General features: G+C 39.6%; 3 protein-coding genes and 1 long non-coding RNA gene across 6 annotated transcripts; 1 reads left to right on the forward strand and 3 right to left on the reverse strand.

Annotated features, from left to right (window-relative positions):
• Positions 1-24129: 24129 nt before the first annotated feature.
• On the reverse strand, positions 24130-33854 carry LOC107787430 (uncharacterized). Of its 3 annotated transcripts, none has more exons than XM_016609000.2 (3): positions 33373-33854; positions 25064-25243; positions 24130-24890 (listed from the first exon to the last, which is right to left on the reverse strand). In XM_016609000.2, exons 2-3 carry the CDS (start codon positions 25214-25216, stop codon positions 24594-24596), a joined length of 450 nt encoding a protein of 149 aa, XP_016464486.1. In that variant the 5' UTR covers positions 25217-25243; positions 33373-33854; the 3' UTR covers positions 24130-24593. The 3 variants fall into 3 exon arrangements, with proteins under 3 accessions (XP_016464486.1, XP_075112545.1, XP_016464485.1); XM_075256444.1 differs by having other exon boundaries at positions 33354-33854; XM_016608999.2 differs by lacking the exon at positions 33373-33854 and adding an exon at positions 25442-32666.
• On the reverse strand, positions 31500-32456 carry LOC142182280 (uncharacterized). The gene is made up of 3 exons (XM_075256476.1): positions 32305-32456; positions 31658-32168; positions 31500-31517 (listed from the first exon to the last, which is right to left on the reverse strand). Exons 1-3 carry the CDS (start codon positions 32454-32456, stop codon positions 31500-31502), a joined length of 681 nt encoding a protein of 226 aa, XP_075112577.1.
• Positions 33855-34026: 172 nt separating the features above from the next.
• LOC107787432 (uncharacterized) lies at positions 34027-36770 on the forward strand. The gene is made up of 2 exons (XR_001648393.2): positions 34027-34163; positions 36491-36770. It is a non-coding gene; the product is annotated as an uncharacterized LOC107787432 (long non-coding RNA).
• A 6060-nt stretch (positions 36771-42830) lies between these two features.
• Positions 42831-50849, reverse strand: LOC107787429 (phenylalanine--tRNA ligase alpha subunit, cytoplasmic). Its single transcript, XM_016608998.2, has 18 exons — positions 50536-50849; positions 49798-49920; positions 49589-49681; positions 48863-48919; positions 48606-48661; positions 48398-48490; positions 46979-47069; positions 46819-46856; positions 46635-46673; positions 45907-45983; positions 45750-45834; positions 45556-45652; positions 45370-45466; positions 44605-44676; positions 44364-44430; positions 44163-44288; positions 43203-43257; positions 42831-43120 (listed from the first exon to the last, which is right to left on the reverse strand). Exons 1-18 carry the CDS (start codon positions 50680-50682, stop codon positions 43070-43072), a joined length of 1464 nt encoding a protein of 487 aa, XP_016464484.1. The 5' UTR covers positions 50683-50849; the 3' UTR covers positions 42831-43069.
• Positions 50850-72089: the final 21240 nt, after the last annotated feature.

Here is a 72089-nt window from a genome sequence, read left to right on the forward strand (position 1 = left end):
TCAAAGTGTTTGGATAGAAGAAAGAATTGCCTCCGTCATTTCATTCTCTGATAAATTCTAAGTACAAACAAACAACAATTACAATTACCAGAAATCATAATATCTCTTAACTGCGTCAGAATTGATAGCCATGTCGACGCATTTCCCTTCGATATCTGTGGATCATAAAGCGTCATCGGGCTTGCTCTGTTTAGATTGCGATGATCAACACATACCTCGGATTTTCCGTTTTTTTTTTCTTCACCACATTAGCCCACCAATCAGGATATCGAGCGGCCCGAATAACCTTAGTATTCAGCTGTTTGGTCACTTCTTCCTTAATCTTCCCACTCACGTTGGTTTTGATCTTCCTGAATTTTGCTGGACGGGGGTAATGCCGGGTCAGTGGGCAATTTTTGAACCACTAGATTGGTGCTTAAGCCCGGCATGTCGTCGTATGACCATGCAAAATGTTTTGAATTCAGTAAGTGCTTTGATTAGTTCTTCCCTGATGTTTGGTTCCATGTGGATGCTTATCTTAGCTTCCCTAATGTCATCCGCATCCCCTAGATTGACGGCTTCCGTGTCATTTGAGTTGGGCTCTTTTCTTTTTTTCAACTTGGCTCAACTCTCTGTTAATTTTTTTGAAGGCTTCATCCTTATCGTATTCCGACTTATCATCACAATCTTGTACTATAAGTTCGAAATCAGATTGATTGATTTCTTTTTTTTAGACTAGGTTGAAGATCCGTCGTGCATGCCATGTCATTAGAACCAGTAGAAAGAGAACTGTTCAGAAGAGAAAAATAAGAAGAAAAATTAAAATAAAATAAGGAATGAGGGAAAAAAAACTCACTTTATTAAAATACGGGATAGCAAGGTTTCACACTTTGGCGAGCATAAGAAAGATTTGGATTACAACCCTGGAATAATCCAGACAACAAAAAAGAAAATCAGAGCCCACTACCAAGACTCCCTTCGTATAGGAAGAGGAGTAACCATTCAATTGTTGATTTTTGCTTTCAACCCCACAAACTGTACATCTGCCTCATTGGACCCTTTTCCCAACAACATAACTGGCTTGTTATCCACCTTTTCCAACTATACCACCGTTTTCCCACTGGTTAACATTTATTTTGAACTGACACGGATCATCATCACTGTTTGTGAGGGTTTCTTTAGCTTCCCTCCTTCGTGCATTAGCTCAATTATGTGGGTTTCAAGGTGTGCCGGCAACGGGTTCTGATTGATGTTGGGTGCCTCTGGTGTCTGAACCTCAATCTTGTTGGTGTCAATAAGATTTTGTACTGCATGTTTCAACTTCCAACATTTCTCGGTATCATGACCGAGAGCCCCCGAACAATACTCACAGCTTACCGAGTGGTCCATATTTTTGGGAAAGGGATTTGGCAATCTGGGCTCAACAGGACTCAACAAGCCTAACTGCCTTAATTTGTGGAACACGGCAGTATAGGTTTCCCCCAACTCAGTGAATGTTCTTTGTATGTTTTCATTTCTGAAAGCCTGATTTCCCCGGAAACCTGCCCCTGAAGGGTTCTTGTAGGCTCTTGGTGGTGAATAGGTGTTTTGTAGTGGTGTATGTGTGTTCTGGGGAGCCGGTGCGCGCCATTGCGAGCGAACCGGAGGCTGAGTATATGTTTGGGCTTGGTTAATGGAAGAATGGGGCTATGAAGGGTGATAGTAGTGTTGGGATGAATTGTGGTGGTAAGTTGATTGGCGAGGTCGTTGTTGATTATAGTAAGGTGGTGAACCTCTGGGTCCCGACCAAATTCCTGAATCAACTACCGCTGCTTCCTCTCTCTTCTTTCTTCCGATTTCTCCTACCCTGCCTTGAATAGCTTGAGTAGCTGCCTTAATTGCTGAATAGCTCATAATTTTATTTGTCTTGATGCCTTCTTCCACCATACCTCCCATCTTCACTACCTCGTTGAATGATTTCCCTACCGCTGAAACCAAATGGGCATAGTAAGTTGGTTCCAAGGCTTGGAGGAAGTAGTCTACCATTTCACTCTCCTTCATAGGAGGATCCACTCTTGCTGCCTGTTCTCTCCACCGGAAGCCATACTCTCTGAAACTTTCATTGTGTTTCTTCTCAAATTTTGTCAAAGATAGTCGATCTGGGATAATTTCCAGATTGTATTGGAAATGGTGTGCGAATGCCTGTGCTAGGTCATCCCAGGTGTACCATCTCCCATGGTCCTGGCGTGTATACCACTCCAAAGCTGATCCGCTTAAACTTTGACTGAAGTAAGCCATCAATAATTCGTCCTTTCCCCCAGCTCCTCGCATCTTGCTGCAGAAACCCCTTAAGTGGGTTACTGGGTCGCCGTGCCCATTGTATAGGTCAAATTTAGGCATCTTGAAACCAACTGGTAATTGTACATTTGGGAACAAGCACAAATCCTTGTAAGCTACACTGACTTGCCCACCTAATCCCCGCATGTCTCGGAATGATTGTTCTAGACTTTTGACCTTCCTGAACATTTCTTCTTGTTCAGCATTTTTGGCTGGCTTGTCAATTTCGGTTGGGATATCAAAACGAGGAGCAGTTGAATGGATTTCGGAGGCTTTGAGGGTGGGCTCCGGGGGTAATATTGGTTGTCCTGGGCCTGGAATGTAGGCTCACTAGGAGATTTGTGGAATGTAGCCGGGGGAGGTGCTACGAAAACAGGAGTCACAGGTGGAGGAAAGTATGAAACTGGTTTTGGAGGTGGAGACTGCGGTGTTTGAGAGGTGGTTCCTCGGTAGTGTTGGTAAATGGGGAAATTTGGGGATAATTCAGTGGTAATATTATCCTGAGTTTGGGTCATCGATGGAGCAGGGTTAGTTGGGTAAGATAGGGGTAACTGCCCTGTAGACCAAGCCTGATACATTTCAGCCATTTGTTGTTTGAGTTTAAACATCTCTTCTTTCATTTTCCCGACATCCATCTCCTCTAGCTCAATACCTGTGTCAACATCTGGGATAGACATACTTTCGGGTATTGGTCCTTTTGATCTCGTGTGATAATGATAATATGCCAGTATACTCTTTAGAGAAACTAACTGCTTGAATTCTGGAAATGAATAAACTTGTTAGTTTTGAGAATTTAACACATATATAATTACACGTTGAGATACAATGCTCCTAGACAAATATCCCATTTCTATTATGCATTTGCTCGACTGCTTGTGTCGTCCCAACTTTCTTGAAAATTTTATTCACTTTTATTTTATTTTATTTTCTTATATATATTTCATTGTGGTGGTCGAATCTTATGAAGATTGCCTACGTATCATGACCCCGCATGAATCAGACCTTGCGTAGTTCGGACCAATAAAAGATAAGCAATACTAATCATCATTTTTTTTTTCAATTTTCATATTGGGTTTCAAATGTTTAAAAATGACCTACCAACTTGAAAATCAAATGACCCACATATTATAATCAAAAGTTTTACAAAAAACAAACAGCCAGCTTCCTTTCTCCGTTTGACAAATGCAACCAAACGGTTATTTTTGCAAATGCGGCCCCTTCCAAATTTTGAGGCCGGAGAGGATTATTTTATGACACTTTACACACTTGTCCATTCTTTTACAAAAATATCCTTTCGACAACTGAAAGATACTCTGAGGCTATTTTGGCAAGAACGGTTTAAGACGCGGCCGAAGCTGGCTCGGCTTATTATGACAAAATTCAAACGGTATTCACCTGACCGCTGACTCTTTTTTTTTAATTACAATAAAAACCAGGTGTTGCAACACGGCCCTTCAGCGCCTTGGGGACGAAGATTTTTTAAGGATGTGTGGGTCAACTGGACCAAAAAATTTTTTTAAAAAAAATGACCCAAAGGTGGCTGTTTATGCAAAGTCAGCCTTCCGGCGTCCCTTTCGGGAACATTCGGCTATGCCTTGATAAAACAGCATCACCCGACTTCTTTATGACGAAATTAAAATTTGACATATATTTTTTTTGGCTATTTTTAGCAAATGGGGAGGTTGGACACCGCCCGACTTATTTATGACAAAAATTAAAATTTTTGACACGTTTTTTATTTATTTATTGGTTTTTGGCTATTTTAGCAATAAAGGGGGGTTGGACCCGATGAGGGTTGCCTACGTATCTCACATCCGGTGAGAATCAAACCTGCGTAGTTCGGGCAGGTCGTGAATAAAGTAAGTAAACTAATTTTAAATTATTATTATTTTGAATTTGTAAAAGAACTGCTTTGAAAGAAGAAATGAAGTATGTATATTTTGTTTTTTTGAATTTTTGATTGATTTTTTTTTTGAAAGAAAGACTTCTAAGAATTCCTTTTCTTTTGATTTGAACTTTGAGAATTTCAAAAGTAAAAGGAAGATTTTTTTTTGTTCTTTCTTATTCTAAGAAGAAAGAAAATATTTTTTTTTTTGGAATTTTACCTTTAATAAATGAAATGCTTTCTAAAAAAAATATTTTTTTTTGAATTTTGAATTTTCTTTTCAATTTTTAAAGAAGAAGGAAAATATTTTCGAATTTGTTTTATTTTATTTTATTTGTTTTATTTTATTATATATATATATATATATTTTTAATAATTAAAAAGACTTTCTTAAAGAAGTCAATAATGGAAAATATTTTTGGATTTTTTGTTTTGAAAATTGGGAGTCTAAAAAAAACTTTTCTAGACTTTTTGGTAGGACAAATATTTTTGCAACAAATAAAGATATATATACATTTTTGGAAATAAAGAAAAACTTTTTGGATTTATATATATATATATATATATATATTTGCAACAAATAATAAAACCACTTTCAACGCGACTCTTTTTATTTTATTATTTTGAATTTTTCAGAAACGAATAAAAAAAAACTATTTTAAAAGTAAGACTCTTTTTCATTGAATTTTTCAGAAACGAATAAAAAAACTATTTTAAAAGTAAGACTCTTTTTCATTGTCATTTTCAGGGGAAGACAAACTATTTTCCTTTATATATATATATATTTTTTTTGAAAAATAAGACAGAACAACGATTTTTTTTCTTTCTATTTTTTCTTTGCTTTTAATAAAACAAACTAATAAAACATTTTTTTTCATTTTCTCAAAATTTCGGCAGAGTTTTGACAGTATTTTTTTGTTTTTTTTCAAAAATAAACAATCAATTCCCTAACCGCTATTTTTTCAATTTTAAAATATTATTCATGATATTCATAAGTCAGTCAACACACAAATCCGGATCAAATAAATGCGCAAGTAGCAGCAAGTAGGATGCATCAGGATGGTCATTTTTGGTACACCTGTCCTAGACAGACCCAACCCCTGTGTTGAGTCTCCAAAGTCAAATGCACGTAATGCAAACTATCGCTCCTACTAGGGATCCGACATGAAGCTGAGTTATTCTAAGTGAAAAAAACCTGAGGCATATTGATCTAGCCCTGGCTTACCCAAACGGACAGTTTGAGCCGAAGCGGGGGCAACGTACCGGGAGCACGAAAGTCTACCTGGCCTAGTTACTTGTCCCAACTCCGTCTTATTTGGTATGACTTTAACAGAAATGTGGGTCACGCGCACGTGTACACCATAAATTCAGAAGACTCAGAAAGAAGGGGGTTTCGTAGCAGTTGTATATATTCATAATTCAAATAATATTAAAGCGGTAAAAGTGTCATTTAGCACATTGGGAATATATCATGTAAAAAAAATCAGATAATAAATAAAGCCAACTATAACAATTATTTTAAGCTCGAATTCTTGAACCCTGAACCAGTGGTTCTGGATTATTTTCCCCAGCAGAGTCGCCAGAGCTGTCACACCTCCTTTTCACCACGCCCGCGAGGGTGCAAGAGAGTTTTTTCCAATTAAAGGACAGTCGAAACGAGATTTATTTCTTTATTTCAGAGTCGCCACTTGGGAGATTTAGGGTGTCCCAAGTCACCTATTTTAATCCCGAATCGAGGAAAAGAATATGACTCTGTCTATTTAACAGTCTGTGCACCAGAAATCCGGATAAGGAATTCTGTTAACCCGGGAGAAGGTGTTAGGCATTCCCGAGTTCCGTGGTTCTAGCACGGTCGCTCAACTGTTATATTCGGCTTGATTATTTTGATTTGTTAAATACATTTTTATTGCATGATTTTATTGTTACCGCTTATATTTAGATTTAAAGACCCTTCTTTGAATCGAATCACGCGTACGTATATTCGTGTTATAAATTATATTTTTTAAAACATGCGGAATTGTGTCACGCGCACGTGTACACAATGATATTGATAATATAATTATTATTATTTTCGAATTTTTTTTATTATTATAAAAATAGACTTAAGTTCGAAATTGTGCTTAAATAAAATTAAGAACGTCTGTCGCTCTTGTATGATTAAATAGTGAACTGCACATCTCGGGTTATATGAAATTAATATTGATGATCTCCGAAGAACCCCTTTTTATTAAAAATTTGCTCGAAGTTGCGCGAACGCATAATCCGAATCGCCTTTAGAAGTATAATCAAGTCACGCGAACGCATCCTTAATTATGCAAATATTCTTGACAGTAATATAAATTCTCTACAAATGTTTATTGCATCCATCTATTTTAAATGTAAGAGTCATGAGAAATCACTATTTGAGATGCCTCTAAATTCCTTGAAAAGAATTCACAATTCATTAAGTGACCGCAAATTATATTTTTTACGTGTGAATTATATTCCTCAAAAACCATGAGTTTAAAGAGTAAAATAAAAATAAAATAAAAATAAACGACGTGTGATTAATACTACCGTTTTTATGGTAAATGCAATATTTATCTACCCAAAAAGCGAATTGCGTATAAAACTTAGGAAAACAATTGATTTAATAAATGAAGTAATATTTTTTTGAAGAATTTTCATTGTTATATTTGGAGCAAACGCTATTTACACATTTTTTGACTTAAAAAGTTACAATCTATAAATCTCATCATTCTGTTACACCACTTGTTTTTAGTCCGAGGTTATAATTGTTTGGTTAATTTTGCTTACGAAGATTGGGTTTGAGATAAATAAACCAATTCTTATATTCTGCCTATGCGAATATTTGCAAACACTAACTCTATATTTTGTAAAAAATCATTGACATTATTTCATATATTAACAGAAATGAGTTGATCGCGTTCCTAAAATAACTAAGCCATTTGTTATTAAGAAAGAGAACTAATCTACCAATTGATTTAATACTATATTAACCAACTAAAACAAAACTGAAACTTAAACTAATAAAATTTAAATGAGTAGAAACCATCCTTATAATCAAACTTCATTTACTTGCCATGTTGAAACTTTTCATGACATGAATTTTCAGATATGTACCTGATATTGGAAGCAAAAGAAAATGATGATGAGAATCAGCAGCAATAATAACAGTACAATAGCAACAACTGCCCAGCAACAGTAACAACCCAGTAACAGACCGGTGGAGTAGTAATCCCAAAAAACAAAAGCTTTAAGCTTTAAATGAAACAACAACCATTAATACTAATTTCAAACAAAGAAAGAAAGCAGTAGATTTTTTTTTAGTTTTATTTTTGTTTTGAAAGCTTAAATATTTTTCGGAATTTTTCTCTCTATCTGTGTGTGTATTTTTTTTCGTATCTCTCTCCCTATTTCTCTCTCTATCTTGTTTTTCCTCTTTTTTTTCCACCCCTTCTTCCTAAATTTTCTCTTCTATTTATAGCAAAATTTTCGAAATTTTCAGATTTATTTTTTTATTATTTTATTATTTTTTTAATTAAAAGAAATCTCACTTACAAATTGCTTTTATTTTTTTAGAAAAAGAAATCCCACCTTTATTTACTTTTATTTTTAAAATTCCAACTTTAATTACTTTATCTTATTTAAAATCCCACTTTTTATTTTTTTTAAAAGAGAATCTCACTTTATTTAACTTTTCTTTAAAAAACAAACCACTATCTTTTCTTTTTCTTTTAAAAATGCTACTTTCAATTACTTTAAATTTTTTTAAATTTTCAGATACCTTTATATTTATTTTTTAATTCCAACCTTCTTTTACTTTTAAATTTTTTTTTAAAACTTTTTTTTTTTTTAAATTTTCTACATTCTTTTACTTTTTTTTTTAAAATCATTCCCGAAATTATTATATATGTTTTTTTTTTAAAAAAAAAAATATTTTCGGATTTTTTTTATATATATAAAAAATAAAAAATAAAACTATTAATAGTGATAATTCACCTTTTATTTTTTATTTTTTTTGGTTTTGTTTTGTGTTGGAAAAAAATGAAGATGGGGTGTTGGGTTAATGGAGCGGACCGGGTCGACACGGTTTGAAACGGACCGGGTCATGGGGAAAGTTGGACAATTATTTGGGCCTGTGGTTTGAAATTGAAGAAGTGGCCCAATCCGATTTTTCTTTGTATTTTTGTTCTCTTTTCTTCTTTTATTTTTCTAAAACTAAATTATAAAAGTACTTAAATTATTATTAAGAACTAAATTAAGTTATAAAAGCGCAAATTAACTTCCAATAACAATTAACGCACAATTAAGCATAAAATTGTTCATTTGGACATTAAATGCTAAAAATGCAAAAGATGTCTATTTTTGTATTTTTTTATTAATTTAACAAATAAACATGCATAGACAAACATACAAATAGTTACACAAAATATCACAAAAATTGCACACCAAGAAAAATTATTTTATTTTTTGAATTTTTTGGGAATAATTCTCATATAGGGCAAAAATCACGTGCTTACAGCTGGTATAGTAAAAACTAGCACGTAAAGCCCTGCATCAATAGACGACCAATGACATTCTTAGTCTAACTCCTAACTGGCTAGTCTCACTCTATTGTGCAGTAGAAATATTCACAACTTCCCTCTAACCTACAACCTTAATGCTCGACCTCCATAATTCCCTGTCAATGGCTATGTCCTCAGTAATACTAAGTCGCGCCATGTCCTGTCTGATCACCTCTCCCCAATACTTCTTAGGTCGTCCTCTACCTCACCGCGTGCCCACTACAGCCAGTCCCTCACACCTCCTCACCGGTGCATCAGTGCTCCTCCTCTGAATGTGCCCGAACCATCTGAGTCTTACTTCCTGCATCTTGTCCTCCATGGGGGCCACACCCACCTTCTCTCGAATATCTTCATTCCTAATCTTATCCATCCTTGTATGCCCGCACATCCACCTCAACATCCTCATCTCTGCTACTTTCATCTTCTGGATGTGTGAGTTCTTTACCGGCCAACATTCAGTTCCATATAACATGGCAGACCTAACCACTGCTCTATAAAACTTACCTTTTAGTAACGGTGGCACTTTCTTGTCACACAAGACTCCCGACGCTAACCTCCACTTCATCCACCCCACCCCTATACGGTGTGTGACATCCTCGTCAATCTCCCCGATCCCCTGAATAACCGATCCAAGGTACTTGAAACTACCCCTCTTGGGAATGACTTGAGAGTCAAGCCTCACTTCAACTCCCGCTTCCGTCGGCTCAACCCCAAATTTGCACTCGAGGTATTCCATCTTCGTCCTGCTCAACTTGAAACTTTTAGACTCAAGGGCATGTCTCCAAACCTCTAACCTCTCATTGACGCCGCCTCGTGTCTCGTCAATTAGAATAATGTCATTAGCAAATAGCATGCACCATGGCACCTCCTCTTGAATATGATGAGTCAGTGCATCCATCACCAGGGCAAATAGGAATGGGCTGAGCGCAGACCCTTGGTGCAACCCCATAACAACTGGAAAGTGTTTAGAGTCGCCTCATACTGTCCTAACCCGAGTCTTAGCTCCAGCATACATGTCTTTAATCACCCTAATATAGTCAACCGGGACCCCTTTATCCTCTAAGCAGCTCCATAAGACCTCCCTAGGAACCCTATCGTACGCTTTCTCCAGATCAATAAACACCATGTGGAGATCCTTCTTCCTATCCCTGTACTGTTCCACCATCCTCCTAATAGGGTGGATAGCTTCTGTGGTAGATCGCCCCGGCATGAACCCGAACTGGTTTTCTGAAATAGACACCGTCCTTCGCACTCTCATTTCTACCACTCTCTCCCAAACTTTCATGGTATGATTTAGTAATTTGATGCCCCTATAGTTGTTACAGCTCTGGACATCACCTTTGTTCTTTTACAACGGAACCATTGTACTCCACCTCCACTCTTCATGCATCCTATTAGTCTTGAATATAACACTAAACAATCCAGTAAGCAATTCCAAGCCTGCTCTACCCACACACCTCCAAAGTTCAACTGGAATTTCGTCTGGCCCGGTAGCTCTGCCCCTTCTCATCTTACGCATTGCCTCCATGACTTCATCGATCTCAATGTCCCTACAATTACATAATTCATGGGGACTGTCGGCATTCCTCAATTCCCCAAGTATAATATCCTGATCCCCTTCTTCACTTAGAAGTTTATGAAAGTAAGTCTGCCACCTCCTCTTAATCTGGTCATCTCCCATCAAAACTTTGCCGTCATCATCTTTTATGCACCTCACTTGGTCCAGATCCAGAGTTGTCCTCTCTCTCGCCTTAGCGAGTCGGAATAACTTCTTCTCCCCACCTTTGTTCCTTAGTTCCTCATACAGACGAGCAAAAGCTGTCGTCTTAGCCTCTGTCACTGCCATTTTTGCCTCCTTCCTAGCTACTTTATACCTTTCATTGTTCGCTCTCTTCTCCTCCTCGTCAGTGCTCCCTACTAACCGCAGGTAATCCGCCTTCTTTTCTTCTACTTTACCTTGGACAACTGCATTCCACCACCAATCTCCTTTGTGGCCACCACTGTGGCCCGTAGATATCCCTAACACCTCTCTCGCCGCCTTTCTTATACAGTCCGCCATCATCGACCACATTGTGTTTGCGTCCCTACTACTTCTCTAAGCTCCCATTGCCGATAACCTTCCTTCCAACTCCTTAGCTTTATCCTTAGTTAAGGTGCCCCACCTAATCCTGGGGCATCCTTGTACTGACCTCTTCTTCCTCCTTATCCTAATATAAATGTCCATCACCAAAAGCCTATGCTGCGTTGAGAGGGTCTCACCTGGGATAACCTTGCAGTCCTCGCACAACCTTCTGTCGCATCTCCTGAGGAGGAGATAGTCAATCTGAGTCTTCGCCACTGAACTTTGGTAAGTAACCAAATGCTCATCCCGCTTCGTAAAACTTGAGTTCTCAATGACTAGATCGAAAGCCTTGGCAAAGTCCAACAACGAAATGCCCCCTCCGTTCCGCTCCCCGAAACCAAAGCCGTCATGCACCTCAGTGTACCCACCTGCAGATGACCCAATATGACCATTGAAATCTCCTCCTATGAATAACCTCTCAGAAGGCGGGATACTACGAACAATCTCATCCAACCCCTCCCAAAAGCGCCTCTTAATATCCTCATCCAAGCCTGTTTGCGGTGCGTACGCGCAAACGACATTTAAAGTACCCTCACCCACCACCAACTTAATAGTCATTAGTCTATCATTCACCCGCCTGACCTCTACCACGGACTCTCTAAGAAGGGTATCTACCAGGATACCCACTCCATTCTTACCCCTCAGGACACCAGAGTACCACAACTTATACCCATCCACGTTTTTCGCCCTCGATCCGACCCACCTAGTCTCCTGGACACACGTTATATTAATCTTCCTCTTCTAAAGGATTTTCGCCAACTCTATGGATTTACTCGTTAGTGAACCTATGTTTCATGACCCGATTCTCAACATATAGGCTCCCTTGCCCCCTCTACCTCCCCTGCTACCCGTCCCACCCCCTGATCCCAGCCCCACACTCTGCCCCACCCGAGGACATGCCCTTATTCTATCATCCCAGACTGCAGCCACTACACCTACAACAATCTAAAGAAGACTCGCTAGTGCACAACGGACAACGAATCAAACAAGTGGTAACTAGTATCCTAGTTGAAAGGTTTAACTATTGCGAAGTAAAGTAACAGTAATTTAGCTAACACCAAAAGGGAAACAGTAAAACAGGAGGTACCAACTCCCGATAACAAAACATGTGGCTGATTTTCTGTACTCAATGTAGTTGTACGCTCACGCACCACTTCCTACCGCCCTTTGCTGACACTCGCCCAGGTTGCTCTCCTTTGCCAGTGTTCGTGCGCCCAACTTATCTCCAATACTTCGAGAATTCCTGAAAACACAGAAAATACCACGACCCAAAAACCAGAAGGAGCTATCAGCGCTATCATTGGTATAGCCCCAACAATATAAAATGTACAAAGAAAGGAGAAGAAGAAAACGAGAATATAAGGGGGTGGGGGCAGATTTGTGACGCAAAAGGGGTGGGGCAAGCTGAAAATCAAATAAGGGCCAGAAACTTCTGAGATAAAGCTCAGCTGCGACAGACCCGAATTCAGCAACAGCTATAAAATCCCTAAAAGTTGTATGCGTTGGTTTGGTCTTTTGGAAGGGATATCTCAAAGAATTTCTACTGTTAGAAATAAAAGATGCAGAAAACCTATCCAATTTTGTGAAAAGCTCAGAATCTTGAGTAGCAAATAGTCAAACTAAGGACTCAAATAGAAAACAGTAGCTGAGGCAGTTTATACTCTATAGCAAATCAGAAAGAGAGATAAACAACGACAGAAGAAAGAGAAAAGTTTAAGTCTACTTACTAATCGAAAAACGGAAGAGACGACGATCGCTGGAGAACTCCACCGGAGATGACGAGTTCTTAATTTAGTTACTAACCCGGAAAGTAGCAGTAGTCTCAACGTCTATATTTTGAAGAATGAGAGAAAAGATCTTAAACATAAATACAAAGCTAGGTCCAAGATACGTGAACAAGGGGTATGCATAAGAATTGAGGTCGAAGAGAATTTAAACCACCTTCACAACAATCTTAGGAAGATCATCATCATACTCATAAACAGCATATTCGAACTCAAGGCAGCCAAATTCAAATAGCAATAATAGATAAAGTGAAGTAGTCATGATTTTTCATTAAACTAGATCTGAACAAAATACAGACGTAAGAGAAGATACCTACTGGAGCAGAAAAGGTATTTAACAAAGCCAAATAAAAGCTAGAATCAATTCGAGTAGAGCTCAGCGAGGTATCTAGCAATAAACAGCAGATTTCGAACTTAGTTTTCAGCTTGAGAGAGGAATGAAGGCACCTAGAGTTCAAAATGGGAGGAGCGTTCTGTGCCAAAAATAAAAGAGCGACAAAAAAAAGAGAAAATCAAAAGTGATTAAACAAAGGCAACATTGAAAGAAAAGAGGTATAGAGTGAAAAAGGATTAGTTTAAAGCCGGGATGAAACATCCAATCGTTCAAACACATGGTAGAAACGTTTAACTATTTAGGTGCATTGCATCTCAATGTGCAATTTCCTATCTGTTAAGCGTCTCAAAACTAACAAGGTTGTTGCGTGTGCAAATTAGCCAGGTTCTGTTTAGATGGTTGATTTTTTGGTAATCTGGCTTCCCATCCTTACTTCACAAGATCCAAAGGAAAGGTTCCTATGGCCTCAAAAGTCATCCACCTATTATCAATCCTGAGGATAGCCCGACATAGGCTATTCCATACTCAGAATCAGCAGCTGCTAAAGAGAATAGGATATTGCGTCTCCGCATATTAGAAATGTGGGATGCCTGGTTTAATAGTAGGGAACCGCCAAGTGAATTCCCTGAGTTCCTTGAGTTGATACCCAGGTCAGGCGAGGCTACCAACGCCCCTATTCCCAATTCGCTCATCCCATGCAGGCACCCTCCAATGCCGTCTAATGGTCCTGCATGCCTTCTGTGGTTCGCCCCCAGGCGCCAGTTTCCAGGGCACCTCCAATATTGTTCTCTGCAGCACCAGCCTACACTATAGCACAACCAACTTTACCACGACCGTATGTTGAGCCTCTAATGTTCACTTTTCAGGGTCCACAACTTCAATCAGAAATAATATATATGACCCCGTACTTCTTCACTCAACCTCTACAATATGATCTCTCGGTGGAGCAAGAAAAGGTTATTAAAAATCGTGAGCAAGAGGAAATGGCTCGGAAGATGAAGAGCCTGGAACAAAGCCTGAAAAACATGCAAGATCTGAGTGGCCAAAAGAGTGTCCCATACTCTGACCTCTATATGTTTCCCCATGTCCACCTGTCAGCTGGCTTCAAGATGCCAAAATTTGAAAATTACGATGGTCACGGAGACCCGATCGCTCATCTGAAACAATATTGTAACCAGCTGAGGGGTCCTGATAGAAAAGAAGAGTTGCTAATGGCCTATTTTGGAGAAAGTGTCACCGGAATTGCTTCTGAGTGGTACATCGATCAAGATATTACCCATTGGCATGTGTGGGACGATATGGCCCGAGATTTTGTCCGTCAGTTCCAATATAATATGGACATCGCTCTAGAAATTCTTTGTCCAATTTGAAAAAGAAAACCGTGGAAAGTTTCCGTGAATATGCTGTCAAATGGCATGAACAAGCTGCCAGGGTGAAGCCTCCAATGGACGAAGCAGAAATGGTTGCGTTCTTCCTACAGGCCCAAGATGCGGACTACTTCCAGAACATGATGTCTGCTATGAGTAGATTGTTTGTTGAGGCTATCAAAATTGGGGAAGTGGTCGAAAATGGTTTGAAAATGGACTGAATCTTGACTCAAGATGCTTTTAAGGCTGCATCACAGTCTGCTCAGAATAGTTTGGAGGGTTTGATGAACAGAAATGGGAGAGAAGAAGGAGCCATGATGGCTTCTAGTTTGGGGGAGGGGGGAGGCGTAGGTCATTCAGCCAATCATATATGCTTCATGAGGTTCCTCAACACTATTATCCCCATCAAAATGCCGCTTATGCCATGGCACCGCCTCCCTATGCGGTGATGAACGCGCAACCTTACATGCTCTACCTCCCAGAAATGCCCATCCTTACCAAACCCCAGATAATCTCCAACCAAAGAAAGCCTTTCAGAAAGAATCAGTTCACCCCTATTGGTGAATTGTATTCAAGCTTGTTCCAAAAGCTAATCAGGCTAGATCTATTGCAACCAGTGGCCTCGAATTGGCCGAACCCCGAGTCCCTCTCTCATCGAGCTGATGCTAGATGTGAATACCACTCTGGAGCAGTGGGACACAGTACGGAGGACTGTTGGACCCTCAAAAGGGCAGTTGAAGACTTGATTAAAGCTGATAGAATCATTTTTCGGGACGAGAAGGCTCCTAATGAGACGAACAATTTGTTTCCTACTCACATGAATTGGCCAGTAGTTGGAATGATTTGTGAAGATTAGGAATTTGATCCGGCATTGAAGGCCATTGTCGAGAAAGAAAAAAAGCCAAAAAACGGTCGTCAAGCCTTAAAGTTCCCCATCAGACGAGAGTTTCGATAGCCAGTCTTGCTATCCTTTTTGTGTTCGTATTATTTCAGAGTGTGACCCGAATATTTTACTTTATTGTCTTACTTTCCAATGCAAACCCTTCTATCTTTAAAATTCAAAATAAAAAAAATCAGTCAAAATCAAAAAATCAAATGAAATTATTATTTCATTGTCTAGGAATGTCTCTTTTCTTAATCTTGTCATGTTTCTTATTCTCTTTTCAGTTTTGTTAAATGCAGATTTCAATAACATGACATGCTTGCGGACTTCATGCTACATCCTAAAACGCTGTCAGACTTCGAAATAATGAATCAAGAATCTGAATGCAATGAAGATAGGTTTAAAGCAATAAAACAAAGAATCAGAGCAACTAAAGGAAAATTGGCTCCATATTGGAAAGGTCCATAAATTGCAACAAGAGTACTGCCAAAAGAGAGTGTTGTACTTAGGATACATCGAAGAAAATGTCCCTGAAACAACTGTCAATGCAAGTGCAATAAAAAGATATGTTGGATCCTCTATATAATATTAATGTTCTCCAGTTGGGATGAAGAAGGCTTTTACTCTCGCTGCCCAAACATTATCCACCCTTTGCAAACTCTTTGAGACGGTTACTTTTCTTTGATTACCCTCTTTGGAACCTGAAAGTATCATTGAAAACAAAAAAAATAGACAAGGAAAGGAAAAAGAAAGAGAAAAGAAAAAAAACGGAAGAAAAAGCAAAAGAAAAGAAAAAAACAAAGTCCCTTGAACTACGTTTGACTTGATTCCGAAAGGATACGTAGGCAGCCTCTCTCTGGGGTTCAGTCTCTCTCATGTTCATTGAAGTCCGCATGCTCTCCAGATAAGTCACTCTTTCTTTTCCCCGAAAGAGATAACCTCTCGTCTAAATTCATTTGTCCATTACATTGCTTGTTTTTCTTTGAATCCTTTTTGGTCTAACTCTGTTCTGAAACTAAGACAAAGAAGGGATGACAAGATTAATTTACAGGGCTCTCTTTTTATAGAAGCTAATATACAATAAGGCACTCAACCTCGGCAAGGACATCAAGTCGACTTCGACTGGCCATGGTGGCTGATATTTTGAAATTGAAAAACTCTAGAAAGAAGGAAATCAAATTGAAGTGCCTACAAGGGCGAAAATGAAGTTGAAAAGGTGGAGTCCCATGCGACTAACAGTCTGGTTGAAAATCCAAGGATTTCCCAATGCTTTGGAGTTGAAAATGGGAAGAAAGAAAGTGAAAGGCCCACGAAGGCAAAATAAAGTTGAAAAGGTTAAGTCCCATGTGACCAGCTGTCATGGTAAAGTTTTGAAAAAGCCAAAGGTTCTGCGGGGCCAGAAATAAAATCAATCTTTAGGGAATAACCAAATGCAGTTGAAAGTATCATCAAAGAAGTGGGGTCGAGGTCAAGTGACTGAAATAATCAAGGACACAAAACCAACCTCCGTTTCAAACTGATAATTGTTCTTTGTTTGAAAAAGTAGGAAACAGATGCAATCCAAAGCCAACCTTGCAAGAAGCAGGTGTAACTAAAAAGAAACTGCGCAAGGGCTAGAAACGGTTTTGCAGCAACAACTCCAAAAGAGAAGTTTCCTCCAAAATTCTTTCCCGCAGTTACTCATTCTCTGAAATAAATTTTTAAAAAAAAAGAAGAAAAAAATGGTGATGAAAATGATGGGGGGAAAAACAAAAAAGAAAGAAAAAGAAGAAAATTCAAAATCATGGTAGTATAGAGTCTCCAATCCCTAGTTGTATTTTCCAACATAGGATCTCCACTCCCTAGTTGACGTTATTTTTAGACATAGAGTCTCCACTCCCTTGTCTTTTTTCCAACATAGGGTCTCCACTCCCTAGTTGATGATTTTCCTACATAGGGTCTCCACTCCCTAATTGATGTTTTTAGATATAGGGTCTCCACTCCCTAGTCTCTTTTCCACATAGGGTCTCCACTCCCTAGTTGATGATTTTCCAACATAGGGTCTCCACTCCCTAGTTGATGATATTTTAGACATTGAGTCTCCACTCCCTAGTCTCTTTTCCAACATAGGATCTTCACTCCCTAGTTGACGATTTTCTAACATAGGGTCTCCACTCCCTAGTCTTTTTTTCAACATAAGGTCTCCACTTCCTAGTTGATAATTTTCCAATATAGGGTCTTCACTCCTTAGTTAATGATTTTCCAACATAGGGTCTCCACTCCATAGTTGATGATTTTTCAACATAGGGTCTCAACTCCCTAGTTGATGATTTTTAGACATAGGGTCTCCACTCCCTAGTCGCTTTTCCAACATAGGGTCTCCACTCCCTAGTTAATTTTTGCTTTAGACATAGGGTCTCCATTCCCTAGTCGTTTTTCCAACATAGGGTCTCCACTCCCTAGTCTCTTTTCAAATATAGAGTCTCCACTCCCTAGTTGATGATTTTCCAACATAGGGTCTCCACTCCCTAGTCGCTTTTCCAACATAGGGTCTTCACTCCCTAGTTGAAGTTTTTTTTAGACATAGGGTCTCCACTCCCTAGTCTCCTTTTCCAACATAGGGTCCCCACTCCCTAGTTGATGATTTTTAGACATAGGGTCTCCACTCCCTAGTCGTTTTAATAACATAGGGTCTCCACTCCCTAGTCGCTTTAACAACATAGGGTCTCCACTCCCTAATTGATGCTTTTATTTTAGACATAAGGTTTTTACTCCCTAGTCGCCTTTCCAACATAGGGCCTCCACTCCCTAGTTGATGATTTTTCGACATAAGGTCTCCACTCCCTAGTCGCTTTTCCAACATAGGGTCTCAACTCCGTAGTTGATGCTTTTGTTTTAGACACAGGGTCTCCACTTCCTAGTCGCTTTTCCAACATAGGGCCTCCACTCCCTAGTTGATGCTTTTATTTTAGACATAGAATCTCCACTCCCTAGTCGCTTTTCCAATATAGGGTTTCCAATCCCTAGTTGATTTTGTTCTAAATATAGGGTCTCCATTCCCTAGTCGTTTTTCCAACATAGGGTCTTCACTCCCTAGTTGCTTTCATTTAGACATAGGGTCTCAATTCCCTAGTCTCAATTTTTTTCGAGGTACACAAATCCTGACTTTTATTGCTTTCAATAATGAAATAGTATAGAGTTTTGTTACAAATAACTTACGAAATTTTCCTACTAGGGCAGACAAATTTCGTTCGTTTGTTTCTTATGGCGTCTGAGCAGGTTATACCTTGAGGCACAGGGTTCGAGATGAGCAAAAGAAGTCTCAATCCAAAATAGAGAAAAGAAAAGGAAAAGAAGTGAGTTCAAAGTGCGATTGAAGTCACAAGCTTTGCATATACCATCTTGATCCGAAAGAGCTGAAGAAGAATGAACTAGCACCTACAGCTAGCAAGCATCAAGGTTCAGATCCGAGTCTGTGTGAAAAACCAGCCAAGATTCAAGACAAGACTCTTAGATAGGAATCTTTTAACTCGCAACTAATAGGCTTAGTTAGTCTTTTTCATTTTGACTTTGGTGTAATAAGGAGCTCAGGAAGCAGTGACAACAGCAACAACAGTGAAATCACAGCTTCTCGGTAGTCCCAACTACCAAAACTTCCAGAACAACGCCGACCTGATTCATTTATAGCCAAGAATATGTAGGCAACCTCCGAAGCAAAGTTCGGTCAAACTTTTTCAAAAAAATATTTCCCATAGAGTATCAAACGGACAAAAATTGCTCATAATTACTCACTTTATCTTTGCCCGAAAACTCTTCATGTTTCCGAGCAAAGAGGGGCAGGTGTGAGTATCGAATTTTTGCCCTAATGCAAATTACTCCTAAAAATATTCCAAAATAGTTTTTAATTATTACTTAAATAGAATTGTAGGAATTTTTCTTTATTTTATCCAATTTGTTTGCATTTATTTGCATTGTTCATGCATATTTAGAGTTATTTTAAAACCATAGAAAATCATAAAAATATTTAATTCTTCGTCTCATAGCATTTTAGATCTTAATTACATTTAGGATTTAATTACATTAATTAAATGCATTATCAAACGATAATCACAAAAAATACAAGTCATTTTTATATTTTTTAGCTTTTAGTTTTAAATTAGTAATTTCTTTCATTAGTTTTAAGTTAATCAATTATTTAAATGATAAAATAGGTAATTAGGTTTAATTCCAAGTTAGATTTAATTTAGGAATTAATTTAAGTGCTTAATTAATTTGATTAGGATTTTTATTTATAAAAAAAAAAGAAGAGAAACAAGGAAAAGGAATTAAGGAAATATGTGATCTTGTTTATAACTGGGCCAAAAGCTTAAAATGGCCCAAAGTCCACAAAATTGCCCTAACCAATCTCCTTAATTGGTCCAACCGGATCTTCTCCCCTCTTTAAAAACTCCATTTTCCAAAACCCTAAAAAATCATCAGATCCCCTCCCCATGAATAAACCCTAGCCGTCTCTCTATTCTCATTCCCTATCATCATACCCTCCCCTAATTCCCTAACGTAGCTGAGCAGACACCTTCCTCTCTCCTTCTTCATTCCTTCAAACCTAGCAGCTCCATCTCTAAGCCGCTACCCCCTCCCATACTCCACCTCAACGTTTCTCCTCCTCCTCGTCTCTTCCCCCATTTGTGACGAGTCTCGAATTTGGCCGGGAAAAAAAATTTATTCGGGCAACTCTTTGTGTCCTCACTGTTGTTCGGAGAAAAACTCCGCAATTCTGAAATAGATGAAAAGGGGGGGTGGGCTAATGGTTTCACCAGCTGCTTCTCTTAGTTGATCTGCTATGTAATCCCTGGGATTTTCAAGTTTAAATCGAGTTGTTGAAAAACTGTTTGTTGCTGAACTTGCTGCTTCTGCTTCGTTTAGCTCCGTACATCTCCATCTCTATATTTATTTGGCTAATTGTGGATTGCTTTGCTGTTGTCCGAGTTATGTTTGCAGTTTAAATGATTGCTGATGGATATTGTATTGCTATGAAATCTGCATATATGTATTCATTTTAATACTCTGTCAAAGGATTTTTATTTGTTAAACATATAGTTTGCAAATTGGTGTTATGTGCTTGATGAAATTAGTTATTGGAGTATGTTGTAGACCTCAGTAGTCCTAAGGCCTCATGTTACTGGACTTTGCCTTTAACCCATTCCATTCATTTGGACCATTTGAAGGTTTTGTTAAAAGCATCGGATTAATTCATTTCTGGTTATGCATGCGAACCTCTTCAAAAGTTAGATTGTGATCCAGTTTTATCCATCAATTTATTCTGTTGGTATGTACTTTGGTATTAATTCAAACTTCCATGACTCAGAATTCACCCGTCATTACCTTATCTGTAATTTATCCTAACATTGACTCCTTAGTTATAGACCCCCAATACATGATCTCAAACAGTTGAATAAATAACTATATATCGCTAGTTGCTTTAGGCGCGATTAATAATAAATCGTGACTATGGGTACGTTTCTCTGGCATAGTTATGAACATAATTCCAATTCGAGTGCGCATTTCATATGACTCGACTATAACTCCAAATCATAATAATTAATGAACATTTGTAGTTTGCTTTAGACGCGTAATTAAATCATCACAGCTATGGGTATGGTTCCCGTGGTATAGTCATGATACATAATTCCCAACTCGGGTGTGCATTTCACGTGACCCTACCATAACTTCAAACAAAAATAAAAAAAACATGTTGTAGATCGTGGGTACGGTTCCCGTGACGCGATTCACAATGTGTACAAAAACAAATGAGTGCGCAATATCGCAACTAGTTCAAACAAACTCCATAAATAAATAAAAGCGATTATAAAGTTAAAAATGCACAATAGATTTAAAACATGTAATAAATCAGATAATTAGGCCACTTATTAATAGTTGTGCGACCGTGCTAAAATCACGAAACTCGGGAGTGCCTCACACCTTCTTCCGGGTTAAAAGAATTCCTTACCCAGTCTTCTATGTTCGCGAACCATAATAAACTCAATTTCCTCGATTTGGGATTTTAAAATAAACCGGTGACTTATGATACCATAAATTATTCCAAGTGGCGACTCTGAAATTAAATAAATAATCTCATTTCGAATAATGTCACTTTAATTGGAAAAACTCCCTATCCCCTCGGGAAAAATGAGGTGGGACAAAAACCACCCCATTCTTCTCAATGAAGTCATATGTTGTGTGATCACTAATCTGCACATGATGTACAACAGATCAAAACATCTACAAAAGAATTGATTCATTCATTGCTTATGACTTAAAAAACAGCTATTAACCAAATACGGTTTTATAGGCCAGCACCACCTTGGCAATGTTATCAATCCTCAACTGGATGGTGTCCGTTTGCAGATTGCACAGCTTATTTAGTGTTAACTGGCTCTTTATGACTGTTAAAACACAGCATAAGATATCTAAACATATTGCTGCAGCCACAAAATAAATAAATAAAATTGTCTCCTCACTAAATGTTTAAAGTTTTAACAAAGATGATTCGACAACAGTTTATGTAATACCAGAGCTAACAGAGGTCAAGCCTCACAATCACCTATCAGTAAAATACTTCTAAGCTCTTAACCCAAGAAAATGAACTTGGCCTTGATGAGGAAGGGGGAGGGAGTTTTACTTCCCAAAAGTATATAAACAAAAAGTTTCATCCTCTATCAACTAACACATAAATATGAGACAGTTATAACATTTCCACATGTTAATGATAGCCAGAAGATGTTACTTATGAATCAGAATATGACATGAATAAACACAAATTTAGTTGTCGATCATATTAATAGATGTGAAATGGTGCCCAAAGAAATGGGAGAAAAAAGATGCCGAGAATCCGGCCTTTCCAAATATCAGTTTTGCTTATGTAAGTTTCCTCACAGCAGGTCTAGTTTCAGAAGCCTTAAATTCTGGAGGATTTTCTTTTCTAAAAGTTTTGGCTCATTAAAGCTTCCTACGGGCTAAAATCGTACTCTTTTTATCAGCGGAAGCAACTAGGCTTAAAAATTAAGAGCCAATAATTACGAAACTAATGTTACCAAGAAAGTAAGGGGGTCGTTCTCCTGGTTAGTCAAAAACAATATATTCACTATGCATGTAATCAAATGCATAAAATTAAACAATTCAACAGTAATAGGAGAAAACAGAAGAACCTTACATTAGTATTGTTCAGCTCCAGATTGTAGAAGTTTATCTTATCATATGTAAATAATGGCTCAGCATGCCATAATAATTCAGCTTTATAAACTTTGGACCTGAAATTCTGAAATCCTGCAAGTTCATCAACAGCAGGTAGCACATGAAAGTGCCGACAATGTGACTGCGCAATTTCAGCACCCATGGCTCCCTTGATAACAGCCGGATCCACATTAGATGGCCTAGAAACTCTAATATACCAAACAATGCCTCTAATAGAACCAAGATATTGGGTCATGTTGGCACGATGCTTTATCTTAGGAAATCTGAGTAACCGATCTTTAAGCTGCATAGTGTAAAACCTTACAGAGAACACCAAGTACACAGCTCAATTCACTTAATTATCAGTAACTAATCTAGCAAACAATATTTGGACAATTTTAACCCCAAAAAAACTATTAGCTAGAATAAAAAACTCGATAGATGGGGCAAAAAAGTAGAGGGGAATAATGAAATATAAAATCCTTGAGAAGTTTTAAGTTACAACAGCAAACCCAGTAGTTTCCCACAAGTGGGGTCTGGGGAGGGTAAGATGTACGCAGCCTTACCCCTACCCCTACCCCTGGAAGGACAGAGAGGCTGTTTCCGATAGACCCTCGGCTAAAGAACGACTGAAAAAGAAAAGGTAATTGCAACAAGTAAGAATATGATTTAACTGAAAAAGGTAATTGAGACCAATAATTGGATGATTTAACATCGTAGCCAAATGGAACAGTTACCTTCGTTTCCTAGTAATGCCTTTATCCCTGAGTAGAGTAGGGAAAAAGTTAAACTACCTGATCAACCCTAGAAGCTTTTAGGCATTTATTGACAGAGCTCAGAGGTGTACAAGGAATTAAGTTACAGGATGTAAAATCATTTATATTTAAATGGTTGCCTGTTCAGCAAGCTTTAGTTGTTTAAACAAATTCTGCGTTTAATTTAAACGAGTATCTCTCCTCCACAACTATTAACTAATTTATCTAATGATGCAATCAGGGAAAGAACGAAGAAGAAACCTATATAGCTTCCTGGTTATTCGGTTACTTCTCATGGAAAGAATTTGAAATTCGTCGCTTTAGTCAAGCCCTCCGTTGGTCTCTTAGCACCTACTTGCGTTTTTTTTTTTGGGAGGATCCCTTATCAAAAGTCCCAGTATTAAGTGTTATATTTTGATTTATCTTACTAAAAGAAAGAGGCGTTACGGTTTACATAACTGCTGAAAATGAACATAAAGAGATATCCATTTCCATTCCTGTTCAAAGACTACATAATTTTGTTTTCTAATCTTATTTGCATGAAAATGGGTTCAATTTACACTAATTCCTCAAAGAAACAGCATTTTTATTCAGAAGACATCAAATTTATACAAATAAATGTTATCTGAGCTAAATAAAGAAGAACACTGACCTGACCTGGGAAAGCCACAACTCAAGTCATTGTTAGCAATTAGATAAGTTCAGAATCCTCAGCAGAATCACATAGTATTGGCAATAATAACACCATTAAATGGACTTTTCATAAAGCTATATGTAAAACAATACTACACTTACATTGTTGATATCAAAACTTGACAAAAAAGAGCTCATTGCACTTGCTTCCTTGCTACCATACAGCAGAAGTATAAGCAAATCAGTAGCACTACTGAAAAAGAAATTACCACTAGTAGTAGAATAAACACAATGTGAATAAAATTTGTCTAACAAGACTATCTTCTCCTCTCCTTCTGATTACAATTACAAATGACGGGATAGAGTGACAAACTTTTTCAGTCACAAAGAATAAGTCTCTCTTTTGAGACTCTCACACTACATTACATACTCAACACATAACTTGGCCTAATTCTAAGAAAGAAACCCAATTAATACCAAAGGAAAAAGGACAATCATTTGGCCTATCTTTCCTCTTTGGGTTACTCAGTTTACTACTTATTTTTCCGCTATCAAATGAACACTCATTCGTCACCTAATAAACATATTCACAAACAGGATTTGAATGACTGGATAATATAACTCATTTTCTTTCACTCTATATATACAAGGCCAAAAAGAATTTGGTTTGGTTTATCACCTCTCCCCAAAAATCTCACATTTTTACGTCTTTTACTTTGTTGTGGTTGTTTTGTCATCATCTATGCGACAGGATTTACCTAAGCAACAGCGGAGATGCTGCTGCAGCAATTGAAGCCTTCAATCCTCACAGCAGCTTGCTTTTTCCCATACTTCACGGGAACGCAGACACGAGCAGAGGTGGAGGTAAAGGAGGATGGTGGTGAAGGTGCAGCTGCTCCTTCTGGAATTGCTAGTATAGGAAAAAAAATGTTGTTATTGTTGCTGAATTGAGCATCCTGAATCAGGGGATTGGAAGCCCTGGTAGGCGGAGACCCGAAAAAGAATGGCGGAGATGAAGCTAGCTCAAAATTGGTTGTCTCCACATCATAGCCCCCCTATTTATAGAAGAAAAATCATAATTTGCCAGCAGGAGTAATTGAATTAAAAACAGTTCACATAAAATAACTAGCTCATTTGCATATATAAATCTAGTATTAGTAACAAAAGAAACATCTTTCTTTTCAAAATTTTCCACTTGAATTGAGAAATGGAATCATCCAGAAGTTACCTTGGTGAGTATGATATCCAGAAGTTCAGTTCCTCTGATGGGTTCGTCGGCGTGAACATAGGATGAATTGAAGAACCCGAGCCGGCGAGGCTTAGGGCAAACAACGCCAACAGAACCAACCAAGGCGGTTTGCTGATAGCCGCAACTATTCATTTTTGGTTTTTGCGACAGATGCAAAGCCTGAAGCAACAAAGCCGACAAGAAGAATATATCAAACACTTGGGATCTTTATGACCATGTCCATGTCCATGAACATATATTATACATGTTTGATATTACTAAATATAAACATCATGCTAGAAATACCCATCAAATTAGGGTATATTATCGTAAAGATATTCGATAAGAACGAGAAAAACAGAAATGAAAAAAAAGTACCTGGTTGGGTCAGAACAGGTGGCGCCTCTGGAAGGCGAAAATGGAGGAGAGAGATTTTCGTGGAATAATAATAAACAAAACAAACAACAATAACCCAGTAGAATTCACCGATCTGGAAAAGCTAAAGTGTATGCTGACCTTACCCCTACCCTGGAAAGGGTAGAGAGACTGTTTTCGGGAGACCCTCGGCTCATAGACACTAGATTCGTAACAACAAAAACCCAAAATAATAGTAGCAACATGAGAGATAACAAATAAATGAAAAAGCAGTAACACAAATATTATGGAAAAGCAGTAACACAAATAAATGGAAAAGCAATAATACAAATATTATGCAAAAGTGTGAAACATAACATAAATCACTAGCAGTGCTAGACAAAACACTATCATAGTCGCCGGAACAAAGAGGGAAACATGGACAAAGAGGAAAACCGCTCGACTACCCCTTAACCTACAACTCTAATGCTCGACCTCCACACCTTCCTATCAAGAGCCATGTCCTCGAAAATCTGGAGCCGCGCCATGTTCTGTCTGATCACCTCGCTCCAATACTTCTTAGGTCGCCATCTACCTCTTCTCGTGCCTGCCAAAGCCAACTGCTCACACCTCCTAACCGGTGCATCTACATTTCTCCTTTGCACGTGTCCGAACCAACTAAGTTGCGCTTCCCGCATCTTGTCGTCCACCGGATCCACACCCACCCTCTCCCGGATATGTTCATTCCTAATCTTATCCAACCTAGTGTGCTCACACATCCATCTCAACATCCTCATTTTTGCTACTTTCATCTTCTGGATATGTGAATTCTTGACTGGCCAACACTCAGCCCCATACAACATGGCCGGTCTAACCACCGCTCTATAGAAGTTACCTTGAGTTTCGGTAGCACATTCTTGTCACACAGGACTCCAAACGCTAACCTCCATTTCATCCACTCCACCTCAATACAGTGTGTAACATACCCGTCGATCTCCCCATCTCCTTGGATAATTGACCCTAAGTACTTAAAACTTTCTCTCTTGAGGATGACCTAAGAGTCAAGCCTGACTTCCACATCCGTGTCCCCCACCACGTCGCTGAACTTACATTCCACATATTCCGTCTTAGTCTCACTCAACTTGAAACCTTTAGACTTCAGGGCCTGCCTCCATACCTCTAGTCTTCCATTAATGTTGTCTCGCGTCTCATCAATCAGAACTATATCATCAGAGAACAACATACACCATAGCACCTCGCCTTGAATATGGTGTGTCAGTGCGTCCATCGCCAGGGCAAATAAGAACGGACTGAGCGCCAATACTTGGTGTAACCCCATAACCACCGGAAAAGGCTCTGCGTCACCTCCCACAGTCCTAACCCGAGTCATGGCTCCATCATAGATATCTTTTATCGTCCTAATGTAAGCCACATGCACACATTTCACCTCTAGACACCTCCAAAGGACGTCCCTAAGGACCTTGTCATATGCCTTCTCTAGGTCAATAAACACCATATGCAAATCTCTCTTCCTATCCCTGTATTGTTCCACCAATTTCCTGATAAAGTGGATAGCTTCCGTAGTATAACGACCCGGCATGAACCCGAACTGGTTTTTTGATATAGACATTGTCACACCTCCTTTTTACCTGCGCCACAGGGGCGTAGGGGAGTTTTTCCAATTAAAGGACAATTGAAACGGGATTTATTATTTAATTCAGAGTCGCCACTTGGGAGATTTATGGTGTCCCAAGTCACCGGTTGAATCCCGAATCGAGGAAAAGATTGACTCTGTATTATAGTCCACGAACCAGAAATCCGGATAAGGAATTCTGTTAACCCGGGAGAAGGTGTTAGGCATTCCCGAGTTCCGTGGTTCTAGCACGGTCGCTCAAATGTCATATTCGGCTTATTTATCTGATTTTAATACATGTTGAACCTATGTGCAAATTTTAACTTTTTACCGCTTTTATTATTATTATTTTTAACAAAAATTGCAACGTCGTGAAAACACATCTCGAACCACGTCACATCAATGCACCCGTGGTTATTGACACATTTCGACTCCGTTGAGATTTGGATTTGGGTCACATAAATGTGCACCCGAGTTTAAGAAAGTAAATTATTAAAAGCGCGTCTAAAACAATCTAGCGTTTTATTAACTTTGAGGGAAGCCACGAAATTCGCTAAAGGGCGCGTCCCGAGGTCTAACATTTTTAAAGAAGTAGTTAAAGAGGGCCACTCAATTTGTGATTTTTATTTGGCGCGGCGCACCTCGTTTATTTTAAGGACTGATCCTAAAGCGACTATGATTTTTCTAATTATTCTTTTCTCTAAAATAAAGAAAAAAAATCCTAATTAATAACGACTATATTTGAGGTCAATGGATTCACGCTACTTGAACTGTCAGCCAGCTTGGGCCTGAAGCACAGCCCGTTTAAATGGACCAAAATCCAGGCACACACGAGAGCAAGCCAGTCTTAGGCCTGAGCCCAGGTTTACACGAGCGTTTAATTAAAACCAAACTTGGGTCGCCTGAAATGCATCGGAGCCCAGTCCATCTAAGCCTTGATCGCCCATTCAAAATGAATTTCAAGTATTCATGGACAGCTTCAAGTTACTCGTATTTCACCATTTACAACAAAGGAAAAACGTGATTCACCTATTCAGATTGATGAAACAACTACCTTTCTGATTTCAGCTTAAAGCTCAGATTATTTCTACTTATCTTTTGATGAGCTATTGGATACTATTAAGGTGAAAGAAAGCATATATTGAGAATGTTAAATCAATGCTCAAATGATTCAGGGTTTCATGCAAGTTTACTGTCAGTACACATGAGAATTCAAGGACTCGAAGTGATTTCCTATTTCAACTGCCTTCTGACTTTAATAATCAAATTATCAGGAACAAAATTAAACTAGCCAAAACTGAAGGATAATTTCAGCTCACATTACTACAGTTCGAGAACTCTATACTAAATATACAAACTAAGTTAGCTACAACTAATTTCATTCCACACTCATCAATCTAACCAATTAACAAACACGAGATCCTTAAGCTGACTGACAGTCACTTGCAACATATAATTCACATTAACCTAGGGCAATCCCAATTAACGGTCCACATTATTACAACCCAGTCTATTGCTCAAATCAATACCATCTTAATCAACTAGCAACAAGTAATAATTTAAACAACTTAAACTATATCAAATAGCATCCAAAGTGCAGAGATCTGGTAGCAATTTTTATTTCAACTTCAACTTGGAGTTACATGGAAGCAAATCAAGGAAGTGTACCTAGAATTGGAACAGAAATAAAGTAGAAGAAAGATCAGCAGCAGCAGTAATACGAGCAACAATACAACAGCAGTTCACAGCAGCAATTTGAAGTTCCAAACAACCACAAACAGACTCAACCGAGCTAGAGTCAAGCCAAGATTCGAGCTTTCCAGTCTTTAAGCTTTAGAAACTGATTTTTCAAGACCCTCTCTAACTGATTAAAGACTCTCAAAAGTGATCTCTGAAACTTGAAGCAGAGAGTTTTAAAGCTGTTTATGATTCTTAGGGAGCTCGGACTGCTGGCTGAGATTTTGACAAGTTAATTAGGGTAATGAAACAGTAAAAACTCTGTCAACTCTCTCCCTTAAGATCTGCCTAAAAGAAAAACCCAAGACAGACTCCAAAAAAAACCCCAAAGACAGACCAAGAAAAAGGATCTTTTACCCTGTCCAAAAAAATCTCTCCTTTAATTCTGTCCAGACCCCTATTTTATACCAAACACTGACCTTGCCCCCCTCTCAAAAGGGCTCAGGCAGAATCCCCCCCACTAATTCTGCCCATGATCTTCTTTTTCAATTCCACTAGAGTCCCTTCTTCCCATTATCCCTTGTCCTTTCCTTATTTAAATTCAAATAGGTATGGGCACCTATTTCTTAATCCATTTCCTTTAAACCTTCCCCTACCATTATGTTTTGTTCCCCATTAGCACTTAAACAATTCATTAGTTTAATGGTATTTTAGTACCCATTGACAGACCACTAAACCTTTTCAAGTTTTGAATCCTAAATTACCCCTGAAACCCTTGTGATTCACTGCCCTACTCTATTAGCTATAGCCAATTCATCTAATGAGGAAAACTAACAGTTGACTAAACTAATTCCTAGCTAATCACTGCAATACTAAGGCTGGATATAAACCAAAGTCATATTGATACTAAACCTCAAACTCAACAGAATATGATCATGCTTCAAATCGTCAAATTCAATAACAGTTCGTACTCAAAACCTAACCCAAACCGAACAGAGTTGAAACAAGGATGAAGGATTCACTAATCAAAATAGCAATTAGGTTGACATGAAAGATTAACTACACACGGAATGAGCTACACCATGAATTAATCCAAAACGAAAGAGGTATGAAACATAATTCATATATGTACAAATTGACACATAATGCAGAACAAATCCGACCAATCCAACCATTCTGAACCAAATTCGTAAAAGAAAAGAGTAGAGGAAAGCAGTAATCGGAGTAATACTGAACATAAACATAAAACAAACAACAAAACTCACCGGATAAACTGGGAATCAACCTTGGCACCTTAACTTTGAAATCGAACTCCCATTTTGGATTTGAGATTGAAATGGACCTTAATAGAATGTTCTCAACTGGGAACATACGACTAAGGTTGATTGCAACCTCAATTTTGTCCAGTTTGCATTAAAACTGGAGTTTTTTTTAGGGCTCGTTCATTCGAATTAAAATTCGAAAAGTTCCAGCTTGATTCGAACGAAAGTGGTGTTAGATTAGGGACGAGGGAGGTTGGGTGGTCGAGTGGTGTTACTCTGGGGTTAATTAGATGAACTAGGGTTCTGGTCCGATTTTCGATATAATATTTGAAACAAACGGCTGGGATTCGAGGGACAAGGGTTAGGGGTTCGTAACGGGGAGGTCGAGGGGAATCAGTGGTGTAAAGATGGAGTCGTTTGGACCACCGAAACCGCCGTGAGGCGATTTCCGATGGGCGGAGCACGGTGGTAAGGGGTGGAGCATGTTTGGTCTCTGAAGAGAGATGTGTGAGGGGGAGAAGGTTCTGAGAGGGGTGGGGTCTGTTTGGCAAAATATATACTGAGGGTGAAATTAGATCCAGGCCGTTCGATCAGACGAGATCAATGGCTTGGATTATTTGATTGATTTGAACGACGTCGTTTATTAGGCTTAGAGGTTGGATCGGGTTTAAGGGGAGTCGGTTCAGGGTCGGGTTGAATGGGTACTGGGTTGTATCTTAGCCGTTGGATGTGAGGAATGGAAGGTTGAGATTGGTTGACACTGAAACAACGTCGTTTGAGTCGTCTTTGAGGCCTGATTTGAACGGACCGGGTATGGCCTGGGTTTTGGGTTGGTTTTAGTTAGGTATTAGGTGTATTTGTGTTTGGGCTTGGGATTTAAATGGGATTTTAGCCCAATTTTGATTTCCCCTCTCTTTCATTAGTCATTTTCATTTTCTTTTCTTCCAAAATTAAAGCTAAAATCCTAATTAAATTTTAAAAAACCTAATTATCTTAAAAAAGATTAATTAACTTTAAATAATACCTATCACAAATAATTAAACACCAAATTAAAAGAAAATAAATCACAAAATTTGACATTAAACACTAATAATGCACAAATACGTTATTTTTTGTGAAGTTTTCATTTTTGTAAAACAACAATTTACTTAATTAATGTAAAAATGTAAAACTAAATTCTAAATGCAGATGCTATATTTTTGTATTTTCAATGCATTAATAAGATTAAAAAAATGCATAAAATATGCAAACAATCAGGAAAATTGCACAGTAATTCCTAGAATAACACATAATTAAAGAAAAGGACCTAATTTTGAGAATTCTTTTGGAGTAATTCATGTGAGGCAAAAATCACGTACTCACAGACATCGCCCTCCTTATCCTCCCTTCCACCACCCTCTCTCAAACTTTCATGGTATGACTTAGTAACTTGATACCCCTATAGTTGTTACAATTCTGAATATTCCCTTTGTTCTTGTACACCAAAACCATTGTACTCCACCGACACTCATCAGACATCCTCTTCGTTCTGAATATAATATTAAATAGCTCAGTCAGCCACTCCAAGCCTGCTCTACCCGTATATTTCCAAAACTCTACTGGAATCTCGCCTGGTCCGGTCGATTTGCCCCGATTCATCTTACCCATCGCACCCACGACCTCCTCAACCTCAATACTCCTACAATACCTAAAGTCGCGGCGGCTCTCGAAGTGCCCCAATTTCCCTAACACGACGCTTCCATCCCCCTCTCCATTCAAAAGTTTATAAAAGTACGACTGCCATCTTTGCTTAATCTGGGCCTCTTCCATCAATACTTGACCTTCCTCGTCTTTGATGCACCTCACTTGATCCAGGTTGAGAGACTTCTTCTCTCTCGTTTTGGCCAGCCGAAATAACTTCTTGTCCCCACATTTGCCCCTAAGTTCCTCATACAGCCGACCAAATGCAGCAGTCTCAGCCTCTGTGATCGCTAATTTTGCCTCTTTCCTAGCCTCATGATATCTTTCTCTGTTCGCTCTCCTCTGATCCTCGTCGGTTATCTCTACTAACTTAAGGTAAGCCGCTTTCTTGGCTTCCACTTTACCTTGTACTATGTCATTCCACCACCAGTCACCTCGGTGCCCGCCAGAGTAACCTTTCGAAACTCCCAACACTCTCTCGCTGCCTCCCTTATACAGTCTGTCGTCATCGTCCACATAGCGCTAGCGTCCCCCCACTCTTCCAGGCACCCATATTCGTCAGTCGCCCCTCTAACTCCCGTGCGTTATCTTTAGACAAAACTCCCCACCTGATCCTCAACTAAGCCCGTACAAACCTCTTCTTCCTCTTCATCAAGATACCAACGTCTATCACCAGGAGCCTATGTTGAGTCGCGAGGATTTCACTCGGGATCACCTTGCAATCCTCGTACAACCCCCTATCACACCTCCTGAGGCGAAGATAGTCAATTTGAGTCTTAGCCACCATACTCCGGAAAGTAACCAAATGTTCCTCCCTCTTCGGAAACATAGAGTTCACGATCACCAACTCAAAAGCTCTAGCGAAATCCAACAATGAGGTACAACCCCCTTCCATCACCAAAGCCAAAACCACTGTGCACCTCACCATAGCCACCAACAGACGACCCAATATGACCATTGAAATCCGCTCCTATGAATAGCTTCTCCGTAGGCGGAATACCCCGCACCACCTCATCCAGCGCCTCCCAAAAGCGCCTTTTAACCTCCTTGTCCAAGGCCGTTTGTGGCGCGTAAGCGCTAATGACATTCAGAGGGATCCCTCCAACTACTACCTTAATCGCCATTAATCTGTCATTTACTCGCCTAACCTCTACTACCGACTCTCTAAGCTCCCTATACACCAAAATGCCCACTCCGTCCTTACCCTTCATGACTCCGGAGAACCACAATTTATACCCGTATGCATTCCTCGTCTTCGATCCTACCCACCTAGTCTCCTGTACACACGTTATATTGACCTTCCGCTTTTGGAGAATCTTCGTCAGCTCTATAGACTTACCTGTCAATGTCCCTATATTCCACGGTCCAATTCTCAACCTACAGATGACCTTGTTCCCTTTACCCCTTTTGGCCCCAGTCCCACCCCCTGCCCCTTGCCCTACCCTCTCCTTACCCCCCCCCCCCCCTGACCTCCCCGAGGACATGATCCTACTCTACCATTACAGACCACAGGCTCTATACCTACGTAGGTCTAAAAATAAAGAAGAAAAAAACACCACACAGAACACCAAAGGGGGTAAGTAGTAACTACAAGCCCACTACTAGACTGACTAGACTAGTACGAAATACTACCGCAACAAAGTAATTAACACAGGAGACAAGAGAAATAGGAGGCAGGATGCACCAATTCCCACGAATAGAACCTGGATCTTTCGACTTAGTATACTCCCGATGCTGCGGAACCCGGTGTATAGTTGCTGCTCTACTGCTTGTGCGTGTGCACCTCCCTACCGCCACCAAACAGCCACAAAAGTGATACCTGCAAAACATACAAACACCCACGGATCCAAGAAAAATACAGGCGGGTCAGACTGTCACCGTCACCAGCGGTAGAAAAATGTGAATTTGGTGACGACACACTTGAAGAAACGTCAATATACAAGATTATCGTTTATTGACATTGTGACAAGCAAGAAGATCATTTTCATTATTAAAACAAAAAATCAAAAGAGAAGAAAAGAAAGGAATTTTTTGCAACTGATGGATTTTCGCCCGACACAGAATATGGAAAAAATCCCAGAAATCAGTCCTATAGACGAACAACAAATAGAGATCAACTGAAAAAATTGGAAAGCGGTTTTCGAAAATCCTAATTCCAGAAGATCAAAATAGTAAAGAACGGAGGAGTTTGCTCATCGGAAACCGTTAATGGCGGCGAATAATAATAATATTCCTCTTATTTATAAGGGACAGTTGAGGAGCTTGGGGTCATCAGGGCATTTTCGGAAGACCGTAAATGTTTTGGCCTAAGGCACGTGCTAAACCCTACCTTAATTTTGACACGTTCCCTTACACCTCTCAAATGAACATCTGTACTGCTTCCTCCGGCTTTGCACAGCCTCACTATTCATTTTCCCAGCTGCTCAACTCCTTTTACAATTTCCTTTATCTCTCTTCCTGCACAGTTTATTTGCATTCATTGTACAGTTACAAGGTAAGTTTTACTTTCTTATTTTCTAATGTTTGGAATAGTTGTTGCTTAGAAATTATTTAAATTGGGTAAAACTATCAAAGCTATTACACACCAATTTTAAGTGGGAACTCAAACTGTTGTTTTAATTACTCTTCTAATGATCATGTTTGTGCGAGAAAAGCTCCTTCTTGATTTTTATTTGCTTTTGTATTTGAAATCTGGTCTTTTATGGTGGACTGTCATTTTAAAGTCTGGACCCTTTCTATTCTCTCGTTAGGAAAAAATTGAACTGGAGTTCCGTTTTATCTTTTGGAATTTGGACCCCCCATCAAACTTGCATGGGTGTGTCAATTTACTCTACTGTGGTGATATTCCCAAAATTGAGTTAACCAACAAAAGACTGTTTAATTTTATTTCTGTTTGCTTCTTCTTATTTTCTGTTTCCTTCTCCATCTAAACACAGTAGCTGCTTGAGAGAGTGAGTGAGTGTGTGTGTGTGTTGGCAAAAGTGCAGGAGAGTGTTGTAGTGTGCCTATCGTTTAAGGGTTTTTAACTAAGGTTTTAGTCATCAAACAATTTGGTGTTTAAGTCCTCTGAAGCATACACAATTTATTGGAGCTTTTGCGTCTACAAGAGAAAATTAAAGTCACTACCATATAAAAAGAACAATTCTTTAGTATATCTCCTAAAGTTTTTGAATGTCATTGTTGTTTAATTAAGGAACAGGAGACTAAAACTGATAAGAAATAAATTAACGTTGTTGAATAGAATAACATACGAAAGGTATACAGTGGGCAAAAATTCAACGTACATATCAACTCTGAAGTAGAGGAAGATGTGAAATATAGGGTCCGTGTTAAATAATGTTAACTTCACAGGTACATATATGTTTACAGACTATTGAAAAGAAACAACTGCTACTTGAAGCAGATATTCAAATTTTCTTCCTTTTCATATGTTATTTAGAACTCAGTGTAATATGTTGGACTTCTTGTTCTTTATTTTGCCTGGTGTAATTATTAAAATCTATTCTTCCTGTTATTTGAAAACTCAGCTGCTTTTAGAATTTAGAGTAGAAATCACACGAAATTTTGGTTCTTCTACTTCATCTATTTAATTTGTGTACTTAAAGAAGACGAATCTCAATAATGTGTGGTTGACCACTAAAAAATACGGCATTCTGTCAAGTTCAAAAGATTCCAACTGTAGTTGTTGGGGCAGAATGTAATGTTGTATTCCACCCTAAGGACAAGAACTTTTACTTCAATTAACATTGCCCATCGACGAGATTGAAATAACTAAAAAGAACAGAAAATGTAAGTACATACTGCCATGGTACATCTCCTGCAAACATCCAAGCTCTTTCTCTGTCCTGGTAAAATAATATAAAGTGCGTACCATTTTCGTCACAACTCTGATCTGCTGCATATAAAATTAAGAAGATAATTTCTTATAATAGGAGTGAACTTACATTTTGCAAACATTTGGATCAACCTGTTAGACAAGAGGGGTTGCTCTGATGGTAAGCAACCTCCACTTCCAACTAAGAGGTTGTGAGTTCGAGTCACCCCAAGAGCAAGGTGGAGAGTTCTTGGAGGGAAGAATGCCGAGGGTCTATTTGGAAACAGCCTCTCTACCCCATCGTAGGGGTAAGGTCTGCGTATACACTACCCTCCCAGACCCCACTAGTGGGATTATAATGAGTTGTTGTTGTTGTTGTTGGATCAATCTGTTAATAAGGACTTGATAGGAATTATATAGCCTTAGATCAATTTTCCTTCCAATGGCTACTGCCCATGTTAAGCTTCACATACATTGAGTTTCTTCGACCAATAACATAATTTTTAGTTATATCATTTGTGTTCCGGCCAGTAACTTGGTGATTAATCCCATGATGTGTTTCACATACATTGAGTTTTCTTCATTGAATTCCCTGTATGAGATATAAAAATAAATCTATTATAAGTGAAATTTATTTTATTGAGATTATCTTACTGTTAAAAGCATAAGGGTTTCTTACTTTGTCTATTTAAGACCAGTATCTACCTTTAAGTTTTTTCTTATTTTATGCTGCAACAAAAATTGAAACTGCATATTTTAACTCTTTATATTTTCCTGTCACATATCTATTATATAAGTGTTATCCTTTGTTTCCTTCTAACTTTTTATTCAAAATAATATAAGTATGAGAATAATAGCACCTTCCACAAAAGTTTGGCAGGTACTTAAAAAGAATGATCATTGTATTGTAGGTTGGTAAAGTGATTGGAGTTTTGACACTTTTAATCGTTAAATTTCCACATCAATGAATACTCAATAAAAAAGAAAACATGCTTGCATAATTACAGGAGTTGATGATAACAAGGCCAAACGATATGAAATGTATCACGATATGGACACGGTAGAAAAGAACGCACTTCTGTTGAAACATCGCCTAAAAAAAGGCACAACTAATCGTCTTCTTGCAATTCCAAATTCTGTCAATCCTGTTGAATCAACATTTGTAATTCAGAGTAATCTTGTTGTTGATGGTTTTATTATGCATATGTGCTACCTTCTACTTTCGCCAATTCGGATGATTTGTATTACAGACATGTGCTAAGACTTATTCTACTTTTGCATTTTTCATATCAGCTTGTTGTCATGGATATCAGGTAAAAACATTCTACTTCCTAAGATCACACAAACTATCAGGGACCTAATACAGCTTATAGAATTGCAACAGCAAGAAGAATTACATATTGATTTAGATACTTGCACAATATTGTTTTGATGTGTTTAATTCCTATTTGACATTTGATGCAACTTAAAAGTTAATCAATTATGTTCTTAGTTTTGCAACATATTGAATCAGATTGTGGTAATTGTTCAGATTTGTTTCACGATCAGCGAAGAAAAGTTTTTATACGTTAAATCAAAAACTAATAAGGTCTTGGGCCCGGGCTCAACCCGGGCTGCCTCCAACTAGTAGTAATAATACGATATTGTTGCTTTAAATTGTTTTAGCTGAGATTCAGTACGGTTTTAGGGTGTGGCAAGTGGATAATCACAAACATTTTACTAAAAAAACGTTATGAGAATATACACTTCCTTTTTACGGTAATAAAATATTTAAAATATAAAATTCCAACGCTACCTTGTATGATGTTGAGTAAAGTTTTTATGTAACACTCACCACTCAGTGCCACTCGTGTTCTAGTTTAATTGAGTTATATGTGATGACCCGTTATGTCATCATGCCATATAGGCGCTATTTGACATATATTAATGCCATGATCCGTGAGTGGAAGGAGCAGCCGCAAGGAGAGAGTTCGAGAATCACATAGTTGGGTAAGATCGGATTATGTGGTGCTGTCACAAAACAAGCCATCCAACCTATCGAGAATGGCAATCAGTACGTGGATCTCACCATCAACAACAAGCTCGCTCGTGCAATGGTGGATACTGGAGCAACTCATAATTTTGTGACTGAGGCTGACGCAAAGAGACTAGAATTGAAACTTGCGCCAACCAACTCTCGCGTCAAGACCATGAATGTCGAGGTACAAAATGCTTATGGGGTAGCTAATGGAGTTGGTGTCAAATTGGAAACTTAGAAAGGTATGACAAACTTTACCGTAACTGCTATGGATATCTTTGACAATATAATGGGGCAAGAGTTCTTTAGACATTGTCATACTTTGATCAACCCCTACCTATAATGTCTCTTGGTTATGGAGCGAGAAGGAGCTTGCATGGTACCTACAGTGACTATGCCACACGGACAGATCCAAGCACAACTCTCAGCTATGCAGGTTGTCAAGGGCATCAAGAAGGGGGAGCCGACGTTCGTGGCAACCATTGCAAGTCTAGAGGAAGACAAGAGTTTTCAAGAGACACTGCCACCTTGCATAGAGGAGTTGCTTGAGGAAACAAAGATGTCATGCTCGAGGAGTTGCCTAAGCACTTGCCGCCTAGGCGAGAGGTGGATCACAAGATTGAGTTGGAGCTAGGGGATAAGCCAACCGCTTTTTCCGCATATCGTATGGCACCGCCCGAGCTAGAGGAGCTTAGGAAATAATTGAAAGAGTTGCAGGATGTTGGTAACATTCGCCTATCAAAGGCACCTTTCGGTGCACCAGTATTGTTCCAGAAAAAGAAGGATGGATTTTTGTGCTTATGCATAGACTATCGAGCACTTAATAAGGTCACAGTGAAGAATAAGTACTCGATATCGTTCATTTGCTAACTTGTTCGATAGACTTGGGAAAGCCAAGTACTTTGCCAGGGTGGTTCTTCGCAAGGGCTAGTATCAGGTTCACAATGCAGAAAGGGATGAGCCAAAGACAGCATGTGTGGCGAGATATGGAGCCTTTGAGTGGTTGGTGATACCCTTCGTTCACCAATGCACTGGCCACATTTTTCACTCTTATAAACAAGATTTTCCATCCCTACATTGATAAGTTCGTGGTAATATACCTAGACGACATAGTCATCTACAGCAACACCTTAGAGGAGCACATGGAGCACTTAAGGAAGGCTTTCCAAGTCTTGCGGGAGAACGAGCTATACACCAAGAGGGATAAATGCAAGTTTGCACAATCAAAGGTGCACTTCTTAGGCCATGTTATTAGCATTGGTGAGCTACGCATAGACGAGGCTAAGGTACGTGCTATCCAGGAGTGGGAGGAACCTACAAAGGTAATCGAGTTGAGATCCTTCCTTGGCCTTGTTAACTACTATCGTCGATTCATCAGTGGCTACTCTGCAAAGGCCGCACCATTGACTGAGTTGCTAAACAAGAACAAGCCATGGGGTTTGACGGAACATTGTCAAAAGGCATTTGAAGGCCTTAAGGTAGCTATGACAGAGGAGCCAGTGTTGGCGTTACCCGACTTTGCCAAGACATTTGAGGTGCGCACAGATGCCTCAAACTTTGCCATTGGGGGTATCCTGAAGTAGGATAAGCATCACATAAGTTTAAGAGCCACAAGTTAAATGAGACGGAGCGGCGTTACACGGTGCAAGAGAAGGAAATGACTGCCATTATGCATTGCCTTCGTACATAGAGACATTATTTGCTCGGATCGAGGTTCGTGGTCAAGATTGACAATGTGGCTACTAGCTAATTTCAGACGCAGAAGAAGCTCACACCAAAACAGGCAAGGTGACAGGATGTTTTGGCCGAGTTTGATTATGTGTTGGAGTATAAGCGGGGCAATGGTAACGTTGTAGCCGATGCTTTTAGCCGGAAAGTCGAGCTTGCTTCCATCACTTCAGCAAGTTGGGACATTCGCGAGGCTATAAAAGAAGTCATACAGCATGATCCAGTAGCCAAACAACTTATAGATTTAGCCAACTAGGGCAAGACGAGACATTTTTGGGTAGAAGATGACCTATTACTTACCACGAGTCGGCGGGTCTATGTGCCTAAGTTTGGAGACATTAGACGGCGGATCATAAGGGAGAGTCATGACATAATGTGGGATGCTCATGCAAGCCAACGTCGCACTAGGGCCTTGGTTGAGTCAGTCTACTATTGGCCACACATGCGAGATGACATAGAGTGTTATGTGTAAACTTGTCTTGTATGCCAGCAGGACAAGGTTGAGCAACAACAACCCGACGGACTTTTGTAGCCACTATCAGTTGCAGAGCGTCCATGGGAGAGTGTGACTGTGGCTTTTATTACTTGCCTACCGAAGTCTGACGGTTATGGTACTATTATGGTAGTCGTAGATAGATTTTCTAAATATGCTGCCTTCATGCCCGCCTCACCAAGTTGCACAGCCAAGGAAGCCACCAAACTATTTTTTAAGAACGTTGTGAAGTATTGTGGCTTACCAAGACATATCATTAGTGATCGAGACCCCCGTTTTACTAGGAACTTTTGGCGAGAGTTATTCGACATACTTGGCACGGAACTAGACTTTTCCACTAGTTTTCACCCACAGATGGATGGACAAACGGAACGGGTCAATGCCTTACTATAACGCTACTTGATGCATTATATAAGCGTACATCAGAAAGATTGGGCAAGGCTCCTAGACATCACCCAATTCTCTTATAACTTGCAGCGGAGTGAGTCCGCGGGGCGGACACCATTTGAGCTAGCCACAGGCCAACAATCACAAACTCCACATTCATTACCAGCCGTGTTCGAGGGAAAGAGTTTGAGGGCTTATCATATGGCCAAAGGATGGGAGGAAGAGCTTGACACTGCTACGTCCTACTTGGATAAGGCAGCTAAGAAGATGAAAAAGTTTGCGGACCGTAAGCAGCGTCCCACGGACTATAGAGTTGGGGACATGGTCATGGTGAAGTTTAACCCGAGACAGTTCAAGGCATTACGGGGCATGCATCAGAATCTGATTCGCAAGTATGAGGGGTCGTTTAAGATCGTTGCCAAGGTAGGCAAGATCTTATATAAGCTTGACATGCCATCATATCTTAAGATCTACCATGTCTTCCATGCCAGCATGCTTAAGCCATATCATGAAGACAAGGATGATCCAAGTAGAGGCCAATCAAGTCGAGCGCCAATTACTATCACCGCCTCGCATGATCAGGAGATTGAGGCTATCATTGATTACCAGGCTATGCGAAAACAAGGGCAGAAAGCCACCGCTATGTTCCTGTCCATTGGAAAGGGCAATCACCGGAGGAGGCCACGTAGGAACGATATGAAGACTTGTAGCAATTCAAAGATAAGATCTGAGAGTTTATGCAGCGTCATTGCGCTGTGGTCGTCGCAACATTAGGTGGGGGAGAGTGTGATGACCCGCCATGTCATCATGCCACATAGGCACCATTTGACATATATTAATGTCATGTGGAAGTTTATATAGGAGGAAGGCTAGCATTTGTGAGAAGATTCTAGAGATGTATGGACATTTCCTTAGGAAGACCCTAGATCCCTATAGATTTGCTAGGAAAGTTCTTAGAAGATTCTAGCTATGTAGAAAATTCTAGAGAAGGGACTTATTTGTAAATAATAAGGGACTTTTGTAATAATTAATATTTACACACTAGCCCCTAGGAGACTAGTATATAAAGGGGGCCATTCATTTCTATTCTCTTGTGTTCTTTCTACCATTCTCTTAGCGATCTTGAGTGTAGTAAGGCTGACTTGGCATAGCAAGAACGTGAGCAAGTTTTGCAAGATCGTGAGCGAGTTGTCAAATGTCGCACGTGTACTTAGTTAACGACTAAGGACGTGACATTTAACTGATAAATAACTCCAAATAGTACAATAACAACAAACCCAGTGTAATTCCAGAAGTGGGTCTGAGGAGGTTAGTGTTTATGTAGACCTCACCCAAATAGAGACGTTATTTCCGATAGACCCTCGGCTCAAGGAACAGTGAAAATAAAGCAACAAACAATAGTAATAACAATGTAATAGGGAAACGGAAGCGAATGACACAACATATAATAATAAAGAACCATGAATAAGAAAATATAAAAACAATACTAGTATTACTAGTAAGTCTAGGAGAAACTCACGGCTACCTGTCAACCTTCAACCATAATCCTCGACCTCCACACCTTCTTATCATGAGTCATGTCCTCAGTAAGCTGAAGCAATGACATGTTCTGCCTAATCACCTCTCCCTAATACTTCTTTGGCTTACCCCGACCCTTCCTCAGATCTGCCATGGTCAACCTCTTACACCTCCTGACCAGGGCGTCTATGTCTCTCCTCTTCACATGTCCAAACCATCTCAGTCTCGATTCCCGCAACTTGTCCTCCATAGAGGTCACTCCTACCTTTTCCCTAATAACTTCATTCATAATCTTGTCTTTTCTAGTATGTCCGCACATCCATCTCAACATCCTCATTTCAGCGACCTTCATGTTATAGACACGGGGCTTCTTGACGAGTCAACACTCAACCCCATACAACATAGTCAGTCTAACCACCACCATGTAGAACTTGCCCTTAAGTTTAGGAGGCACATTCTAATCACACGAAAACCCCAAAACGAGCTTCCATTTTATCCACCTCACTCCAATACAATGAGTAACATTCTCGTCAATCTCCCCGCTGCCTTAGATTATTGACCCAAGATACTTGAAACTATCTCTGTTGGGGATGACCTTAGTATGAATCTTCATTTCCACTTCTACTACATGCATCCCATCACTGAACTTACACTCCAAGTACTCTATTTTCGACCTACTCAACTTGAACCTTTAGACTCCAACGTTTGTCTCCAAACTTCCAACTTAGAGTTAACTCTGCAGCGCATCTCGCCAATCAGTACTATGTCATCAGCAAATAACATACACCATGACGCCTCTCCTTGTATGTGTGGCATCAATACATCCCAACGCTAGGGCAAACAAATAACTCCAAATAGTTTGTCCAGTTATAGATTGTCTCAAACAAAGTTTAGTGAATGAATTAAACGTCTAGTTCCTGCGGATGGTCTTTTTTAACCAAAGTGCTTTGTAGTTCAAAAAGTTTGAATATTTTTCACATAGTTTACCGTTTTGAGAGTTGAATCATGTAATCACGGGGTCATAATTCAATAGAACTCCTTGACAAAAGAAGGGGGGGGGGGGGCGGGGGGGGGGGGGGAATCATCATTTGGAAATGGCATGGAAAAGTTTTGGATAATGAATTCCCTCCTCTTGCTAGTTGAGAAGTTATATTTTTAGAAATTAGAGGATAATATGTTCTTAGGGAAAATAGCCCAAATCCAGTTATAGCATCAAACAGAATACAGCTCAATCAATTTGATTAATCTTCACATTTGTATCAATAACCTCATGTGTAGGTAGATAAATCAAACACCTTCTACAAGAATTACCAGCGAGAATTTTCCCACTATGTAAAGAAAAGATATCAACTAGCTGCCCCTGCAGAAAAATTTATCTCAATACCATCAAGAATATCTGACATGTCATAGAATGGATGCGCAATTCAAGAATGATTTGTGTTACTAAAGCCCAAGCCGGCATATTGGATTTCTTTTGATGAGACCTATATCCACCTGCAAAAAAACAACAGGAAGGTCAAACATTGGCAGTGCTGAGAAATCATACCACAACTAAATGAAGTAGAGCCAATTATACCTTAGGACCAAAAAGATCTCTGATATTGTCAATCCCGTAGAGAATCATGGTGGGCCTGGTGCACGAAGACGAGCAAAATAAGCTTCCGCGAAACATGAACATAATTTTATTATATGGAATGTGCAATATAAACAGTGCAATTTAAGCATAAATAGAAAAAGATCTTACACCACCCATCAGATTTTTCAAATAATAGATACATCCTTGTCAACAAATCAACCCACGTGCAAGCAAAAAACTTTCATCTAAACCAACAAAGAGACCATCTACCCTACCACATGACTACTCAGCCACAAACAGCTACTCAGGCCACTACAAACTACCAACCCATAGTTGTTCTTGTTCTCTCTCTCTCTCTCCATTCTCCCCTGCCCCTTCTTCTCTTTCTAAGACATTACCAAGACCTGCAAGCAACTGTGCAGCAACTATAACAAAGCCAAACGACTTACAATCTCTGCCAACTAGCACGAATTGCGCCAAGAGTAGCAATAATCAGTTCAGAAACTATTGCAATCATTGCACGAGAGCACCTTAGTCATAGAGGCTTTAAATATTTGCAGCAGAAAACAATTTGTGTACTATTAAAACCAAACTGACACCTTCTTCTTCTCTTGGGAGCTACTTTCAATATGCCACAAATCTCTCCTATTTGCTATTAAACACGTATATGATCCAACATTTCTATTTGATTTGAACTATCACATGTTTGCACAAATAAGATGAAATATAGGTGCAAAATTAAACTTTTAACACTTTCTTGCTACAGTCAATGCTATCAAATAGTATGGATAAAGAAAACAATGCAGAAGTGTGGTTTTACTGTGGTTATCAGTTGTTAATAACTAATAAGTTCAAACATGAAAACAACTCTCAACTCCATCAATATCACCAGCAACATAAGTACACAGAATTAGTTTTAATTTATAAATAAGAACATGATGCTACTAACGGTTCGTATACCTCTCAAGGGAAAGGCCCCAGGCAATAACCCGAACATCTTCTGGCAGCCCCATAGGAAGCAGCATTTCAGGCCTAAACATACCAGAATTCCCAACTTCCACCCATTTCTTTAAGCCTTCATGGTAGCTGACAAAACAAAAGGATATGAAATTAGTGCTGAGTTGAAAATTTGTTCATTCGCGTCAAATATACTACTACAACCTGAAAATTTCCATGCTGGGCTCAGTATAAGGATTATATGCAGGTTTGAACCGAAGCTTGGACATTCCTGTAATTAGAAGAAGAAAAAGTTAACCACTAATTTGCCCTCTCAAAATTACAAGAGTTAGACATGATATCACTGCAAGCTTTATCTTTTGTATGAAACCCAAGACTTGATGCAGACATTTCTGTACCAAAAATTGAACATAAGCAAGAATACAGCATAGTGTTGGTTGGTCACCTAGACGAGCAAAGAAGTCATGAAGAACACCAATCAGGTCACCAAGAGTAAGTCCACGATCACATATTAAGCCTGGAATGAGAAACCATGACAATAAGTTCATGCAATTGTTAACACGAATGGGATGCAGATAAAGAACAAGACAGAGATAAACAATTACCAAACACATCACAGCTTCATGCAGTATTATGTTTGAACATGAAAAGATATTTTGACATGGCCTATTACTGTACAGAATTTACACAGATATAATGTTTCAGAAGTGTATACTAAAAAACACTCAGGCTTCTTCTAATGCCAGTATCAAACTCAACTTATAAGAGATCAACATGCTTTCAGGCTGATAGCATGCCAAGAAAGTTAGCAGACTTCCAGTTAAGAAATAGGGGAAGGAGTGAGGATGGATGCCAAATGCAATGGCCTTCTGCTTTTTGTACGACACCTATAACATAATTATAGAGGTAGTCTGCACTGTACAGTCACTCAGTAACTCATATAACATCCAACATGAAAAAGGGCAGCCCGGTGCACTAAGCTCCCGCTATGCGCGGGGTCCGGGGAAGTGCCGGACCATAAGGGTCTATAGTACGCAGCCTTAACATCCAACATGAAATCCTAAAAATAACACAAAAGTGAACTTGATAATTGAAAAATATACAATACAAAACAAATAATATCAGAAGTCTTTGAATTATTGGGAAAAATATATAACACAGAATCCGGAAAATACGGATGCGACACAAAATTGTATAACAAATTGATAACCTTCTATCTGGTGAAATTCAGCAAGATGTGTCCGATCAACTGCTTCATTTCTGAAAACACGATCAATAGAATAGTATTTCTTGGGGGCAAAGGGCTTCTGCAATAAGATGTTATACACTTAATAAAAAATTCACTGCGTAATATATGCATGAAATTATGATAATGAATATGTTGAGCGATTTCAACCTGAGCTAATGCACACAACATTCTTGACGAAACAGCAGTAGTGTGTGTCCGCAAAAGATTCTTGTTTGCTTCCTCTCTTTTCCAATCATACCCATATCTAAGCAAGAAGCACGATTATATACTCTGTACAGGGATGTGAAACCTTGACAAGCATGGGTGAGATTGAATTAAGTATTGGCAGTATTATACCATACCCCCTAGACTGGTAACCACCAGATTCATGAACTTGTTTTACCCGCTCAACATACTCTTCTGGCAGCATCTTTGTAGTGGAAGGGACTACAAAAGTCAAACAAATAGTTCATTAAATGAAACTCAGATGAAGCGGATAAAATGTAAAGTCAAACTAACCTTTCAAAAAGAATGTATCATGGGAATCACGGGCAGGGTGCTGTTGTGGCTGGAAGAGTGCATCGAAGTTCCAAAAACTGCAAATATAACCAGCCACATTGACGTATACTTCTTTGACAAGGATTAAGACAAAAGCTAATCCTCGCAACTTTTACTAAAGGAAGAACATGACAGTGCACAAATCATTTGAGCTTTATATACATCAGAGAAGAATTACACATAAATGGTATACGATGGCAAGTGAACTTATATGGCTTACCATCATTTGAGCTTGAAAGCTCATGAATGTTCAATAGATATATTTTACCATCTATGTTCAATAATTTTGATTGTTTACCATCAGAAGCTCATGAACGTTCAACATGAAAAATAGTATTTAGCAAATTGCTTTACAGCAGAAATAGATAATGTACTTTGAGACTGTGTTATGTACTCGGACATTTAGCAAGTAAAATGACAATAGCCAAAACCTATATCTCTGATGGAGGATAAAGTAGGATTTGATTCAAGATATTTACACATCAACCTCGCGATGAAAGTGTTGGTCGGCTCCATTAACTTGGACAAAAGGAAAAAAAAAACAAAGAGATGCGCCATTTTCCTAGGCAAGTTATTTCATACAACCTGAAAGATTTTTCCTTTAGGAATTCCAACTGTTCCATCAATTATGACTGGCTCACTTGTATTTATGACCAAGGAAAAAGCTAACAATAGACATGATAGCTTACCTGCTTTCGACATAGTTATTTGTTGGCATCTCCTCAAACCTGCATTCAATGAAAACAGTTACAGTCCACTACGGAGAATTTACATATATATAACTGAATATATACATGGACACATTCATCTACACACAATCATGCATATACAGCCTCCATATATAGACACAGGAAAAATGTCAATTAGTCCTACCCCATATTAAGAAAAATCATTTGTATCTGCCGCCTAACCTGCAACAAGATGGTATGATTTCATTAACACATGAGGGAAGGCAATTTGGCTTCGGTTAACAGAATAAATCAATTTAAAGTGACAAGAATAACCAATAATGAGAAACGGGACAAAAGCATGCCTTAAGCAATGGATGAAGATGGCCACCTTCAACTGGCTGACCTTTTGCACTGAAGTTATACTCCTTAAATTCCAATTCCTTCCAGTCACCCCTTCAAAGGAACAAGCAACATATATTGATCAGAAAATAAACCCAATGCTTCATCCATCATGGAAATAGCGGACTCCTACTTGGTGAATTACTGATATATAAATCAATTTGTATGTTGAAACTTGAAACAAACATTAACTACTCAGAAACCATCTGAAAAATGCTACATATTGCAACATTTCCCATTTACCCAGCCCATGAATTTCTTTTTATTTTTATTTTACGATGATGGTGTTCCGGCCAGCTTAAGCACACCTCCATTATTCCACAGAATACCTCCCACCAGCACGGGTGCCACGTTACTCTGCAACCAGCACAGAATATTTTCTTATGCCTCGCTGCGATTACCCAGCCCATGAACTTTTTTGTAGATTTTTTCTTCAGATCGTATAAAATGCCAAAACTCCTTTCAGCTTAACATAAAATAATAAAACCACGATCATAAACACACTCACATGCATATACTCTACCTCCATCCCATTTTAATTGATTAGGTTCAATTCCAGATGGTTTTTTAAGGAAAATTCTGTCTACTATTGGATTAATGTATTGACTCAACAACAATAACACCGCATGTTTTGTGATTTACAACTAAAATTAGAATTAAATTAATTTTTATTTTCTCAAGTGGACTCTTACACTCCTTAAGTAAACTATAATGTGTTACATTAGCTTACCTTACTTTATAAAAAAAGATATTACATAGCATTGGGGTTTATATAGGTTATGGAACAATTAGTCTATGCCTAGACCTACATACAAAACAAAAATGGCTATAGCTCCAGCCAGGTAATGGGATATGTTATAACGAAAGAGTCCGGCTAGGGCTAGAATTGGGCTCAGCTTTAGACCCATCACCCACCCTGCGGAGTGGCCTATCCGATTATAGCAGTACTCATGGTATGTAGTCCAATGCAAATTCAGCAAGTAATATAAAGAGATCCAAGATTTGTACTTGGAAAAGAAAGTGTCCGAGCTTGAAAAAATTCCAAACTGAAAAACATGCTCAAACTGCCTAGCAATTGATACAAATTCCCTATTCAGGCATATTCAAAAGCTTTTGGTATTGCAAACTGTCACATGGCTGAAGAGACCTAGCTATCTTTTAATGAGGTTAATCCTATTATATTGACACCTGTTCTGAAATAAACAAGAAATGGAAATATTTTTCAGTGCAAGTTCCAAGCCAGACCTTATTTAGCTCGAGCAGCAACAAAAAGTCATCCATCATCAAGGAAAACAGCTCCATCAATTAATTTATTGAGCATTTACTAAAAGTAAATCCCAATATTATTTATTCTTCCCAGAGAAAATAAGTCAGAAAGTTACCTCTGTAGGTTTTCACGAGTGAGATCAGTTGCGGCTCTTTTCCTTTTAGGAGCATAGTTAGGACCTTTTCTCACTGAGTTTCCTTTCCAAACCCTAAATAAGCAGCAATAAGAAATATATTGAAGAACCAGCATTTGACCATGTATATAAGATTACATCTTGTAAACATCAAGTGCTGGAGAAAGGATATCGAAGAGTAGATAATTACTGCTGACTTATTAGCTTTCGGCGCTTTAGAGCATCAATATCCTCCTGATTGACAGCCTGCAGTGCATTGCTTGTTAAAGACAAATCGATTAAGTGCATTGCCATTAGAGACAATTTGATTTAACTATAACAAAGTCAAGTAATGACAAAACCATAACTGGTCTTCTGTGTGGGAGGAGAGCCAATAGTAAAGATGACGGGCAAGTAAAAGGTGAATGGTTGGGGAATAAGATGATCGCTGATAACAAATTTATATACCTCGCCATTTTGTATCCTCAAGAGTGAATCTTTAACTTTATCATCAGCGTGGTGGACCTGCAGGAAGTCACAAATAGGCTAAACAGTGGATCCCTGTAAGAGGTATTAAAAGAAGCACATGTAGATGTCACCTTCACTTGCTGCCTCTACGCTGTAGTTCACAGAGACCTTATTCAGCAGATAAGGAAAGAAACCATAACACAAAAGAAGCCCCGTGCATTAAATTGAGCTAGATGGCAAACAATAAAGAGGAATAAAACATAGAAGGAGAAAACAGAAAATTCCGAAACCACCACAAGGGAAGTTGGGGGAGAACTACAAGTGAACAGTGCTGAATGTAGGCTAGCAATGGCACTTTTTTCGCTAAAGATCTGGTACTAAGCAAGTAATAAGGGCTTTTTCAGGCCTTCATAATCATTCTGAGGCATGAGCGGCGAGACTCTTGATTATTTGGCTATCCTAAGCGAGAGCCAGAGAGGACCAAGGAATAGATAAACTGATTCATCAATTTGGCAAGATAACAGGATGGAACTAGTCCATTTATCTCCGCTCCTTAACAACGGAATAAAAAGAATTTACCAAAAAGAAGAAAATTTTGTTTGAGGCAAGGGTTGGAGCAAAGGTACAGTTTTTCATCAAATTAAAAGATGCAGTCATAATGAAGGATGAGATATTAGAAATACAGAGGAGGATGAGCAATACACTCTTAAGTGTTTGCCACTGTACCTTCCTTGAAACTTGAGTCTTTGCCATCTCCACCCACTTGTTCTTTATAGCTTGCTGGCAACCAATTTTATAAACTGCAGGATCCAACTTTTTCTGCATCCAGATTAGCATTCATGAAATGGCACATGAACATCAATTAGTAAAATCACTTAACTCCTTTTTGATAGACAGAAAATGAACAAGCGACTAAAAACAAGAATAATCTGTACCTGCAACTCCTCCCGCGCAATTCCTTCTGGTGGTACTGCTGAGAAAAGCTGAAATTCTGGAGAACCTACGGAAGCATAGGTTTTCCCCTCTTCAGTAAGCACCCATCTCTCTCTCCTAATATCCTGCACAATTCAACAAAATCAAACATTGCTTCACATTAATGAAAGGTGTTTCCAGATGTTTTATACATAAAAAATACTATTAGAAAATAGCCTTGTTCACTTTATGCAGAGTGTAGGATAAACCAGGGGCGGAGCTATAGCAGCCGAAGGGTGGTAATTCAATTGAACACCATTAGCGAATTTTCTGACTTCGACACTGGAATAAACTACAATATAAAATTTTCCTCAACTTGCCCGTGGTCCAGGACAAGTTAGCTATCTATTTACTTCAAACAACATGCTTCTTCTTTTTCCTATTCAAATTTGAAGATGTCAGTGCAAATCTTGAGTAATTGAATGAATCAAGGTCAAATAGGACAGAAATCAACTAATTTGGCATTGAGGCATATTTATTGTTACAATAACTGCACACTAAACCAACAAACGTTAATTACTAAGCAAAAACCTAAGTCGGAAAATTGCTTTTTTTTATTCATTTGCACTTCCGAAGAGGATTCATTGCTGCAGGATCAAACTTGAATACTAGTAGTAGTATTTTAATATTCTACAAACAAGAATTGTCAAGAAAAATTGAAAAGAACTGCAAAATAAAAAAGAGACGAAGTACGCAAGCACCTGAGCATCAACAAATCTAAAACCATTGAGGCTGCGGATAACATTGACAATCTCCTCGTGGAGGAATCCATGTTGTTCAGCAAATTTAAAAGAATCTGAAATCTCCTCGTTCTTTTCAAGAAATTCGAGTATAGCGTCTTCCGCCATCTTCTCCCTAGGTTTTTGCTGTGTAACAATGGGTGTGGGTTCAGCTGTCTAGGAATGGGTTTTGGAGAAGAAGAAAATGGGAAAAAACACCAAACTAGTCCTTGCTGTATACAAATGCGAGCACATATGGTCTTTAATGTTTACTAAAGTTGGAAACTTTGGTCCAAATTCCTAAAATTGGTTAGACATATAAGTTATTACTACATAAAGAGGGTAAGGGGTCGTTTGGTACGTGGGATAAGCAGAGGCGTACCCAAAATTTAAAAAATATGAGTGCACTATAAGCACTAGAGATCCGAGTTTTCGAGAGAGTATCATAAGAGATGTACTTTTGGTTTAGGAATTTTAAAGGTTAAAACGAAAACTAAAAAAAGAGAAGGAAAAAAGAATACGTATAACCAATATAAAAGGGAGAAAAAGAAACAAAAATATATTTAATTAGAAAAAACGAGAGAGCTTGCGAATTTAGCCCTATTTATTAATTAAAATATGATTTAAAAGAGGAAAGAGTACAGAATCGAACCCATGACTAAAAGATAGAAGGTGCACCTCCTTACCAATGCACTTTAACTAAAGTGTTCACTTGAGTTTGGGTGCACCTATGTAAATTTAAGTATTTGAGCTGAAATTTACTAGTGTCATGCATGATTTCGGGGGAGGAGGATGGGTTCACGTAAACCCGCCCCTTCTCATGTGCATCTGCATCTGGAGATAAGGTGGGATAAGGTGTTGGATTAAATTTATACAATATTTAGTTGATAGTATAAATTTATCCTTGATAACGGTATAAATTTAATCTCACACTTAATACATGATATCTCGTCTTATTCCATCAAACTTAGAATTATATTATTCCATCTCCTATATGGGATAAATTAGTCCAAAGATTATAATTTCGAGATAATTTAATCCACGTACCAGACGACTAACTCATTACTCTAATTAGTGTGAAACATTTAGAAAATTTTGGTAAGCTTTGCACAGAGCGAATATTATTATGTCACATTAATAGTAATTTAAGTTGTCTTAGTTCAATAAGTAACTTTGTCGATTAGTATTGGAGGTTGATGAAAATTAAATATGAACCACGCAGAACCTTTGGCTTTGGGTATAAATGGGTAAATTGTGAGTTTACTCGAAGCAAATAACATCATGGTAATTTTTTATCTGTTGTTCCTCTTTGTATCAGCTATTTAGTAATTGATTCTATTTATTTATCTTGCAACTTATGGACTTTTTAGGCCATATTATAAAGAACATCACTGAAAATTTTATAAGAAAATATTAAATAATAGTTTAAAATTTTACAAGTTATTACAATAGATCCAAGTCTAATATTATCGGGAAGGGGTAATTTTCCAAGGGCTATATCTATATCACTTTTTGAAATAGGGAAAAAAATTAAGTAATACCCTAAAAATGAATATTTGCGTAAATCAGCCCATTATTGTACAATGTTAAGGATGGCGTATATAAATAACCCTCAAAGTCAATGGTCTTGAAATTTTATTTCTGCTAGCCCCATAGACAAGTTTATCAAGTGTAGCCCCTTGCTTGCCTCATGGACAATAACTTTTGACCTTGAAATTCTGCCCACGGGACATACGGGGCTCAAAAATAAAAAACCACCCAATAAAGTGTCATATTTATGTAATCTATTGCAAAGTTAAAGGATGGAAAAATTAGTTGGGCTCACTTTTTTGACCGGCTATTAGAGTTTAGCCATATTTTGAATTGTAATGGTAAAGTAGTCAACTCTTCCCCTGCTAAAATACAAAACACAACTTCAATATTCAGTACTTGAGTTCGAAGTCCCAAGAACATTTTTTGATTTTTGAGCATTTACTAGTGTAAAATCCACGAATAACTCTCGGAGTTCAAAATACTTGGATTTAAACCTTTAGGGTGAAACAATGTGAAAAAGATTCAAACTCCAGTAATCATTGCTAGGGTTTGAACATATAAAGGTTTAAATCCTAGTAATTATTGTGGGGGTTTGAACCTAAAAGGATTGTTTCATCTATAGTACCTCTCTTGAACTCAAGAATAATATCATGTAGTTTCAGCTTGTGAAAATTAGAACTCCATGACTGTGTCACAAGTTTCAAAACAAAGTATCTTTGAGTTTAAATCCCAGTAACCGTTGTTGAGGTTTGAACCTGTAAATGTTTGAACCCCAGTAATCGATGCTGGAGTTTGAACCTATAAAGGTTTGAACTCCACTACAACGTACTTAAATTTTACCTTTAAAAGCCCTGAAGTCAAGCACCATGTATTTGAGAGGGAAAATGACACTGTATAGCCGCTCTCAAAATAATAGCCAAAAAATATATTTTTTTTGTGTGTGTATGTGTGTGTGTGTGTATATATATATATATATATATATATATATATATATATATATATAGAGAGAGAGAGAGAGAGAGAGAGTTTTTGGCTTCTCCCTTCTGGAATTATACCTGTAGAGAGTTTTTGGAACTCCAGTATATTATGCTAGAGTTTTACTTGTACAATGCTTGAAATCTTGTTACACCCCATGTTTTCGTACGTGAAAGTACGCCATAAGTAAATTGATAGAAGCTCGGAAATGAGATGGTACATCCTGCATTTTCGTATGTTAAAATTTTGTCGTAAGCTAATCGACGTAAGTTCGAGAATGGGATTATTTTGAAATTATAAGAATTATACTATTTCAAACAAGTGATGAGTAAATTCGTGAAGGTGAGTGTTATATCCCGCATTTCGTACGTAAAAGTTTCATCATAAGTTAATCGACGTAGACTTGGGGATGAGGTTGTCATGAGGTTATACACATTTATGCTACTTATACCAAGCGATAAGTAAGTGTCGTGAAGGATAAAGGGTAAACGAATAAAAGAAAATGAGTTTCGTCGAAGATTGTCGATTTGGGATAAAATATGGTCCTAGCCAAAATACCCGGTATTTATGGACTAGTGCCATACAAGGCACCCATGACCACGATAGTAGGGTACGTAAAGTGTATTAAAAGTGAATAGTATTTTATGAAAATTGAGATAATTCTTAATTATGAGAATTATTGAGTAATGGAAAAATTAACAAGTTAATTAAAATTAGTGATTAATTAATTAATAAACTTCGGATAAGTTTAACCCCTCCCCAACGTGGCAGCACCCCCCTTTCCTAATTTATGACTATTGAAAGTGATTTAAAGGTGTCACAATTGGAAAAGTTATGTGACACCAAGCTTAATTATGTGGGGCTTATCTAAAAGTCCTTAAGAAATTGGAAAAGTGATTTAGAGGTGTCACAATATTTGAAATCTCTTAACAAAGGATTCAAGGAAGGTAACGGTTTTGCTAAGAGTTTAAGCCAATTCCTTACATAGTAATGATATTTCCTATCTCTTAAGAAAGAGCTTCAACAAAGAGGATTTTCAAAATAGCAACGTTATTACTAAGTTCTTGAAGAAAAGCTAAGCCAAGATTATCTTTGCATAGCAACATTATTGCTTCGGGTATTTCATACGAATTGTTCCCTATTTCGATCTTGTTGTTATGTGTTTCGTCGCGATAGGCATGTATTAGAAGGATTGTCTAGAGGATCGACTCAAGTATGTTAAGGCTATTCCTTCTTTCTTTTCGGCATGATCCATACGATACTAACGAAATGAGTAAATGCACAATTTTAATAAATGACTATATTCATAGAAATATTGGAGTTGCCTATGTTCTTGATTCCCCATGTGTCATATTATTCTATCATCTGTTCATGGGTCTCATAAAATACGTAAGTTGATAAAGTTTATTTCATGATATTAATCAGATGTATAATGGTCTTGTGACATTCCAAGAGATTTTATTGACGTACTTCTCATGCATTGCATTCATTTACATTAATCCACGACCAGATGGCGTATATACGCGTATATATGTAAATATATGTATATGGGATATGGAAAAAGGTTACGTCGTTATATACGCACCACCACCTGATCAGCTGGTATACGTTGATGATTTGTCTACAGTAGCTGAGATGATATGATGGGATGCTTTCAGAGGCTTGATGATGTTATGAACGCATTTACCTATGCATGGTATGACATTTATACGCATATGCATGACATTATAATATTAAATGATTCACAGAGCTATTCAGATATACATGTTGAGTCTTTTACTCTATGTTTCTCTCATGTTTATTATTTACTGATTTTTATTCCTTACATACTCGGTACATTATTTGTACTGACGTTCCTTTTGCCTGGGGACACTGCGTTTCATGCCCGCAGGTCCCAATAAACAGGTCGAGAGTCCTCCAAGTAGGCGATTAGCTCAGAGGAAGATGTTGGTGCACTCCATTTGCTCCGGAGTTGCTTGTTTGGTCAGTATGATTTAGATGTGTATTGTTTGTATGGCGGGGCTCTATCCCGACCTTTATGATAATTATGTATCCTTAGAGGCTTGTAGATAAATGTTATGTACATAAAAGATTGTATGGCCTTGTCGGCCTATGTTCAGTGTACGAGTGGTTATTTTGGTCTTAGAGGCCCATATGTCTTATGTATAAGTTGGTATTACATGTTAGATTCTACCTATTTCACGGCAGCCTCTCCGACTCAGTTAGCTATGATAGTATGATACGAAAAGATATATTATATTGATACTCGGTTGAATAAGGTACCGGGTGCCCCTCGCGGCCCATCAGTTTGGGTTGTGACAAATCTAATACCATTGCTGGAGTTCTTTCGTGTATTAGATAGGCATATTTTTTAGTGACTACTTTGTCAATACAATTAAAAAGACATGCAAACTTTAATAGCCGACTCAAAAAGTGACTATTCACCAATTTTATGCTTAAGGGACGTATAGGCATATAATTTTTATTGGAATTAAATTCGTAAAATAATTGGGACTATATTTTAAAATTCAAGATATATCAGTTCAAATAAATTTATTTGGATTAATATAATTGGATTAATTATAAGCCCAATATATATGGATTAAATAAATAACCCTTAATCCATTGGGCTAGTCCATTTAATTGGGCTAAAGTGATGAATCCACTTCATTAAGCCCAAGATGTCATCCTCCTAGAGGCCCAGTTTGGTACCACGTGTCAAATGACATGGCGCTCCAAGTCAAACGGAAGAGCCAATAGGATCATGCCACGTATCAAAATGACAAGGCATGCCAAGTCATATTAAAAGGCCAATAAAATCTCGCCACGTGTGCAAGTGACATGTTTTGGCCAATCAAATGTGACCATGTCACACTTCTGTGAGCACGTGATTTTTGTTTCGCACGACAATCGCTCCAAAAGAAATAAAAAATAATAATAATTGATCCTGTTGTACAATTTTTGGATTTTTTATGGCACTTCGTTAATTATTTATGACTTTGGCCCATTTTTACTTTATTAAAACAAAATACAAAAAAAAAGGGTACGTGTCATGCATAATCTGAACCGTAACATGGTTGTTAAATAGAAAGGCATAAAACAGGCATCTTTGTCCGTGATTTTGTTTCGTTTGATTTTTACCTGTTTTGAAATATTTTTAGTGTGTGTGCAAATAATTGTATTGAGTGTGTATTTAATTTTAATTTGATTTTTGCTTAGTTGTGTTTTTAAAAATAAATAAGGAAAAGAAATAAAAAAAATATAAAAAAATAAAATAAAATAAGAAAAGACCCCTTCTTATTCCGGATTGGGCCAATTTTTTAAAAATTGGCCCAAACAAGCAATGCACCCAAACCAGGCCTGCCCGGTCCAGTCCAGTTGATACCCAGGGTATCCAAACGACGTCATTTGGGTCGTGCCTGATCTGGGCCGTTGATCTCAGATTGATCAACGGCCAAGATCAAATTTCCCATAACCCACTAATGGCCCCGACCCGTTTCCACCCGGACCAACCCAAACCCTTTACCCTCGAAACGACACCGTTCCACTTAAGCCATCAGATCCAGACCGTAGATCTAGATTGATCTAACGGTTGAGATCAACCCACCCACTAACTATATAAGCCTAGAACCTTTACCCTGCCCCCCTATCCTAACCCCCAGGCTGTAGTCGTCCCCTTCACAGACCCGTCCCCTTCAAACCCTAGCCGCCCCTGTACCCTTCACCATGAAAGCCGGCGGCACGGACGCCGGTGACCTCGCCCTTAACACCATAGAACCCCCGTGCCATCCTGAACCCAAATCTACCAACCACACACCTCGAATCCTATCCCACCTTCTCGAATCTTCATTTGAAGATTCGAGTCGGAACCTAATCTACACCGATCTGCCTTAAATTCATACCAGACACTCCCCAGTACCCCCTCGTGACCAAACCATACTTGGTTTGGTCCGAATCTGACCAGGGAAGCATGAATCCCGGATCTGGTTTTCGAACCTTAGGGTTCCTCGTCACTGGTCCTTTGTTTTGTTCAAACCGAAGGATTAAGGTCTAATGGACCTTAATCGAAGTGTTTCTCAATCTGAGAAACACTTCGATTAAAGTCCGTTCAGCCTTAAGAAAGGTCTGTCCAAGTCCGAGTCAAGGTTTGATTTTTCGAGATTTGAGGTGAGTCTTGCTTTCTTTTCTTTATTTCTGTTTGGTCCGTGTGAGTGATTAAATGTCTGTTCATGTTTTGTTTCAATTTGTGTCTTTGAATTTTTACCAACTCCTGTTTGTCCACTTTGCCTGAACCACTGTGTTTGTCTGAATCCCCCTCTCCTATTCCGATAAGGCACATGTATTTGTTGTGCAATTAGTTTGAATTTTGTACTGATTAACTGATTCCTCGAAGTACAGTTCTGTTTAATCAGTATAAGTCGAGTCATGTGTCCTATACTTTTGAATGTCTGATTTTTGGCTACGATTGTGTATGTTAATGCTAATATAGTCGAGTCGACATGAGTCGTCAATTAGTTTCAACTGCCTGAACGAAAAATAAATCGATTTGCTTCTGTTGAACATTTGCCTGAATCAATTAAGAACCAAGTTCAGTTACTTATAGTTGTTAATATGATTTCAGAAACCTAAGGCCTGATCTGTAATTGAAATCTGAGTTGATGGCATGTGCACTGGTGCACAACATGTGCACTTGTGCACAACATGTGCATTGTGCACAGCCTGTTTCCTGCATAAAAGGGTTTTTTGAGTTAAAATGGTTTGACAGCATATGCTGTCAGATATATTCTACTGCCCATACCTTGCTTTAGTTTAAAAGTATTAAACCCTTTAAAAGTTAAGCCTGCCAAGGGAATGATGGGGTTAATACTTAAATAACTAATTGGAATCTGAAAATGTTGAAGGCACATGGGAGGGGTGTTGATACTCTAAACAGGCTGTTAAAAGGGGTAAGTTGAAGGCTTATAAAGGGGGGACCCTGAAGATAAAAAAGAGGACATCTGATAAGGGGGAGATAGAGAGAGATACACAGAAGAGAGTAAAAGAGAAAAGGATACCACCTGATATTAAAGAGAGGACATACACTATGAGGATATAAAAGAAAAAAAAGAGATCTGATAGATACACATAGATACAGAAATAGAAAGAGAGCAAGAAAGAGATAAAACAGATTAGGAAATCAGAAGCTTGGTCTTGTTTGTCTGAAGTTCATCTGTTGTCAATACGTTAGGCAGTGTTGCTTCTTCTAAGTTTCAATCGAGTTTATTGTTAGTGTTTTGTTGCATTTGGTATATCCCGGAATTGGATTGTCTGGAGTGTTGTTGCCATCACACTATGTGCTGTTTCATTTGGCTGTTTCTTCTTCAACTCTAGTTCCACCTCGCAATAGAATCCTTTCTGTTGTGCTGTTCTGATTGCTGCTGTTACTCTGATTCTTGCTGCTGCTATTCTGTTTCCTGTTGCTGCTGCATTTCTGTCCTGCTGCTATTGCTAGTTCTATTTCTTGCTGCTGCTGATTTCCCTACCTTTTTCTCCTTCTCCTTTGCATTTCAGTATTTCCAGGTACACATTTCGAGTCCCCATATTGGTGTAACCGAAACAGTTTGAAAGCATGAAATGAAAAAGAGTTGAAGAAGTTCAAAGTTATTTGTTGTAATATTTGTGGTATATTAATGGGCCTGTGTAGTTGTTAGTTTACAATTCAACAGTACGAAAATGTATGTTAACTAACACTCATCTGAGTTTAGTCCTTCATGTTTTAGTTTGTAGTTGTTTTTGTTAATACAGGGTATAGATACTCCAAACTTATACTATGCTGCCTTGTTTTATTTTAGTCCTTTTGCTGTGTCTCGTTAGGTAGTACATAAGATCACATTCAAATCCCATTAGTAACAATGCCTAGTAGTTAATCCCTTTAATCTTGCCTAAGTAAGTTTAGCTAAATTCAACTCAAGAAATGTTCGGAGTATGTAGCGTTTCACCAGCCTGTATGTCATTTTCATTAAAATCAAAGACAGGGTCCGCGAAATACTGCGTTTTTCATCTTGCAAACAATTCACCAAATGAATCAAATGATTGACAGGAAATCCGGATTTGGTTAAGTAAATTAGCACGTACCTTTTTCTTTTTTTAGAGACAAACATAATAGAAAATGTAGCTACTTTAGGATATCTCTCGTAAATAATAAGACGAGCCTCGCCAAATAAAAAATACAAATTGCGGGGCCCTCAACAACTAATCATAATATTTAGAATTCGGGCTAGGCCGTTTAGTGAATCTCATGGCCTTCTCAGAAAATAGTAACGCGTTAGACTCTTTAGGCGCGGCTTAATTAAATCATATTCTTAAATTTGGGTGCACATTGATGTGACCCAAATCCAAATCTCAACGAAGTCCAAATGTGTTGACGATCACGGGCGCATTGATTGTGACGTGGTTCGAGATGCATTTTCACGATGTTGCAATTCTATAAAAATAAGTGATAATAATAAAAGCGGTTTAAACTTAATAAAAGCACGTAAGTCATAACATGTATTTAGATCAGATATTTAGCCATTATAACAATTTAAGTGACCGTGCTAGAACCACGGGATTCGAGGGTGCCTAACACCTTCCCTCGGGTCAACAGAATTCCTCACTTAGAATTTCTGGTTCGCAGACTTCATTTGGAAAAGTCGAAAATTTCCTCGATTTGGGATTCAAGATAAACCGGTGACTTAGGACACCAAAAGCCAAACCTTTCCTAAGTGGCGACTCTGAATTAAATAAATAATCCCATTTCGAATATTGTCACTTAAATTGGAAAAACTCCCTCGCGCATTTAACCCTTCGGGGCGGGCGCGCAAAAAGGAGGTGTGACAGCTCTGGCGACTCTGCTGGGGAAGTGACCCAGAACCACTGGTTCAGGGTTCAAGAATTCGAGCTTAGAATAATTGTTATATTTGGCTTTATTATCTGATCTTTATTACATGTTTTGCATAACGTGCTAAATGTTGTCTTTTACCGCTTTGATATTATCTGAACTGTATATAAACTGCGCCGAAACCCTTCTCTTCTTACCTCCGGGGAGAAGCTCGCTGGTCGAGACTCCCTATTCTGTTAGTGTCAATACCTAAAATAAGAAAGAGGTCGGACAAGTTACAAAGCCGGACGATCTCGCGGGTCCCCGGTACGTAGCCCCCTCCTCGACTCGAGTTGTCCGCTCGGGTACACAGTCTAGAACAAATACCCAGGTTACGAACCTAGAATAACTTGACTTCATGCCGGATCCCTAGTAGGAACGCTTATTTGCATCATGTTGCATTTGACTTAGGGGACTCAACACAGGGGTTGGGTCCGTCTAGAACAGGCAACCTGAAACGAAAAAGACCACTCTGCTGCATCCTATTTGTTTTGTGCATTTATTTGCTTCGGTTTCGCATGCTGACCGGTTTCTAAAAAAAAAGGGGGAAAATAGCAGCGTAGGGAGATGATTACTTATTTTGGAAAAATAAAACCGATGTTCAAGTATTGTCAAAACCTCGCCGGAATTTTTCTAAAAAAAAAGAATAAAAAATAAAATAAAATTTGTCTTCTTAGTTTGAGTTATTAAAAAAAATATATATATAAAACTTTTTCTTTTTTTTATCACTTCCAAAATCAAAAAAAAGAGAAGGTATTTATTTTAAAAGTAAAAAAAAACGGAAAATTCATAATTCAAAAAAAAAATGTTGTTTCTTTCGTAGTACCCCTTTTGTAAATTCAGACTAATAGTCCAAATATTTCCTAAAAAAAATAATAATAAATATTTTCTTTAGTCTTTATCTCTTTTCAAAAAGAAAAAAAATATATAAAAACGTATTCTTGATTTCTAGGTTTATTCGATTCTTCTATTTACGGTACGCCCGAACTACGCCGGTTTGATTCTCACCGGATGTGAGATACGTAGGCAACCCTCGTCGGGTTCAACCCCATTTTGCTAAAATAGCCAAAATCAATAAATAAATAAAAAAAAATATGTGTGTCAAATTTTTTTTTAAAAAAGAGTCATAAATAGGTCAGGTGACGTTGTTTTGTCATAAATAGCCGAATGTTCCCGAAAGGGACGCTGGAAGGCTGACTTTACATAAACAGCCACCTTTGGGTCTTGTTTAGCACTTTTATCCAATAGACCCACACAGCCTTAAAATCTTCGTCCCCGAAGTGTTTAAAGGCCGTGTTCAAAACTTGATCCCCTCTGTAAAAATACTTTGAGTCAGTCATTTTTGTTAAAATCACCTTAATAAATGTGCAGGATGAGCACGATGCAAAATGAACATTTTTCAATAATGACCAAAATCCCTGTCAGTTTACGGCTATGGTGGAATGATCTAGGTGTTGAAGGACAAAATGAGGTTAAGAAATATCTGAAAGGTCTTGTGGGTTTATTGGAAATCCAGCCTCGAAGAAATATCATAAGAGCTTTGATTACCTATTGGGACCCGGCGCACAATGTTTTCCATTTCTCTGATTTTAAACTCACCCCGACTTTGGAAGAAATGGCCGGATACATCGGGAATACTGATCTTCCCTTGAGGGAAAAATACTTGGTCGCCCCAAGAGTCGTCACGGTACATCGATTCCTAGATTCATTGAAAATACCTAGGACAGTCCACAACCAGGATCTGGCAGCCGGATTTTGTACTCCATGCTTCATATATGATAGATACGGTCATGAGGGGGGATTCAATAATCCAATCAACAAACTATGCAGCAAAGGAATTCGTCAGAAGTGGGACGAGCACAGACGGGTAGCGTTCATGATAATGTTCCTGGGCCTTCTGGTATTTCCAAGGAAAGATGGAAACATTGATTTGAAGATATCTGGGGTCGTCAGCACTTTACTCACGCAAAGTGACAGTACTCTCGCGCCAATGGTGGTATCTGACATCTTTCGGGCTCTTACAGCTTGTAAAGCTGGGGAAAGTTTCTTCGAAGGTTGTAACTTGCTCCTACAGATATGGATGACCGAGCACCTCTGCCATCATTCCGAGATTTTGAGCCATGGTTCCCCGGAAAAGACCCGCATAGAAGAATCTTACACGAGAACCAAAAAGATCGTTTTGCCCAAAGGAGTCCTGGCATGGACCTCGTTCTTTCAAGCTCTTACTGCCAGCCAAATACAATGGACGCTGGGATGGTTGCCTGTTGATGAGATCCTATATATGTCTGCAGCTAAAACTCATTTCTTGCTGATGGGGCTTAAGAGCATTCAACCTTACGCACCCAGCCGAGTTTTGAGACAGTTCGGAAGATGCCAGACAGTACCTCATGAGGAAGATCTTAGCGCTCAAGCAGTTGAGATAAGTCCTAACGGACAGTTCCCAGAAGCAAAGATTCGCCAAATCTGGAATGAGGGTCAATATTTGAAATCAGATACTTGCGTACGGGATCGAGCCAAAGGAGAAACGGCGCCAGGTTACCTTGCATGGTACAGAAGGGAACTTGAGCATGAAAGGCCAGCTAAGAGACCCCACATCCTGAATTTCACCAAGTCATCGCAAAGGCATTGGGATTGGTTAGCAAAGGAAAGAGGCTATTGTGCCGAAATCAGCAGGTTAAAGCAACAAATAGAAGGCATGAAATACGAGCACAACGTGCAAATTGCTACCGATCTGGGAGAGCGGAACAGGTTAATTCAAGAAAATGAAATGCTCAGAGCCCAGATCAAGCAGATAAGGTTGGATGCAGATAAACAGCCAAGGCATCGATCAGACGAGCACCTAATAAAAAGGCTAAAAAGCGAGATCAGAGAATGGCAAGATGGTTTGGAGAAATCTGAAAACGTCATAGCAGAGCTCAAAGCACAGTGGGATACAAGAGCAGATAAGCATCGCTGATACCTGAATCAACTGGAAGGCGACCACGAGAAAACTGTTGCTAAAATGAAGAGAGAGATGGCTGCACTTGAGATCAAAGCAGCTAATCAGGCCAAGGATTTCCAAACTGAGGGCAGATACTGGTACGACTCAATGGCCCAGATGAAGTTGGAAGTACGGCGACTGAAGCATCAGCATGTACAAGATGCTCAAGTCTTCAAGATATGCAGCGATCAGATAAAACGCCTGCTCGTAGAGAAGAAGCAAACCAGAGATAGGATCAAGGCCATTGCCCATGCCATCACCAGACGATGCCTACGATGTGAGAACATGTCCAGCGTTACCGTCCTCTCGGCAGTAATGGGTTATGTCAAGCAGACTATGCACGAGCTGGAACAACTTGAGAGGGATCTCACGCCTAGGACCGCGGCAAGGCCGAACGACGCCCCGCGGAAACCAGTTTTTAAAACCATAATGCACTCATAAGTCAAGCCTGTATCTTAGCATCTTCCGCTTGTTTTTTCCCATCAGGGTGATTTTTAGTTTATTTTTGAGTCTAAGTTTACTTTCAAAGTTTGCTTTTTCTTTTGCAAAATGTAGTTTGTAACAGAACATTTCAACAATAAAGAGGTTGTTTCTTTTACGATCATTTGTGTTTTTCGAACTACGTAATGATCTGATTCACGTAGGCATCGTGATACATAGGCAATCCTCATCGGATCCGGTCGCATTTCTTTTACTGCAAAATAAAAAAAAACATAAAAGAAAAACAAAAGAGAAAAAGAAAAAGAAAAGAAAGAAAAAAAAAGAAAACTAATAAAAAATGCCGGAATGACGCATGATCTCGTAGCAAACATATAGTAGTCCACTTAACTGTATAGGTGCATCATGCCCAACGTGAGATTAACTATCTATTATTTGCTACAAAATTAACCGCGCGTTTGTCATTGAGTATTCCAGGGTTTTTGAAAAGACGGTTGGTTTGGTGAAAGTCTGACCTCGCACTCATATTTCACGAGGTCAAGGAGAAGTGTTCAACTACCTGTTGTTAGGGCCAGAAGCAGTACTCACACTTACTTCACCAGGTCAAAAGGAAGTGTGGAAATGTCTTCAGAAATTCCATTGCAAATGATCCCTGTTTCTGAGGAGAGCTCAATCTCAGCCGTCCTCACACCTGAATCCGCAACTGCAGAGGAAAATAGAATCCTACGGCTCCGCATGCTGGAAATGCTGGACGATTGGAATAATGGGAAAGAGCCGCCAAGCGTCGTCCCCGGATTTCCTGAATTATTCTCCAGGTCAAGTGGAACGTCTAATGTCCCCATAAATTATCCTGCTACCCCATTTGGGTACCCAGCCACCTCCGCCTTCTCTGCTGGATCACCTTCTGAGCCTCATCCCCGAATGTCGGCCACTGATGCAAGCATGAACATCTTTGCTGCATCGCCTTGCCCGGTTACGGCACAACCCACCACGTACAAGCCAAGCTTTGACTCATCCTCTTTTACATTCCAAGCACCATCGTTCTCAATGGAACCAACTAGGTTCGCTACCAGTACCAATCATCTACCGCCTCAGTGCGAGCTTGCACCTGGGCAGGATCAGAATCCCAGAATTGCAGAACAAAATGAGATTGCCAAGAGAATGAGAAGCCTTGAACAAAGTTTGAAGAATATGCAAGGGTTGAGCGGACAAAAGAGCGTCTCTTACGCTGACTTGTGCATGTTCCCTCACGTGCACCTGCCAACGGGTTTCAAGAGCCCCAAGTTTGAGAAATACGATGGGCACGGTGACCCCATTGCACATCTTAAAAAATACTGCAACCAATTGCGGGGAGCCGGCGGAAAAGAAGAACTGCTAATGGTATATTTTGGGGAAAGTCTAGTAGGGATAGCTTCAGAATGGTATATGGATCAGGAAATGTCCCGATGGCATATATGGGATGATCTCGCCAGAGATTTTGTAAAACAATTCCAGTATAACATCGACATTGCGCCAGATCGAAACTCTCTGTCGAATTTAAAGAAGAAACCTTCTGAAAGCTTTAGAGAGTATGCTATTAAGTGGCGTGAGCAGACGTCGAGAGTGAAGCCTCCCATGGATGAAGTGGAAATGGTCACTACCTTTCTCCAGGCTCAAGAGTCTGACTATTTCCAAAACATGATGTCAGCCATGGGTAAGCCATTCGCAGAAGCGATCAAGATTGGAGAGATGTGGAAAATGGTTTGAAAACGGGTAGGATTCTGAGTCAAGCAGCCATAAGGGCAACCTCCCAGGCCGTCCAAAGCGGGTCCGGAGGAACGACGAGGGGGAAGAAGAAGGAAGAAACGACTATGGCAGCCTCTGAAGCAAGGGAGTATCGTCATCCCAGGCCCCATTTTCCGGAAAGAGCCCCACAACACTACTACCCCCACTCAAGTTTGGCATATGCTCATCAACCTTATATGGTCATGAATGCCCAACCTTATAACCATCCATCACAACAAGCCAACCGAGGCCCAGCTCCACCTCCCAGAAATCAGCCTCCATACCGCAACCACTATAACCCACAACCCCCACAGAATAACTTTCGCCCTCAGGAGCCACCTCGACGGCGGACTTTCACGCCCATCGGTGAACAATACTCTACTTTGTTCCCTAAGCTAGTCCAGTTGGGTTTCTTGCAACCAATTCCCCAAACGAGGCAAAACCCAACATCGCCTTCTTACAAAGCCGGAGTCAGATGCGCCTATCATTCAGGGGCCGAGGGACATGATACGAACGACTGCTGGTCATTGAAAAGAGTGGTCGAAAATTTGATAGAGCAGGGGAAAATAGTGCTAAGGGACGAGGAGATCCCGAATGTAACTAACAATCCATTACCCGCTCACAATAATGGGCCGCTGATCGGAATGATTTGTGAAGACAAAGAGTTCGACCCTGCTTTGAAAGCCATAATTGCCATTGTCGACACAGGGAAGAGGCCTGAAATAGACCAGAAACCAGAAAAGGGGGAAGAGGCCAAAGCTATAAAGAAAGTGCTTGAGAAGAAGGTGGAGAAGAAAGTGGTACCAGCAAAAGGTGGAGTTCTTTACATACCACGAGGTCAAGCTGAGAAGACGCAGAACTCCGGGATCAAAAAGACAAAACCTATGTACGTGCCAAAAGGGGCCTATGTGGTCCGGGGGACGATTCAACCACCTCGGCTGAATGAGCCAGTGGTTATCGGACGCGTGCCACAAAAGCCAATGACCAACCCGTCCACAGTACCGTGGAATTATCAAAAGACTTTGGTGATGTACAAAGGTAAAGAGGTCATGGGAGAACTTCCAGAAAATACTTTCATTGGAAGGTATTCAAATACCCAAGAACTGAACAACGCCACACAAAGGCGCTTCCCGCCAAAGAAGCCCGTGAGTGTTGAAGAAGCGGAAGTGTTCTTCCAACAAATGAAAATGCCGGATTACGAAGTGATAGATCAGCTGCGCAAGTACCCTGAGCAAGTATCCATGCTGTCATTATTGATAAGGTCAACCGAGCATCAAAAGATCCTGCTGAAAACCCTGAATGAAGCATATGTACCAGTTGAAACCTCGGTGGAGCAACTAGAGCGGATGACAGAAAGATTCTTCGCTGTCAACCAAATCTCTTTCAGCAAGAATGATTTACCCCCGGAAGGAGCAGCACACAACAAGGCCTTGCATTTAACAGTTAAATGCGAGGACTACTATGTCAAGCGGGTAATGTTGGATGGGGGATCAGGTGTTGACATTTGCCCGCTCTCCACGCTACAAAGAATGGAAATTGGGACCGGAAGAATCCGACCCAACAATGTCTGCGTAAGAGCTTTCGACGGCATCAAGAGAGATACCATGGGAGAAATAGACCTGTTGTTGGTCATAGGACCAGTCGAATTTCGAGTAACCTTCCAGGTGATCGACATGGACACATCCTACAATTTTCTCCTTGGCAGACCTTGGATCCATGCGGCAGGAGCCGTTCCTTCCACTCTTCACCAGATGGTGAAGTTCGAGTACGAAGACCGAGAGATCGTGGTCCATGGGGAAGATGAGCATGCCATTTATCGAGACCCATCCATCCCGTACCTTGAACCGAGAGAAGGAAGCGAACGTACGGTCTATCAAGCTTTCGAGATTGTACTGGCAGAGCAGCACAAAGAGGGAATGCCCTGCCCCCAGCCTTTCCTGTCTAACGCCTCGTTTATGGTGGCCAAAGAGATGATCCGGCACGGATTTAGGCCAGGGAAGGGACTTGGACGAACCCTTCAGGGAATAACAGAACCCATTACTTTGCCAGTCATCAAGAAACCTTTTGGACTAGGTTTCAAACCTACTCCAGCAGACGAAGAGTGGGCAAAGAAAAGGAAAAATGAGGGTTGGAAGTTGCCACAACCACTGCCAGATTTATACGCAACTTTCATCAGGCCGAGGTACATTGAAGAAGAAGATGATAAAGTCTTCACAGCTGAGGAAATCGAGGAGATATGTGGGGCAATGAGAGAGATGCTCTACGAGGTCCACATGGTTCAACCAGGTGAAGGCACAAGCACTGCTGAGATGCTGTACATGGGGCCGAGCGCCCAACTTCAAAACTGAGAGGCCACGCCATTCCCGACTAGACGGAAGTCCGGGTAGACCTGTCCTGTCACCTTTCCTGTGTCACAAGTTATCCCCAGGACATAACTTGAACGTTTTCTTCTTTTCAATTGTTGCTTGGAATTCCTAGTTGTAAACATTGTTGTCTTCCAACTTTCCAAAGAAAATATAAAAAAAAATCATCATTGCTTTCCTATTCTTTCTTTTGTTCTGATTTTTATCATTTTTCCTTTTATCTTCCTTTTCAGTCCTAATAATGCGGCTTTAAATATGACATGCTTGCGGACTTCACGCCCAGATCACAATGAGTTATTTAACTGTGAATTAATGAACCCAGAACCAGAATATGATGCGGAAGAGGCTTTTAGGGAGATAAACCGAGAGTTGGAATATTTCGAGAATAAACCTAAGCCAAATCTGAATGACACTGAACCGGTAAATTTAGGAACCCCGGAAGAAGTCCGGGAGACCAAGATAAGCATTCACACGGACAAGAAGACGCGAGAGGCGATAATTCAACTTCTTTTTGAATTCAAAGACGTGTTTGCTTGGTCATATGATGACATGCCGGGACTAGGTGTTGATCTAGTGGTTCACAAATTGCCGATTCATCCTGATTGTCCTCTAGTTCAACAAAAGCAACGAAAGTTCAAAACTGAGGTCAGTGACAAGATTAAGGAGGAGATCACCAAGCAACTGAAAACGGGAGTGATTCGGGTAGTCCAATATACAACATGGTTGGAGAATGTGGTTCCAGTACCAAAAAAGGACGGGAAAACTCGAGTATGTGTAGATTACCGAGATCTGAACAGAGCAAGTCCTAAAGATAATTTCCCGCTGCCCAACATCCACATCCTCGTTGATAATTGTGCCAAACACGAGATACAGTCTTTTGTAGATTGTTACGCTGGGTATCATCAGGTATTGATGGATGAAGAGGACGCCGAGAAAATTGCCTTTCACCACGCCTTGGGGCACCTACTGTTACCGGGTCATGCCATTTGGTCTGAAGAATGCTGGGGCTACTTACATGAGGGCCATGACTGCCATTTTCCATGACATGATGCATCAGGAAATAGAGGTATACGTGGACGATGTGATAGTCAAGTCCAAGACGCAGGATAATCACATCCAAGACTTGAAGAAATTCTTCGAGAGATTAAGGAAGTATGACTTGAAGCTAAACCCAGCCAAATGCGCTTTCGGAGTTCCGTCGGGCAAACTTTTGGGCTTCATCGTAAGCAGGAGAGGAATCAAGCTAGATCCAACTAAGATAAAGTCCATCAGAGATTTACCTCCCCCGAGAACAAAGAAAGACGTGATGAGTCTGCTGGGCAAGTTAAACTACATCAGTCGGTTTATTGCCCAGCTGACAAGCACGTGTGAGCCCATATTCAAGCTGTTAAGGAAAGATGCGGCGATCAAATGGACAACTGAGTGTCAAGAAGCCTTTGATAAAGTTAAAGAATACCTTTCGAATCCCCCAGTGTTGGTCCCTCCGGAACCGGGGAAGCCACTTTTCTTGTATCTAACATTCTTGGAGAACTCTTTCGGTTGCGTCCTCGGGCAACACGACATAACCGGAAAGAAGGAGCAAGCAATTTACTACTTGAGCAAGAAATTCACCGGCTACGAGGCCAAATACACACTGTTGGAAAGGACATGTTGCGCTCTCACATGGGTTGCTCAAAAGCTGAGACATTATCTCCAAGCCCACACTACGTTCCTCATAAGCAGGTTGGATCCTTTGAAGTATATATTTCAGGAAACCAATGCCTACTGGGAGACTGGCTAAATGGCAAATCTTGCTTACGGAATTCGACATAGTTTATGTCACTCGCACGACAATGAAAGCCCAGGCGTTAGCAGATCATTTGGCCGAAAACCCGGTCGATGAGGAATACCAGCCATTGGATACCTACTTTCCAGATGAAGAGGTAAACACCGTAGAAGTGATCTCGGAAGAAGCTCATGTTTGGAAGATGTTCTTTGACGGAGCCGTGAACGCCAAGGGTGTAGGGATTAGGGCAATTTTGATCTCGCCTTCTGGTCAGCATTATCCCGCCACAGCTAGACTTCGTTTCTTTTGCACAAATAATACAGCTGCGTATGAAGCCTGCATCATGGGCATGCATATGGCAATCGATTAGGATGTCAAAGACTTACTGATTATGGGAGATTCTGACCTGATTATCCGACAAGTCCAAGGTGAATGGGAAACTCGGGATGTCAAACTTATCCCGTACCGACAACATGTGGAGGACCTCAGCAAGCGCTTTACATCAATAGAATTCAGGTACATTCCGAGGTGTCACAATGAACTGGCAGATGCACTTGCTACTTTGGCTTCAATGCTACCCTACCCGGGCAACGCCCATGTCGATCCTTTGGAAATCCAAATCAAGGAAAGACACGGTTACTGCAGTGTAATCAAGGCAGGATCAAATATGCAGCCTTGGTACCATGACATCAAGAGGTTCCTAAAGACACAAGAATACCCCGAGCACGCTACTGGAGATCAAAAACGGACCATTAGGCGACATGCAAGTGGTTTCTTTCTGAGCGGCGAATTGTTGTATAAGAGGACCCCGGACCTCAATCTCCTAAGATGTGTCGATATCGAGGAAGCGAGAAAGATCATGCACGAAGTACACGCAGGTGTGTGCGGACCTCACATGAACGGGTATGTCTTAGCGAAGAAAATCCTTAGAGCAGGTTATTACTGGATGACCATGGAAAAGGATTGCTTCAGCTTCGTTCGGAAATGTCATCAGTGTCAGGTGCACGGTGATTTGATTCATGCACCTCCCACGGAACTACATCCCATGTCCGCACCTTGGCCATTTGTCGCCTGGGGTATGGACGTCATTGGACCAATTGAGCCAAAGGCCTCGAACGAACACAGGTTTATACTAGTTGCCATAGACTACTTCACAAAATGGGTAGAGGCTGTCACTCTCAAGTCAGTCACTAAGAAAGCTGTGGTGGATTTTGTACACTCAAATCTTATCTGTCGTTTCGGTATTCCTGCGACTATCATTACAGATAACGCAGCAAACTTGAACAGTCACTTGATGGGAGATGTATGCGAGCAATTCAAGATAACACATAGGAATTCCACGCCTTATCGGCCAAGGGCCAACGGTGCTGTGGAAGCGGCAAACAAAAACATCAAGAAGATTTTGAGGAAGACCATCCAAAGTTCCCGACAATGGCATGAACAGTTACCATTTGCATTGTTGGGGTACCGCACTACGGTACGCACATCGGTGGGAGCGACTCCTTATCTTTTGGTTTATGGGACCGAGGCTGTAATACCGGCAGAGGTAGAAATTCCTTCGCTACGAATCATTGTCGAAGCAGAAGTCGAGGACAGCGAGTGGGTCAAGACTCGGTTAGAGCAATTGACGTTGATTGATGAAAAGCGGATGGCCGCAGTTTGTCACGGACAGTTATACCAACGAAGGATGGCCCGCGCTTACAACAAGAAAGTACGACCCTGGAATTTCGAAGTAGGTCAATTGGTATTGAGGCGTATTCTACCGCATCATGAGGAAGCAAAAGGGAAGTTTGCTCCGAATTGGAAAGGCCCATACATCGTAAGGAAGATATTGCCAAGAGGAGCATTGTATCTAGGAGATATCGAAGGAAATGACCCCGACACAGCAGTAAATGCAGATGCAGTCAAGAGGTACTACGTCTAAATCATACTCCAGTGGTCCTGACACGTTTGAAAATGGCGAAGGTTTTATTCCCCACTACTCCCCAAACACTACCCAATTCTCTCTACCAACTTTTGAGCCGCTTACAAAACAAAAAAAAACAAACAAAAAAAAACAACAAAAAAAAAACAAAACAAAACATTTGATTGAGGCCTGAACTACGTTTGACTTGATTCCGAAAGGATACGTAGGCAGCCTCTCCCTGAGGTTCAGTCACACCAACAATAAAATCCCATTCACCCTGAAATTGAAAACCGGGGCACATCGAGCAGTTGAGAAGTTAGTATCCCTACCTCTCCTTACCAAACACAAGCCTTCAAATCAATTACCAAATATGGTGGGGAACCAATAAGCGTCACAAATGGAGACCAGCACACTCTGAATTGAGAGAGATAAAATGAGAGAGTCTCGGCGGTGAAAACCTTCGGGCACCACGAGGTGACGGGAGTAGAGAAACCAAAATGAGAGAGCTTGTTTAGTAAAAACTCGCAAAGAGTGCTATCAAGCGATGACAGGGAGAGAAATGAGAGAGGTCAGCCAGCGAAAACCCGCAAAGGGCGCTGTTGGCCGAAAAAGAATGACGCCACCCGAGAAAGTTTCGGCAGAGTGCCACCGGTTTGGAATCACAGATCCGTTCTGGTTCAGGAAAACACAAGCTCTTAGAAGGTTAGACGTCCAGTCCAAAGAGCATGTCATGTCATTTAAAGCCAGCGTTATCTTCCTCAGATAAGTCTTTCTCGTCCCGAAAAGGGTATTCCTTTTCTGATTTGTTTTCCCCTTTCTTTGTTTCTTTTCGAATCCCTTTTGCATTTTAACCCCGAGTTCAGGACACACCGGAAAGGACAGGTGGCATGGTTTGTTTGCACGGAATCCCGTCT

This window comes from Nicotiana tabacum, chromosome 6, assembly GCF_000715075.1.
Source record: "Nicotiana tabacum cultivar K326 chromosome 6, ASM71507v2, whole genome shotgun sequence".
In the NCBI taxonomy this organism is placed as follows: domain Eukaryota; kingdom Viridiplantae; phylum Streptophyta; class Magnoliopsida; order Solanales; family Solanaceae; genus Nicotiana; species Nicotiana tabacum.

Excerpts from the sequence above, each read along its gene's own strand:
- LOC107787430 (XM_016609000.2), bottom strand. The coding sequence starts at position 25,216 with ATGAATAGTTGCGGCTATCAGCAAACCGCCTTGGTTGGTTCTGTTGGC. Across the intron at positions 24,891-25,063 it reads TGGATATCATACTCACCAAG|GGGGGCTATGATGTGGAGAC; the intron begins GTAACTTCTGGA and ends TTCTATAAATAG.
- LOC142182280 (XM_075256476.1), bottom strand. The coding sequence starts at position 32,456 with ATGGTGGCTAAGACTCAAATTGACTATCTTCGCCTCAGGAGGTGTGAT. Across the intron at positions 32,169-32,304 it reads TTGATGAAGAGGAAGAAGAG|ACTGTATAAGGGAGGCAGCG; the intron begins GTTTGTACGGGC and ends CGATGACGACAG.
- LOC107787429 (XM_016608998.2), bottom strand. The coding sequence starts at position 50,682 with ATGGCGGAAGACGCTATACTCGAATTTCTTGAAAAGAACGAGGAGATT. Across the intron at positions 45,653-45,749 it reads GGTGGTTACCAGTCTAGGGG|ATATGGGTATGATTGGAAAA; the intron begins GTATGGTATAAT and ends CTTCTTGCTTAG. Across the intron at positions 44,289-44,363 it reads CCCAGCATGGAAATTTTCAG|CTACCATGAAGGCTTAAAGA; the intron begins GTTGTAGTAGTA and ends TTGTTTTGTCAG.